This window comes from Neltuma alba, unplaced genomic scaffold (genome assembly GCF_004799145.2).
Source record: "Neltuma alba isolate B1F8T4 unplaced genomic scaffold, ASM479914v2 tig00012996_pilon, whole genome shotgun sequence".
Classification (NCBI taxonomy): domain Eukaryota; kingdom Viridiplantae; phylum Streptophyta; class Magnoliopsida; order Fabales; family Fabaceae; genus Neltuma; species Neltuma alba.
In genome coordinates this window covers 84,762-143,733 of record NW_021637347.1, presented here as the reverse complement: position 1 = coordinate 143,733, position 58,972 = coordinate 84,762, and the positions used below count along the sequence as shown (strand labels likewise).

The following is a 58,972-nucleotide window of genomic DNA, read 5'->3' as shown; positions in this document are numbered from 1 at the left end:
GATGTATTCTTGTCATACCTAATAAAACCCGTTACAATTTACTTCCCTCTGTACTTTTTTTTTTAAAATAAAAATCTCTGGTACTTGATATGAGAATAAAATAACTCATTTATATATATTGAAAAAATTAATTTAATTATTTGTAACAACTATATATTTATTTTTTTATAATTTCATTTCTAATTATATGCATTTTAACTATCTCTAAATGAAAAATCCTTGACTATATGAGAGGGATAATTTCAGGAAAAAATTTATAATTTTGAAAAATTAAAATATCATATTTAGAACTAAAATAAATATCTTATTTGGATCCTAATTACATTTAGGATCAGATGTAATAAACAATCGAGTGACATGTTTTTAAAATAACAAAAACAATTTATGATAAGTCTTTAATAAGATAAATATGATTTTTAGCCTCGTTTTATAGACATTAATTTCGATAAAATTATCGTAACCAAACAATTCAATCCAAGTCGACAAGTTTTATAGAGAAGCCGCATAATTAAATAACTCTCCCATCACAAACAGAAAAAGAAAGTCACAGATTAATATTATCTCGTGATACAGAGGGTTTTTCCCTCGGGCGGCATCCAACTTTAGCATCACTTTCTGAGCACAATTATTTTGATCAGGGTTTATCCCCATAGACTCGTAATTTTACTTCTCTTTTTTTTTTTTCCAAAAAATATTAAAGAGACAGGCAATAACAAATAGGATCCAACTTGACGTTGACGTTCCTCTTATATGGGAGCGCTCATAGGATCCAACTCGTGACCTTCCTCTTATAGGAAATTACATACGACTCATACAACGATTACTAGAGACTATTTCATTGAACTATAAAAGAACCTGGTGAGAAATACGACTTAATAAGTTCCGAGGTAAAAATCAAATATTCTAACGCACTAATCATGAATTCAATACAAAAGAATCCATCTCAAATGAAACACCCAACATCCGCACATATACAAAGAGACAAAAAAGCAATCACTTAGACTATAACATGAATAAAAAAAAGACTGACGAGTAAAAATTGTGGAAACAATGGTAGGAAAACCATATTGAAGGTACCTATACTTTCTCTTAATTTTTAATTTGGTACCTATGTGTTTTTTTCTTTTTAATTAAACATTTAATTTTATCTTTTTAACAACATTAGCTCTTATAACTTTGTTCTATTGATATTTTTAGTCTCTACATAAGGATTAATGATGTTAATAGAGCAAAATTAAAGATTTAGTTAAGAACAAAAAACACACAGGTACCAAATTGAAAATTGAAAAAAAGTACAAGTACCTCCAATATGGTTTTTCCAACAATGGTTACAAAATTAGTACCAAAGAATGAATATAGTAAGTAGCAAGTTGGGAGCTATAGGTAAAGCTTGGACTGGTTAAAGCATCCTCATGAGGGACAAAGACCTGAGCAGGCGTGGTCTCTTGCAGAAGGTGGACGCTTCACGGGAAAAAAATTCCAATGCTCAGAGCAATCTGAATATTGAATCAACGCCGTGGCTTGTGTAGGCGCGGTCTGTTGCAGAAAACCCGACCATTTGCCCTCACAAATGCCGCTATTGCGATACTAATGCTTGCCCACATTAGAGAGAAAAAGAAATGCCGGAAATCATATTGAACTGTTCAAACAATTAACACAATGTTAACGCGAAGAGATTGTCCGCCAGAAGTACACTAGTACTCGTGGGAAAAGTGACACCTATGAAACAGCATGCAGAGATTCTCAAATCCTCACAGTATCACGAGAACACCAGCTACGTTTTGCACAAGACAATTGATCACTTGAACATTTAATTAAATCCATTGGTTAATTTGTTACATGGCAACAAATATTTCTTTGCACTAATAATATATTGACATGTTTGTCACCTAGAGACAAACTCTAGACCGTCATTTTTGTATATTAAGCTAAAAGAATAAAAGCCAACTCACCTTGCCTCAATGACATGGTTGCAAAGACAAATCCAATCATAACCAGAGAAAAAGCCAGAGGAAAGGACTGAAAAGACATTTAGAAAGAAAGTAATATTAGAATTAGCAAAAAGGAAAAAGGGAAAAAAAAAAAAGAATGTAGTATGTTCAAGCTTCCTATTAATGACACACAGCAACAAAACAAACTAACGTAAGCCTTATCCCCCCTAAGTGGGGTCAGCTATCATGATGGACTTTTTTTTAATTTGGACATTTAAATGGGAAGGGGACCCACACACCAACCACACTTCCCCCCCCCCAAAAAAAAAAAAAATTGGCCACTAAGGGATAGTAACTACAACCTCCTTTACGAGGGGAAGTGTGAGGTGCCATTTGAGCCACAAGTTCTTGGCAATCATAATGAGCTTAGACACATGACATAAAAGCTGAATACGTTCATCCAATGAAGTCTATAATAACTTTCGAAAAACAAATAGATAGAAGAATAAAGTCTTCCAACTTATACTCACCGCTATAGCTTCGATTCCTCCTTTCTGAGGAGAGGTAGTCATATCTCTGCTGACAGAAACTATGTAGTGTCCTTGCAGGAGATCAATTGCGTCCTTCACAAAAAAGCAACCGTATCAAATATTGGTGCGTAGTATTTATTGTTGAAAGTGGGCTCATTCTCATTAGGCCCAAACCGAAGATGATCCTACTCCCATCGGGATTAATTCAAGTCCTTTTACTTAGCATTATCTTTCTGCCTTTTATTTAGGAATTTAAATGTTTTCTTCCAGATTAGTTGTGAGTAGATTGTAGGATAGATTCAGATAAGATTATATGCGAGATTATCGTATATTCCTCTCCTATATGTATCGGCTGCTCTAGTTGAATAAAACAGAAGTTTTTCCCGCGTTCAATAACCATCATGGTATCAGAGCAATGGCGCGATCCTTCAGAGACGCGGTGATCGGACCGCCACGAACCTTCACCACCGGCAGCGACTCCACCCAGAACCCGCCGATAACTGCAGGAGACTCCCACGCGATGGCCGATTCCGGAGGAAGTCATCAAACTGGAGCGTCGTGTTCGACGGGGATAATTCCAGCGGCCGACTCCTTCTCGCAGACGATAATCACTCACCGACTGAATGGCAAGAATTATCTACAATGGTCCAGGAATGTTCTGATGTTCATAAGAGGACGAAACAAGGAACATTACTTGACATGGGACCCGAAACCACCAGAACCAGACGACCCGAAATATGCAGCCTGGTGCGCCGAAAATAACCTGGTGATGACATGGTTAATTCATTCCATGAATACCGAGATTAGCGAAAACTATCTCCTAGCCAACTCTGCTCGAGAAATATGGGAATTGGCCAAGACCACCTTCTCTGCTAAAGACAACACGGCGGCACTCCTCCAAGTTAAACGAATGCTGCGGTCTCTCACACAGGGGGAGAAAACGGTGACCCAATATTTCAGTGCACTAATGAAGTTATGGCAGCAACTCGATTTATATGAGGTATGTCATTGGGTGTGCCAATCTGATCGAATAACCTTCAAAAGGATAATAGAACGAGAACGATGCTTTGATTTTCTTCTCGGCCTCAACGACACATTTGAGGATGTAAGAGGACGCATAATGGGAATGCAACCACTCCCATCCCTTGAAGAGATCTTCAATATGGTCAGATATGAGGAAAGCTGAAGAGAACTCATTCAAATCACCTCTCCTTTTCAGTCTCTTTCCCTTGCACCAGCGACAGAGGGATCAGCTATGGTCACACGAAGTAACCAGGGAAGTGATCAGAAGGGGAGGAAGCCTTCCTTAAGATGTGATCATTGTAATAAGAATGGGCATACTCGGGACACTTGCTGGAAAATTCATGGAAAGCCAGCACACTTGAAGCAACGAAACAGAGGAGATGGTAAAAGTCTACTTACAGTGAATTCTGACAATGGGAATCTGAGTGTTGATGAACTCACGTTGCTTAGACAGATTCTGGACAAGTACTCTGGTGAGAAAAATTGTGCAAAATCTACCCCTTCTGTTACCTTAGCCCATTCAGGTACTATTTTACTCGCTGCATTAAGCACTGTAACCGGATCCAAAAATATATGGATTATTGATTCAGGTGCCACTGATCATATTACCGGGTTCCGGGAATTATTTTCTGAATTTAGGCCATATTCTGAACATACTCGAGTTCAAGTTGCTAACAATACATATGCTAAGGTTGAGGGATCAGGAACCGTTACTATTTCAGACACTATAGTACTAAAAAATGTCCTTTATGTTCCAGAAATCCCTTGCAACTTGCTATCTGTAAATTGTGCAACCCATGAATTAAATTGTCTCATTATCTTTGATAAACTTCACTGTGATTTTCAGGACTTAATCTTGGGGAGGATGATTGGCAAAGCTAAGGAACACAATGGGCTGTACTACCTTGAAGGAACTACAACTAAGAGATATGTGGCTACATCTACTTCCCGAAACTCTAGTTTTTCTTCTAAAGAAGACTTTATGTTATGGCATTTTAGACTTGGACACCCAAGTATTGATTACATGAAATCACTGTTTCCAAATTTTGTGAATAAAAGGGATTTTCAGTTCTATTGCGAAACGTGTCAACTAGCCAAACAGACTCGTACTTCTTACCCATCTCATACCTACACACCTACACAACCTTTTGCTCTCATTCATAGTGATGTTTGGGGTCCTTCTCGAGTCGCTACTACTTCTAAGGCCAGATGGTTTGTAACATTTATAGATGATCATACTCGCTTAACGTGGCTATTTTTGATAAAAGAAAAATCTGAGGTGTTCTCTATTTTTAAAAATTTTTATACCTTTGTCCAAAATCAATTTCAGGCTTCAATTAAGACTTTTCGAAGTGATAATGGAAAGGAATTTGTTAATTCTCACCTCACAACCTTTTTTACTGAAAAAGGCATTCTCCATCAAACATCCTGTGCCAATACACCCCAACAAAATGGAGTAGCTGAACGCAAAAATCGACATCTTTTAGAAGTAACTAGATCTCTATTACTGGGTAAAAATGTACCAAACTTTTATTGGGGAGATGCTGTGCTTACTGCTGCATATTTAATCAATCGTATGCCATCAAAAACTTTAAAATTTCAGACTCCGATTCAAAAATTCTTGGCAACTTATCCTCACTCTTATCTCATTAATTCTCTTCCTCCTCGTGTCTTTGGGTGTACAACATTTGTGTTTGATGGTGACAAAGGAAAACTTGAGTCTAGATCAATTAAATGTATATTTCTCAGATACTCTCCTACTCAAAAGGGTTACAAGTGTTATTCTCCTATCACAAAGCGAGTGTATATCACCATGAATGTTAAATTTTTTGAAAACCTACCTTTCTATCCCAAATTACCCATTCAGGGGGAGAGAGGTAGTGAATGGCCAATCTGGATAGATCAACAATCTGAACAGCAGAGTAGTAGTCCTACCAATAACACCCAAACATCTCTAGATGACCAAATATCATTAGATGTCACCTTTCTTGATCCTGAAGTTACTGAACCACCCTCTTTAGCCACAGAAATCACACCCAACACACCAGAAACTACCTCTAACACACCAGAATTCCAACCTGAGACCACAACCAGACCTACTTCCCCTCGTCCTAACCATACCGAGTCATCTTTTGAGCCAGTAATAAGTGAGATACAGGGAAATCAGGAAGAACAGACAGCCACCAGTGAAGACCCCATTAATGTTCCAAGGCCAAGTCATGAATCCATATCCGAGGTTAATCCTGCAGATCTCCAATGGCCCATAGCTCTCAGAAAGGGAAAAAGGAGCTGTACGCGGTACCCGATAAGTAGGTATGTTTCTTATGACAAACTCACCTCTCAATTCAAGACCTTTGTTGTCAACATAGACAGAGAAGAGATCCCAGGAACATTTAGTGAGGCGATAGCTGACCATAATTGGAAATTGGCAATTAAGGAAGAACTAAGGGCCTTGATTAAAAATGGAACTTGGGATATTGTTGATTTGCCTCGAGGAAAAACCGTGGTAGGAAGTAAATGGGTATTTACTAAAAAGTATAATCCAGATGGAAGTACCAATAAGTTCAAAGCCAGGTTGGTAGCAAAAGGCTTCACCCAAACATATGGTATAGATTACCAAGAAACCTTTGCACCAGTAGCCAAATTCAACACTATCAATGTTTTGCTCTCACTAGCCGCAAACTTGGATTGGCCATTATATCAATTGGACATAAAAAATGCCTTTTTGAATGGCGACCTGGAAGAGGAAGTATACATGGAAATACCCCTTGGGCTTAGAGAACCAAGAAATGAAGGGAAAGTATGTAGGCTACGCAAGTCTCTATACGGACTTAAACAATCACCAAGAGCGTGGTTTGGAAGGTTTATGCGTGCAGTCACTGGATTTGGCTACAAACAGTGCCAAACAGACCACACACTATTTGTCAAACTCATTGATCATAAAATAACTGTGTTAATTGTCTATGTGGATGATATTGTGTTAACAGGGAATGATGATAATGAAATCGCAGCATTGAAGAGGAAATTAGCCTCAGAATTTGAAGTAAAGGATCTAGGCCACCTAAGGTACTTCTTAGGATTGGAGGTTGCCAGATCACAGAAAGGCATCAGCTTGTCTCAAAGGAAGTACACGCTAGATCTTCTCAATGAAACCGGAATGTTAGGAGCAAGACCAGCAGAAACTCCCATGGAACAAAATTGCAAACTAGAAATAAAGCCAGACGGAAAAACAGTGAACAAAGAAAGGTACCAGAAGTTGGTCGGAAAATTAATATATCTATCCCATACAAGGCCAGACATATCGTTTGCAGTAGGGGTTGTGAGTCAATTTGCAAGCAATCCCCAAAAGGAACATATGGAGGCGGTTGAGCGAATTCTCAGATATCTCAAGAGAACTCCAGGTAAGGGTCTCTTCTTCTCAAAGGGAGATCAGAAGGGAGTTGAGATATATACTGATGCAAACAAGAGGGCACCTGACATAGAAGGTAGTAGAAACATAGAAGTGTACACTGATGCCGACTGGGCAGGAGCAGTGAACGACAGACGCTCCACTACTGGTTATTGTACATTCGTCTGGGGAAACCTTGTTACTTGGAGAAGCAAGAAACAGCCAGTTGTATCAAGGAGCTCAGCAGAATCAGAATTTAGAGCTTTGGCGCTAGGAATTTGTGAGGGGATATGGATTGTTAGCCTACTACGAGAACTAGGCATTAAAGTAAATACACCAGTTCAGATGTGGTGCGACAGCTTGGCAGCCCTAAAAATTGCCAACAATCCTGTTCAACATGATCGAATGAAGCATGTAGAAATTGACCGTCACTTTATCAAAGAAAAAATAGAGGCCAAAGTGGTTGATCTTACTTACATCTCCACAGGAAGACAAGTTGCAGACATGATGACCAAACCATTGGTCAAGGCCAAATTCGAAGAGCTTACAGGCAAGCTGGGAATGATCAACATCTATTCGCCAGCTTGAGGGGGAGTGTTGAAAGTGGGCTCATTCTCATTAGGCCCAAACCGAAGATGATCCTACTCCCATCGGGATTAATTCAAGTCCTTTTACTTAGCATTATCTTTCTGCCTTTTATTTAGGAATTTAAATGTTTCTTCCAGATTAGTTGTGAGTAGATTGTAGGATAGATTCAGATAAGATTATATGCGAGATTATCGTATATTCCTCTCCTATATGTATCGGCTGCTCTAGTTGAATAAAACAGAAGTTTTTCCCGCGTTCAATAACCATCAATTCACAACCGTCTAAAACACATTTAGTGTATCATCAATGCATACAATTAGAAATGAGATCTACATACCTGCTTTGTTCCGTCACAAAAATTATTTAAATAATAGCGTAGAAGAGCATTACATCCATCTTTTAGTATTCCTTGCATTGTACGGTGCCCATATCTGAATCCAACCAAATGAAACATGTCAATTGTGGAGGCACGAAGGTTTCCAAATAGCATATAGATGGGGAAAATGGCCCAAACTGGTTAATTGAACTAGAAAAACTGATGAATTGGCTAATAGATTGGTCCACTTTGCCCAAAAGCCATGGAGCTAGAGAACGAGGCTGTCGACCCATAAACTCGGTGGGAACCACATAGCCACAAAAGATATGGCTGGTCAACACATGGACTGGATGGCTGTGCAGTTTTCAATCAAACACGTTTCTATGGTGCAACACTGGGATTTTTACAGCAGCAGTACTACTTTCTAACTCAAATACTACCCAATGCTCCCATGGAACCATGTGGTTAAATCTTTTTACTTATATAAATTACATTTTAAAAAAATTTCAATTCTAAAAAAAAAAAAAACAAAAATTTATCTACACATATTTACGCAGTCTAAAAAAATTTGATTTTGATATCATATTATTCTAAATAAGAGAAATCATTGACATTAAGCAACAGATTGAATCCTAAATATAATGGAATAATACAACATTAGCATGATTTAAATGAAACTTTACTACTGTCTTGTAACAATATAATTGAAGCAAGCATAGAACTCATGTGACTCCGCAAATGACAACATAACCATAATGTAATGCTATTGTGAAGTCAACAGAGGCCCCCCCAAAAAAAAAAAAAACACCTGGAATGCACAACTTTTCAGTGTAAGTAACATAGGGGCGGGGGGCAAAAGAAAAGCTATGACAGATCACGTAAGGTACCTGACAAAGTCCCCTTTTAGAGCAGGCGTGCCTGAATATTGGGTGCTTATATCATCCCCATGATTAGCCCACACTGGTCATGGAGGTTGGTAAATTAAACCTTAGCTTTCCATTTTCCAAAACCAAGCAAGCTTGAAGATATCAGAAGGACTATATTTGAATTAATAATAAACTTACTGATCTTGAAGTTTTCATCTAGATTTGGATGAGAACTGATGGTCTCTTCAGCCTCGAATACCCCAAGCCTTCTAAGCTGGAATTCCAGCATATTTCGGCCAATCATGCTCTGCAACCAAATAGCAAACAGGAATCTGATGCCACAAATATATTGGAAATAAGTCAAATAACTTTTAAAGTACTAATGTTTGGTAACAAGGTTGTGGTTGTGAGCATTTACTCACATGTCCACATTAAGATAAAACTAAGCGACCAGCAAACTGATCAAATTGAATCAAAGCATTTCCCCCCCACCATCTTTATTTGATGAGGAATAAAAGAACCATGAACTCACCTTTTAATAAAAAACAATATGCTCAGAAGGAACAGTACAAATGAGAATGATTGAACAGCCTTTCAGAACCCCACTCCCCCAACCAAAAAAAGGATCAAAACAGGAAAAGAAAGTGAAACATGGAGCTGGATATCCATACAGACGCTCCCTTAAGCAACCCCAGCGCTGAAAACCACAAGCCTGAGAACATACTACAGTTTATGTGCATCCAAATCTATCCACTCTTAGCTAAGATTTACTACAGAACAGATGTATCAGAGCACTTGAGTGTTCTTATTGACAGGTATATAAAATTTAAAGTCATTCTGTTCAACTGCTAAGGCACAAAGCACTTTCCACTGCACCAAAAAAAAAAAGATAAGAAAAGAAAAGAAACCAGCCAACCTGAGTTACATTTGTACGATCCAGACAATCAATACAATTTGTTCGGACAACTCCAAGCTGGTCCTTCATTTTCTCTCCCTTTTCATTTAATAGAAGATATCTACCATTCCAAAAACAAATTGCAAAAGAGGGATCATATTTTTCTTCTGTCCTTTTGGATTAGAAATATGAGCAAATTTTAATACGATAAATTTATGCTGATGCAGCTTTAAATAATTTTTTAGCAAGACTTTCAAGTATTTACAGCAGAAAATTTAACTGATAGTGATCCATACCCATTTCTCTCGAGAAAATCAGAAATTTGGTCGAGAAGGACAGAGAGGCGTTCGAAATGAACATGCCCGCAGATATGGTGAAAATCAAAGTGCAGATATCTAGACATGTCAAATGGGGGCACAAATGAGAGCCATATAAAACGAAACCAAAAGAATATATATAAACCAATCTAAAAGTTAATTGAAAGACATTTTACCTTACATCATCACTAGACAAATGCTGCATTGTACTTCCAAATTTTTCATGCAGCCGACCCTCTCCACCATGCTGGCAAGATAAAAGAAGAAAAGGAAAGGAACTCATATAGATCCATTGTGATAGGTAACAAGTCCTTGCTTATTAAGATACATGATATATATATATGTATTTATGTATCTATTGCATACATTCTTTACCAGATTCTATTAACCTGCACTGTTGCTTAAAAAGTTCAAAGAAATAGCAAAAATTAGAATCATCATTTATCTGGTAATAACATTAACCATCAGATATGCACTCTCAGAAAATCATCATGCAATAAAATAATATTCACCTTGTTGATAAGATCAACAGCCAAGACAGCCCCATATTTTTTCCTTAAATCCAGGAAGTGTCGTTCCATGACTCGAGGCTGTGTCATTAGCATTGTTGAAAGGAAAATAAATATAACACTTGGATATCAAATGCAACAGCACAACAATCAATAAAAACTTACAGCTTCCTCAAGTCTCACTAACTCAAACTTAGGCTTATACGTCAGGTCAACAATTTGATCCCAGAGCAATGGGATTGAACCACGGACCTGCAAAAGATCAACCAAAAAGACACAAATTAAGATATAGATATGCTATTGGCAGTATAATTACATCTAGCAATTATTCCTCGTAATTGAAAGCAGTCCTGCTTCCATGTTTTAGCTGTTAATTTAACTATAATATTAAAAAAAAAAATCAACAGACATGCGTTACTTTGGAATTGGATGGCAGAACCTTGCACGGCAAGCTCAACAGCCTAACATATAATGGCCACAACAGTGCATTAAAAAAGAAAGCATTACCTGAACAAATGATGCTGTATACCCATTGAACTGCATAATTTGCTCAGTTTCCACAAAATTAGCAACATAGCCATCAGGGTCAGCACCTCTTCTCCACATCCGAGTTCCTTTTGGAAAATTCAAACTGCAATTAGTTTCTGGTTTCTGAAGAAGGAATGTATGGAGAGATGAGAAACTAGCACGAGGTCAAATTATATGAAAATTTGGACCAGTTTATCACCCAACCAATGCAGAAGACCATAATGCCATTCAAACAGGTGATGTTTTCTTGCAACCAGGCAACCTCACAAAATTATCTAAGGATTGGGTTGTTGACAGAGCACGATGGCGTCGTGTGATTCATATAGCCGACCCCACCTAGTGGGATAAGGTTTGTTTGTTTGTTTGTTTATATGGTAGCTCAATTACCTCAGTCAGTAATGTTGTGTTCAAACAGCAAGAAATGACGGCACAAGTTTTGAAATAAAAAACTTTCTGTGTAGGAATAATTTTGACCTCAGAATGTAAATTTTAATGCTAACATAAACCCAGACAAAATATTTCCTCATCCTTATTTGTGACATATCTTTCCACTTGCAATTTTCCTCAGTTATCTCACTGGAAACAAGAAGCAGATAATTTCAGTGATTTCAAATAAGTACATTAGTGCGACAGTTTCGTCAAAGATTATTACAAGTGATGCTTTTAGTTACAGTTGAGCCAAATGCTCCCACACCTCAATTCTTCAAGTTAATATTCTCCGCTTCTGAAAATGCATATTTCCACCATATCTACCCCGGTACCTCAGAGGCCAAACTCTGAAACAATTGTCACTCTCTCGCGTGTCTTCACCAGTTCATCAACAAGTATCCACAATCAACTTCAACAAATTTTTCTCCTTTCCAGAAAAGACCACTACCAAAATAATACTTTTCTTCAGGGAAACTTACACCAGCAGAGGACACAAGTATTTAGGAGCACAAACTATCTCACCAATCTTCCATATAAATTTATCTTGGTTTCTTCTAATTCACAGAATTGTAGACCTGTCAGTCAAAAGGCTGCAAATAACAATAGCCTTCATTGATGGCTTTCATTTCATTATCATCACCAAATTAAGCACCCATAATGTCATGATCTAAAAGGCAGTCATTCCATCAATGGTTCAAAAAAAAAAAAAAAACAGTGTAGATAACTATGTGCACATCATGTGGAAATAAATAGAGATTTATCTGAAATCAGTAAATAATAAATACCATTTCTTCTCGTGCATCTCCTGGCAATCAAAGTGACATCAATAATATCCTTTCCAATTGCTGCTTGAAAGTAATGAAAACCTGATAAATAATTAAGGAAGACCCTAGGATGAAATAGTCAAGTGATCCCCACAGAAAAAATGCAAAGTTGCAATTCATCAAACCAAATAGACCCGCAGTCCAAAAGGGGCCAACGAAGAATATGTCCAGGTGACTTTCAATCCAAAACACCAAAAATAAAATAATGTGTCACAAACAACTATAAAATGAGAAAAACAACACAAAAATAAGGATACTTCCTTGTATCACAGGGAGTAAGAATGGATCGAGCTGCATCCACAAGATCACGCATTTGTAAGTTGGTTATTGGGTATAAAAGTGTATCAATGCCAACTAGATCAACAAGCAGCAACAAGCTTCCCTTAAACCCACCTTGTTATCTATGAGTACTTCCAGCAAATAATTGTTCCATAGAAATCGTGGCTCAGCCTGCAAAGAAGATTTTGAAGGCATGATAGGAATAATAGAGTAAACTAAAAGTTGCAGAAAGAACTAACCCATAGTTCCATACTGGACATTTTACACATGCATCATGAGGTATCAACCACTATTGATATTTTCAATAGACATCATGTTATATAAAGCGGGTTTGAACCCTTGATTAGTACTCCCACCCTGACCCATCCCCAAAATCAAAGCCAGCCTCAAGTGGAAAATGAGATTATTTTTTCACCTTGGAATCAGTACTCTTGCGATAACTAAAACATAAGGTTAGTGGCAAAACAAAAGGTAATGAACTACCTGTCGCCAAAGAGGAAGCAATCTGGATTCATCACCAAGGTCATTCAATCGCTGGGCACTGCAATATATGATTAAATATCATATCACAATATTTTTTCACATTTATTATGTCTCTCCATTTAAAATGTAAAGAATAGAAAATAATTATGTTTTCCAGGACTGGTGCGTGATTTCAAGAATAATTTGCTTGGCATCAGGATGAGTTAGACCACTGAATCTGTTGGAAACTTAAATTTCCCGATATCATACTTCCCCTATAGGGTTTTTATCTGGTTCATATGGAGCATAAATTTAGCAGTCCCTTGACAGAGACCAGCCAAGGAATCATTATGGCCATCATTTTTGCAGAGATGCGGGTACATAAAGAGGAGGAGTAATTACAATATTGGTGGGTACAGTACCTAGAACAAAGGAAGTTATTCCATTTTGAACTTTTAATCAAAGTTATCATAAAACAATTCAGACAGTTGAAAGGTTCTCACTTTAGTGTACTAAGTATTGTAGCCACTAGACTTAAACCTTAAAACCAAGATGGCAATGAACTGTGATTTCTCGACTATACAGCTAGATTCCCAAAATGCAAGATCATTCCCTCTCCTTGAAATGGAAAAAAATAAGCAATATAAATATAAAAATAAGTCTCTATCCTAGATTTATAGGTTTACAATTGACCCGAGAAAATAATTTCAGTTCTCCTTAAGGTACAGATCCAGAATGAGCTTACAACAATATCAAGACATGCTCAATTTTTTTACAGATGACCTAAACATGCTTAAACTAAAACCCAATTTGATCACTTAATGCCAAAGACTGATGCGGGGTCATTTTTAGCGCCATGCTAAAAGTAGCATATTATATGCAAGGAAGAAAAAACTATGAAGGTTCCAAGATTGCACCCATTAACTAATCAAAGTTACATCATGTACCTGCTTCGTTCTTTTATGTCTTAGTGCACCTTGTCATAGGTAAGAAAGAAAACTTAAGAATCAAAATCACATTTTACTATATGCACACATAAATTAGGATGACCGCCATAATGCTAATTTACCTCAGTGTTAAGTTGGTTTCATATGAGAAGAACAGACCAGACGTTTTCTCTGCAATGTTTAGCAGCTTGGAAAACTCCAACTCGGTCTTTTTCTGCCCAATGGTAGGACAGCATGGATTTCAAACATACAGTGGGCATAGAAAGTAAACATAAACAGATAAATGGGAGTGTTGCAGTCTTACCTGTTCAGCAGTGGTATTATTGAGAGAATGATCACATGGAAAAACCTTCATAGATGAAACTTTGTAAATTGGATGACCCAAATAAGATCCAACACATTCACGATCAGTTATAACCAGCAAGTATGATCCTAAAAATGACAAAGCATATCAAAATGACTGGCCAGAATGCAGCACACAGACGAAAAGGATACAGAATATATCTAATTTCGCAAGGAAGTTCATGAATGAAGATGAGATCTACACAAGTTTCGGTTATATCTACGAGGACCAAAATCACAGATTTAAGCAAAAAATACTACAGGCCAAGGACACTGCTAATATAAAGTTGAAGGACTCAATATCAATGTATATCTATTTTTATCATTAACTTCACTTCCTTTTGAATAAAGAGGGAAACTCTCCTTTAATCTTCCGACGAATACATCGTCAGAATTTTATCTTATTTTTGCCTTCATCTGTATTCAATGTCAATAATCATCTATCGTTTGACGATCTCGGCTGTGATCTCCCCAAAATGAGCCATAACATACCAGAATGTAAGGGACAATCACATGGATGAAATTGAGTACAACAAAATCCAGGTGTACTGCCTCCGGTTCTAATTATTAGAACTCGTTTATTTATAGTATTAAAGGAAGCAGGTAATCCAGGCATATGATTATGAAAAACAAATAAATAATTTAATAATCTGATTCACAAAACCCATCAACAAATCACCATTAATTTTCCAACATTGCTCACCAGCCAAGAGCCTTATCATCCCAACCACACCGAAAACTGTCCAAATCTTCGGAACTCGAAGCTTGTTGCATTCTGGAATCGCATCTGGTAAAGCAAAAACACCTCCCGCCCGGGGCCCCGGGGGGAGGGGAATGATGTCTCAGAAGAAGCAAAAGAGATGATGAATTTGCAGCGAGAAGCACACGATGAAGCCAGAAGACACAGAGGAACAACTAACCAATAAGCTTCATCGAGCCATCCACTCGACTCACTGTCAACGAAGAACCAGAAGACCCATCCGTGGGCTCAATGACATACTGATCTGGGAACTCCCAGAGTCGCATTCGCGTGTATAGCTTCTGTCCAGAATCTGCCTTGTCCATCCTTATTGAAATTGTAGCTCGCTGAAAATAAGAACAAAGTTATACCCCCAACATACACCCAAAAAAAAAAAAACTGCTAGAAATCATCAACTGAAGCTCAAAACTATATTCTGTTCATGTTTGGACACCAAGAAAACTGAGAAAACGTCTCGTTCAGAGAAGCTCTAATCGATTTGGATGACAAGAAGATCGGAGCAAATTTTCAGGAAATCTTGATTGAAGATCAAGTTCCCGCTAAAACAATGAATCAAAGAATTGCTCCATTTCCCAATAACATTCAGTTACTATCAAGAAGTGGGCCCAGAAAGAACAAAATCTATGGAAAAAACGCAGAAGTGGAGGACAAAATACACCTGCTAGAAGATCTCAACCAAAACTTCGCGTAAAAACTAAAAAGAAGTAAGATCCCAATGCCCAAGGAAAAAAAAGCGAAGCAGCAAAAGTTTGGCTTGCCTCAACGTGTGACGGGGAATTACAACTGCTGCGGGGCTAAGGGCGTGTTTGGAATGCTCATAGCTCGCATGAGTAGCTACGGCCAAACTACAAAGTGGAAGTGATGATTCCAAACAGAGTTAAAGCTCCCAGCAAATACCGGCGACCGTTTGCGCTAAAACGATGCCGGACGACTTTTATTTGATTACACGTGTCGGAGTTTTAGAGGAAGTCCGTGAGCTACGGTACTTTTTATGGAGAACCCTGTGACGTGGTCAACACAGGAGCGCTGTGAAGTCATGCAACACCTTTGGATTTGAATAACAGAGTTGAAATTGGACGGCCATCAAGAGAAATACTATCGTCAGTTTTTGTAAATAATTCTTCTTTTTTTTTTGGCGACTGAGCAGGCCGCGAACCGGGAGGACCTATTTGTACCGGTCAATTTGGCCCAGCCGGAACCCGCCTAAAAAGGGGGTCCAAACTGGCGGGGTTGAATAGTAAATAGAGCTCAGACTTCAGGAGCTACGGCGGCCGGAAAAAGACTACGTAACTTGCTGCCTCACTGCTCAGAATTAAGAAGCCCGCTTCGCTCTTCACGCTCGAGCTCGACGGCGACGGCCTCGACCACCCCATCCTCACCCACCCTCTTGCCTGTTCTTCCAGTTTGGTACTCTGATTGTCTCTGCGACTGCGACTCTGCCTCTGCCTCTGCCCCTCGTCTCTGCTGCCTCTGCCTCTCGCCGTTGTTTGCGTGTGCGCCGTTCGTTGGCGTCTATGTGACAGTGTCTGCATCTCTGCCCCTCGTTGTTCGCCGTCCTTCGTTGTCTGCATCTCTGCTCATTGGGTCTGCATGTGTGCCTCTCTGCCTCTAATTAATATATTTCCTTGTCTTCTTGTAGTATTATACGGTCTTCCCTTTCCAACAATTGCTCCTTCATTCCCTTTATATTTCTTATTAAGACCTCTTCTTCTTCTTTAGAAGTAGAGTGATCAGCGCCTTCAATCTTCATGATCATTTGAACCAGGAGAGGCACCTGTGTTTCTGTGTTTATGTTGCAGACGACTTCAACGCAGATGGATTCCGATGATACCGGAAGCAATTGTATCACTCTTACACCACTGCTCCAAAACTAAGGCCTTTTGGCATGGTCTTTCACTTCACGCTGTTGTTCTGAAGACTGGCTTGCAAGATAATGTTTTCATCTCCAACCATGTTCTCAATATGTATGCCAAATGCGGTTCCATCTCCCTTGCACGGAAATTGTTTGACGAAATGTCTGGACGCAATCTTATATCGTGGTCCGCTATGATATCTGGATATGATCAATGCGGGGAACACTGGTTAGCTCTTGATCTGTTTTCTAAAATGCAGCTTGCCCCTAACGAATACACTTTTGCTAGTGCGGTCAGTGCTTGTGCAAGTCTTGCAGCTTTAGAGCTGGGGTTGCAGATTCATGCTCAGACACTCAAGTCTGGTTATGAATGCATTTCCTATGTTTCTAACTCACTTATCTCTATGTATATGAAATGCGGTCAATGTAGATATGCTTTATCAGTTTATAACAATGTGGTGAATCCGAATTCTGTTTCTTATAATGCTCTCATCACTGGGTATGTTGAAAACCATGAACCTGAAAAAGGGTTTGAGTTGTTCAAATATATGCATCAACAGGGTCTTGTTCCTGATTCTTTCACATTTACGGGATTGTTAGGGTTTTGCACTGAATCAAATGATTTAAGAACAGGGATGTTATTACATTGCCAGACCATTAAGCTGAAATTGGACTCCAACCCCCTTGTTGGCAATGTGGTCATGGCAATGTATGCGAAGTCTAATTTCATTAAAGAAGTGGAGAAGGCTTTTAGAGTGATCAAAGACAGAGATGTTATTTCCTGGAACACTATAATTTCTGCGTTTTCTCATTCATCAGACCAAACTAAATGTTTCAAGTTTTTCAGAGAGATGAGGAATGAACGTAGCCTAAGGCCAGATGACTTCACATTTGCTAGTATCCTTACTGCCTGTGCTTCGAATGCCTCTGTTCTCTTAGGAAAGCAAATTCATGCTTATCTAATTAGAGCAAGAGAGTATCAAGACATAGGAGTTAGTAATGCTCTAGTGAGCATGTATGCTAAAAGTGGTTCTGTTGAGTATGCTTATAATTTATTCGATAAGATGTCCTGTCATAACCTCATCTCATGGAATGCTATGATTGCTGCATTTGGAAATCACGGTTTTGGTGATAGAGCCATTGGAACTTTTGAGCAGATGAAGGCAGCAGGTGTAAAACCAGATTCAATTACTTTTGTTGCACTATTAATTGCTTGCAACCATGCAGGATTGGTAGACAAGGGCAAACTTTACTTCAATTCCATGGAAGAAAAGTATGGGATAACCCCCAACATTGAGCATGTCTCATGTCTCATCGACATGCTTGGACGAGCTGGAAGATTATCTGAAGCAGAAGAGTACATGGAGGAATTCCATCAATGGAATGATCCAATTGTGTTAGGGAGCTTGCTTTCAGCTTGTAGGCTGCATGGAAATACAACCACAGGGGAACGCCTAGCTAGGCAGCTTCTTCAAGATCAACCTGCAAGTTCTTCACCTTATGTCTTGTTATCAAGCTTATATGCTTCAGATGAGAAGTGGGATGAGGCTGCTAAATCGAGAAAGATGCTGAAGGATAGCGGTTTGAGGAAAGAGACAGGCCATAGTCTTGTAGAATTGAGAGGCACCTATGAAAAATTCACTATGGGGGATTTTTCCCATTTAAAAATCGAAGAGATCAAGCATGTACTGAGAACGCTGGATTGGGCTGTTAGTACAATTTCATCCGATGAGATGACGTAGTACTTTCTTAGTAGATTATTCTTTTTGCCCCGCCAACTTCTTAATATACTATTCTGCTCTGCAATAGCAACCAATCAAATTATTTAAACCCATTTATTATTTGAAATTCGCCACTGGTGAATCTTTAAAATTCGTTTTGAACTGCAGAAGTGAAAGACGACTCTTCGTGTTGAATAAATGAGCGATGCACGAATTCTGAATAAAATAAAGGATCTTAAAATGAAAATATATAAGCCTTACAAAATTGCTGAATAATCTTTAAACACGACTCGTTTATACTTAGCAATATGGATGAGCAAATCAAAGGGGCCACATGTATGGAGTCTCATTTGTTTAGTCGATGTGAGCTTCTTGGCCTTGCCTCTCACTTATTAAGTTGAATATGGAAGATTTTTAAAAATAAAAAATAAAAAAGAGCAATAAATGTGCAGACTGTTTGATTTCAAAATGGGAATGTGGTTATACATATGCAAGCCTTTTTGTTACCAAAATTAACAGAGTATAAAAAGAAGAAGTGGCCAAATTGAACTATAGTTGTCAATGAATCTAGGCACATTGAAATATATTGGGACATATCCTACCAATTAATTCTCTTCCCCTTTTTAGTGTCATTAACCCTTTTCCTTTTAATTTATTATTTTCTTTCAAATAAAGGATGAGCTTTGAATGCAAATGGTTCACATATGTTCTTGGTTACTATGACTAAAAATCATCTTAATTTTGTAATCATTACTCATAGATGCTTAAATTATATTACCATCGACTAAATAAAATATCGAAAGCCGAAATGTTTGTTTATTAAAGGCGACACAATTTCAGTCTTATGGTGAGATCGCGAACCTTTCAAGTAAGCTTTAGAAGAAATTCGTTTTAGTTGTTAAAAGAAGAAGAAGAAGAAGAAGTTCGTTTTGATTTTAAAATTTTAGAATAGCTCTTCAAAATGCTATCAAAAAAGAGTAACTCTTCAAAGTATTTAATTATAATTTGTAAATGGTAAATAAGTTATTATAAATTATAAATTGTATATTGATGCAATATAAATGAATATATATTAGGAGATCAAATTGTCCTTAAATATAGTTTAAAAATTGGAAAGTTTTAAATCTATAAGCTTTGAAGAAGGCAAGAATATTTAGGAGGTCAGTAATTTATACGTTTTTAATTCTATTTATAAAGCACTTCTTATATATTTTATTGGAATCAAGAAGAATTTTAAATTTTATTTATTTTACTTTAAAAATTAATAATTTTTTAAATTTGCCCCTATTTATATATACACTTTATAAAATAACAATTCACATAATAATAAATTAGGAATAAAAATATACATTTATACAATAAATCTAATAAGATTACTTATCTTAAACACAAAATTTCCTCTGCTTCTAAATATGAGCAGAGGAGTAATCGTTGGAACTTCACACCTATTAATGGGAGTGTGGAGGATACACTATGAAAAATAGGTCAAAAGTAAAGAGAACAAATTAAACAACAATGATTAAAAACTTTCATTAATACCGGAATAGTCAAGGTCAGATTGCTGCACAATAGACCAAATGTGATGTTCTAAACGGATCACTATCAAACACTTTTGATAATAAATTGATGTGCGATTTGTAAATATCTTAGTGAGTATATTTTTTAGTCTTAAAACATATCCTGGTTTTTGTAAATTCTGGCAGCTCACCTCATTTTTTTAAACAAAAATAAAAAGTTCACGACAACTATGTTAATCTTATAAAAAGATTTTAAAACTGTATCTTTTCATTTCCCCTCATTTTCTAAGTATAAGCATTATATATATTACCTTTCTTTGGGAAAAATAACCATTTCAATAGAAGAACACATGGTAACATATAATTAAAGAGGAAGAAATCCATAGAGCTGTGATGTGGCCGAATCAAGGTGGCAACTCGCACGTACTTTAGGCACGTACGCTTGAACTGACGAATGAATCGTCGATCATGATTAGACTAAAAGGAAATTAAGTCATTTCTGAAACGTTGTGAACGGAGTCTATCTTTTTACGTTCCCACATGTTTGTTCCTTCCTAATGTTATATTCATTGCACTGTCATTAATACATAACCTCGTTTCCATCAAAGCAACACAATCCCATACTCTCGTCTCTTTCCATCCCAGAGTTAAGGTTTTTGTTTTTGCTGCTTTCTGTTATACTCTGTAGCCAATGCAAAACCCTGGCAAAGATTCCACAACCACTACTAAGTCTCCTTCTTCCTCTCATCCTGATCAACCCCCTCCTCCTCCTGGCCCCACTCAAACTGTCGCCGGTGATGTCACCGCAACCGGAGGAGGAGGAAGCAGCGTAGGAGGTATCGCCGGCTCCGATGCTAGAATAGTCCAAGTGGTGGACCCTACTCCTGTTGGTGATGGATCTTCAGTGGCGGGAGCAGCCGGTGGTGAAGGTGGGTCCTCTGCGGCGGTGGTGAGTGTGGAAGGTGGAGTGATGGTGGTGGAAGGTGGGTCGTCGGTGGCTTCAAAGCCGGGGGAGAAACCGGGTAAGCAGAAGCGGAAGTCGTCTCAACTGTCAGATCCTCCGCCGTGGCCACCCAAATGCAACGAGTGCGGGAAAGAGTTTCCCAGTTGGAAAGCTGCGTTTGGACATATGAGGGCGCACCCGGAACGCGATTATCGAGGTTTCTTCAGACCTCCTACTTCCTCTTCTTCATCATCACCAACAAGGCAACGCGTTCGCCTAGGTAAAAAAGAACCCTAATCCTAGAATCATACGAAAGTCGCAGGATATTCATATATTTTTGCTCATTAGAAATGCTCGTCGGGAAACAAATTATCTGAAACTAATAACTGTCATCATTGAGAGGTCAAATTCTGAGTACACATACACACATATATATATATATATATATAAAGTTTTATTATTGAAGGCAAAACTAACAAAATATTCACGTGAAGATTTTCAATGATGTGTGTGTGTATAGCTGCAGGAGAGAATATTAATACAGGTGTGGAAGAACAAGGTGGAGGGCAGAAGGGAGGATCATCGGGTGCCGGAGGGGTTGGGTTTGATCTGAATCAGCCGACTACGGAGGAAGTGGAATCTTCTAATTCTGAGGCTGTACAGAGAAACCAAGCACTGGACTCTACTTCTTTGGCTGCAGAAAGGAGTGCTGCTCAAGAGGAAAAGAAAGTTGGGTTTGACCTGAACGAACTTCCTGCTTCTGAAGAAGATGATCATCATCAACACAAGCCCTAAGTATTATTATGAACATCTTATATTGGTATTACATGGTCTGTCTTCGTTTTTAATTGGAATCCAGTAAAAACCTCCATGTGTAAAATTGGTTCCTTCATCTTTCACTCTTGTGTCTTTTCATCGTACTACGGACTTGTTTATTTGTGTTTAAGTGTGTGTGTATATAGTACCTTCATTTGTGAACGATGCGTAAGTGTTTAATTTCTTAAAGGTTATCCGACAGAAAGATGGCTTCTGAGCTTGTAGCAATTATAAGGTATGACCTTCACGTTCTTCTTCCTCTCCCTCTCATAAATCGTTCTATTTTACTGGAAACATGTCGTCTCAGGACAATTAGTTTAATCCATATTAATGCCTACTCTTGTGGCTTTCAAGTACTCCTATGCATATGTTCTTGAACCTGCGCCTTTGTATCATAAGAGTCGTTTTATGATGTTTTTGAAACAACAGATTTCAGTTCATTTTTTATCTTCCTCAAGCACGCCCAAGTCACCCTCATCGTTCATTTTTCCCCCGATAAGAGTCATAGTTCACACACACACACACACACACAATCATTTACGGATTGTACTTAGGGTTTTGAACAAATATGTTGTACTCAAGTAGATTGATGAGAGTTTGGAGTCTTCAAAATTACCCGATAATTTTCAAATGTGAAATAGATTATTGTAGGTATGATCAGATCGATTTCCACGTCTGAAAATTTTGAATTCCACCGTTTGATGATAAGCGTGGTAGATTATGAGTTTACCTTTGTCGCCATCTCGTGCCTCTCTTTGTTTTTCTCTCTTCTTTTAATCTAAAAAAAAAAATTAGTTTTGAAATTTTGTTAGGAAATGGAAAAAAATCACAATGATTTTTAGGCAATTTAGGGCAGAAAAGTTCTCTTAATTAGAGATTATATATAGATGGGTAATGGGTATAGGCGTATTTTATCTTAAATTTAAAAGACAGTGTTTAAATGGCCCATTGGTTCATTTTTTAAGCCACAAAAAATGATTCTTATAGTTTAATTAGCATTCCTTTTTACCTTCTGATTTTTCTATTCCTCCGGTTCTAAATATAAGACCATTATACATATTATAAAGATGATTTTATAGTTGGGACCGGAGGAGTATATTTATTGATGCCCGTTTTTTGCCATGTAAAATAAAATGGAATTGCTGGTAAGGGGAAAAAAAAAGGAATTGAACAAGTGAGTTTACCATTGCAGTGTTTGTGTGAAGTTATGGTTTAGTTTGCCGCTCGGCCATAATTAATAATTCAAATCAGCACTACGCTATGCAACCCAGGCACTTCAAAATTAACAAGAATTGCGTCTTATTGTCGCTGAATTGGAGAAATTGACATGGCCAACGTTCACCCAAGTGAACAAATTAAAATACAACTTTGGTGTCAAAGGACTATAAAATCTTTGTCTAACAGTACGATGTTTTGTTGCAAAATTATTGTCTCTTCATGATCTCTGTATCCATCTCTTCAAGTAGAGTGGGCCTCGTGTGTATTTGCACAACCTAAAATTTCAAATGAGTCATACTGTTCGTTACTGGTAAATTATATATGTCTACTATTTTAGAATGTTTAATTTCCACATTACATAAGCAAGGTTAATTTGCTTTCAGACATTCAGCTCTGGGATACTTATTTATGATCTTTTATTATTATTATTATTATTATGACGAAGCTATCTTATAAAGGTTTTAGTTATAAATTCCTATAGACATGATAGTTTTTTTTAGAATAAATACCATGATGGATTCTTACACATGAATGCCATATTATATTACTGCATATTATTATGTGGATCATATTATTACACACTTATATCGTATATGGCATTAAAAGTTAATTAAATCCCAAGATCAAATCAAAATATGGATAACCATATCTATTATTAGCTGTATTTATATATTTCATGAGCAAGACGAAATATATATAATAACCAAGAGTACGGTTAACTTCTCTCTTGGTAAGTTTTATTATTTAATACATATGGCAACAAGAATATAGTCAGGGAACAAATAAATTTACAAAACATGTTTCAAGTTAAAACTAGGATTATATCGTAGCAATAATATGATTATTGTCTCTATGCCTGACAATTTACATGATCTAGTGCTGAATAATTTGTTATTTACAAAAATAGGTCCGTGCTGTTGGATTTATTGACTTCAGGGATTAGTTTATCATAAAGGACAATATTGTTGAGCGGAGGAATAGTCTACAAATCTAATCTAAATGCATGTTTAATTAGTTTTCATGGTAAAACCAATAACATAAATTATAGTTTCGATTGTTTCTAATAATAACGTAAAATTAACTACGCATTAAAACAGCTAAATGATGAACATTAAGCCTGCCCTAACCTATTAATTAGATCTTGCACACATTAAAATTCATTTTCTCCCCCCGCGCTCCCTCACCTCTTCCTTCTCTCCCATGAAGTTTTTGTACTTTTCAAATAAATTAGTTGATTATATCCATGGAAGATAGAACTAAAGGAAGCATATAACCGTGAAAGGAACATCAATATAATACTACTCCGGTCCTAGATATAGAACATATTTTGTAATGTAAATTATATTATTACATTACAAAATAGATTTTATATTTAAAATCAAAAGAGTAATAAAATAGTGGTGAGAGGCCAAAGAATTGACACAATGGGTTGTTTAAGTTGCTGTAAACACAGTCCATCAACACATCAAGATAGAAGCGCCCCATATCATAAAGGCTGTAGTGACCTAATATTTAATATAAGAGTTAGTTAGCTAATTTAAGTATGAATAGATTAAAAAAAATTAGTTAAGTTAGTTATTTTTAATGAATGTGTTACCTTTTCTAAAATACTCTTGCTAATCATATGTATTAATTAGTTAAAATTACCATTTGATAAAACCTTTAACATGTGTAACTTAAAAAGAAAAAGATAAATATAAGAAACAAAGTGGATTTGGGTCTTATATTAAGAACCAAATTAAAAGTCAAACTAGCTTTTATACTACCTTCGGTCTTTAACATAAGAGTTAGTTGACTATTTTGAGTATATTAAGAAAATTAGTTAAGTTAGTTATTCGTAATAAATAAATATTATTTTACCTAAAATATTCTTACTAATCAAGTATTATTTAATTAAGTATTTAACATATGCAACAACTATAAGGGTTATTTTGAAAAAATAGATAAATATAAAAGACAAAAATTTGGGTCTTATATTTAAGATCAAATTAAAAGTCAAACTAATTCTTATATTAAAGACCAAAAGTAGTATTAAGAACCAAATGGTAGCACTAAATTATGTCCATCACGGAATAAAAGTTGAGAACAACTAAAACTAGCGCATACCGAAAGGCTTGAGTATATATAATGCTCCTCCGGTCCTTAATATAAGACCCATTTAACTAATTTAATTAGATTAAGGAACTTAGGTAAGTTAGTTAATTATAAGAAAAGTGACACATTTTTTCTAAAACACCATAATCATCTTTCTTAATACCCCATCTCCCTCTTCTACTTGATTATGGTTGAGGGAGTATCCATAAGGGTAATTTAGAGAAAATTGATAAATATGAAAAATGGGTCTTATATTTAGAACCAAAATATACTCAAGAATTGAGTCCTATATTAAGGATCGGAGGAGTACTTAATTATATGACCCTCAGGAATATAATTAAGTCCAGAACACCTAAGTTACAAGTTTAAGGCACGTCTTCATCTTCAAGCGTGAAGCTGGTTGATGTCAAATAGAGAAATTTCTTCAACTAGCTAGAGTACGTGCCTGGTGCATTTGCACAAAATTTCAAATAAGTTATGTTGCTCGTGATTTGTAAACAGTGTGATTTTTGTGTGTTTGATTTCCACATTAAGATGATTTGCTTTCATGGATTATCAGCTATGTCAAAAAATCCAGCTAATTTCAGAGTTACTAAACTCTAATATCACAAAGCCATCTTGTAGTGCGACTTTTATTTATGAATTCCTATGGATGATTTTGTTTTTTTTTTGTTTTTTTAAGAATATTAAATGCCATGATGGATACGTACATTATGCATCTTATTACTGCATATTATTACACGTAAATATAGCATTTAAAGTTACACACACACACACATCAAGGTCAAAATATGGATAGCCTTGTGTATTTATTACACACACACACACACACACATCATATATGAACAAGACGAAGAACTTCCCCTATTATTAATTATACACACGAACAAGACTACAAGAATACAGTTAATTCCTCTATTTGAGTTATATTACCACCTGGGGACGATGCAAATAATAAGGTGTGGTGTAGCAACAAGAATGCCAGGGGAACAAATAAATTTTAAAAAAACATGTTTCAAGTTAAAATCCTATTAGGATGATCTCATACAATAATAAAACTAGTATTAACGCCAGCTGGCAAGAAAGAGAGGGAACAAATTTCCAGGTGGGGAAAAAAGAGTCAAACCCGCCCCGGGAAAACAAAATAAAAGCAGCAACCAAATAACGTTGCGTTATTATTTAGGATCGGAGGAGTGCTTCTGATCAAACTAGCGGTTCGCGCACATATTGTAATCTTTCAAAAGTGATATATAAGGTTGGATATGCAATGTTGTAGATATATAATAATGAAATTAGATACTAAATCTAGTGTTGAATTTTTTTTTTTTTTCACTTACTGAAATTAGGAATAACGTTAAGTTTCACGTTAAAAATCACGTAAACCATAATTTTTATGGCTTCTAACATGAAATCAAAAACACATTGAAATGATGAAAATTAGACACACGTAACGTATTGGATCTTGAGGCAATGAATATGGCATTTATTCACCTCGATATAACTTTAATTCGCAGGAGCTTTGAGGTCATGGAACTTGATCTCCCCTATATGAAGTATTTGTACTGTTTGGTAAGATTGGGAGGCAAATTTAACTTAATGTTTTATATGAAAGTAGGGAGATGTTAACATTTTAAAATATCTATTTAGGAACCCAGAGAAGGAAAAAAAAACAGAGAGAAATGAAGTGGAGAGAAGCGGGATTGCATACGCTGTACTCTAATCTCCCTCAGCTTTACCCCATTAAAACATTGCTAGCTAGCAAACTTGGATAAGCTCAACATGACTCAGTCCAATTCTCTCAAAAGTGTGTGCCTTCTTTTCAAAACAAATCATCTACAGAACTTCATATATATATAATATGTATATATATAGTTTCAAGTATAAATTCTAAGTACAAGAGTTTTGGTTGAACACGCGAAGGATCTGTTGATTTTGAAGTGCCAGGCTGAATCTCTTTCAAAACACTTGACTATTCTTTGATTGAGTTGTTCAAATTGCTGTAAATATGTTTTTTAAAAAACAAATGGGAATCAATAGAGAAGGTTTTTTTCTCATATGATGCAAGCATCATATTCTCGCAAAGCACGTCCAGAAATATGTATAAACCATACAAAACAGTAAAGAAAACCCATAAACATCCTCATGTTTTTGGAATGTCAAATATAACTAGCTTGCATAGGTCGAAAAGGCTTGAGTAATAGTACTAAATTATGCGTCTCAGGAATATAAGTCGAGAGCAAACTAGCATAAATTGAAAAGGCTTGAGTGATACCTAATTATATGATGACGACCCTTATCAGGAACATAAATCTAGAACGCCTAAGTTACAAGTTTAAGGCATGTCTTCATCATCTTCATCACCAGGAAGCTCGTTGAGGTCAAATAGAAACTTCATACGTTTATGTGCAGCATCAGAAGACTCTTTTACAGCAGGTTTCTCTCCAGCAGCACCAGAAGGCTCCTCTTCATGTTTTTCTTCAGCAGTTTCAACACCGGACTCCTTATCAGCAGAAGATTCTTTTTCATTCTTTTCTTCACCAGTTTCAAAACCCTCCTTGTCTTTTCCTCCCTTATCAGCAGAAGGCTCGTCTTCCTTCTTCTCTTCAGCAGCTTCTTCAGAAGACTCCATTTCTTTGTTTTCCACATCAGTAAAAGCATTATTATCAGAAGGGTCCTCTTCTTTCTTTTCTTCAGCAGCTTCAAGACACTCCATTTCTTTGTCTTCCTCATCATTAATAACAGCGCCATCAACAGAAGGCTCCTCTTTGCTCTCTTCTTTAACAGCCTCAGAAAACTCCATATCTTTCTCATCCTCATCATCAGCAACATCAGCATCAGCAGAAGGGTTCTCTTCATTCTTTTCTTTAGCAGCTTCAAAAGGCTTCACTCCAATTTGCTCCTTCTCGGAGACAACAGCAGCAGAAGGCTTCATTTTGGCATTTTCTTGTGAAGCAACATCGTCAGAAGAGTGCTTCACAGCATCATCATCACAATCACCTGCATATCCCATTCTCCATTTACATTAGCAACAAATATAATCAACAATGCAAGATGACTCTGTACTGTCAATTTTCAGCCCCTTCAAGAAGTTTTTTTTCGCTCACTTTTATCGAGATGACTCGGGAAATTCTATCATCTCACAGTTACCCAGACAAAACAAACATTTTAGAAAATAACCCATTATTACTGTGCTTTGAGGGCTGGAAATGCATACACAGACAATTGGAGAGACCATGAATACCAGCAAGCACACCGGAAAACGACAATACTCGATGTAAAATGATGTATGATATGTCTAATATAACAATGTATTTTTACTTTTAAGGAATTGTGCTTCGTTAGAGAGAATCAAGGATTATCCTAGCTTTGGTATTCTATTAGCAGGTGTCTCATGACCTGAAGCTTCTTGTTGAACAGGAGATTTTGTGGGAGAAACAGGTTGTGGTTGGAGCGAACGAGGATGCTGGTGACTTGATGAATGCTCTATGATGATGTCAGAATGCTTTCGCTTGTGACTAACCACCCTCCTTGATCCCTCGCTTCGATTTGGATCATCTGGCTTCTTCACCTCACTCACTACTGATCCTCCGGTGCTGCTACCGCCACCACCGCCTGCGGCGGTGGCACTGGCGGTGAGTTCCAACACTTGCCAGGGAATTCTGATGTTGTCACCGGCAGGTCTTCCTCTCCCTCTGGTGGTTTGAGGCCTATTATCAGAAGGAGTAGGCTTAGGCGAGGAAGCCTTGGAGGTGGAATCTCCAGAGAAGTCTTGCATGGCCTTTTTTTCTATCTTCTGAGAAAACAAGAGAGAAAAGAAAGGAAGCTTTCAGGTGTTTGAAAAGCAGTGAGGAAAAATGAAGAGGGGAGGAGGAAGGGTGGTAGGGTTTGCAGAAGTTTTGGAAAGCAAGGGATGAATCATTAGGAGGAACATCAAATGACATTAATGCTCGTAAATGTTTGTCCTTTTCTACGAGGAAGCACCAATCACCACGTAGGTCATAATAAGTGCGTGAGGATTTCTTCGTTGACTTCGTGCGTGTCATGGCTAAACTGAGGATCGAAACAAATTTGGGCGCTAACCTGGCCGGGCTTGTTGGGCTTGTTTTGTCAGGAATATTGTTGTTATTATTTTTAATATAACCAATACTTTCATATTAAGTTATTTATGTTCCTTGTACTATTTTCAACTCCTAATATAAGAGTTAGATAACTAATTTTAAAATATTAAAAAAATTAGTTATATTGGTTAACTATTTTTTTAAACAAAATTTGTTTAACTATTCTGTCTTTAATTATGTGCATTGTGACATTAAAATTATTTCTTGATGAGAATCCTTTATAATCAATAAGAAAAATGACTAAATTCAACTCTAACTAGTTTTTAAGTTTTCCGATAATACATGATCATATATCCTTTTTTTATGTAAAATTTATAATTAAATGATAATATTTTAAAAATATGACACATATCCTATGTGATTGAAGAACTTGACATGATAAATATCTAGATGTTGATGAAAATATTTTATTTTTAATATGTGTGTGTGTGTGTGAGACTTGGATTGCATGTATAGTTGTATTTGTTTGTTTTTTAAATGCTTTGCTGTTAATGTTAGCCGGAATAATATCCAACCGCGCAATAAAACTTAGGTCCATTTATTTATATTTATTATAACCAATTTTCCGATTAAATATTGACATCTCGTTTTTTTCAAAGAATAAAAAATCAAATCAGACACTAAAACTGGTTGAGGTGGTGGTTTAAGGGTCAGTGAATCATATCAATGTCAACTTGGAGTCAAATCAATCATATTAAAAGAATATAATTTAATTAAAAATAACAAAATACAACATTAATAGTCACTAATAATAAAATACAAGAAAATACAATGATAGTTTGACTATCACAATAACTAAGTATAATAATATTGAGAATCTTGATCTTTATGATTTTTTTAATAACTAAAACTAATAAATATTGATATCAAAATTATCAATAAAATTTATTTAAATTTATAGTGACTAGGATATTAAGAGTTAAATGAAAAAAAAAAACAATAGCAATATAGTCATCCAAACCAGTTCATAATTGGTTTTCACCAGTTTACACTGGATCGATCAAGTTGACACCGATTTAATTTTCAATTGGTTTAGGATCCAAACCAAACCAGACAAGTGAATAGTTTGCCGATTTTGCAGTCAAACCGGTCAATTTTGTCCAATTTTTTTCAGCGGTTTTTTCCCTCACTTCATCATTTGCCTAACTATAATGAGCCGTAATTATATTTATAATAAAATCCGGGTATTAAGACTGAATTGGAGAATTGGTTGTAATGAGTGTATGATGAACATTAACCATACATAACAGCATTTAAAAGTCACTCGTTTTTTTTTTTTTTTGCCAATAAGAGTCACTGGTGTATAACACAAACCAACTATCTATAACATATTATGAAAATACTATATTATGAGGTTCTAAATATAATATCTATAATATATTATGAAAATTAAATTTTGGATTAGAAATATGGTAAAATATTATATTCATTTCATTTTTTCCTTTTTTGTTCACGATTTATTTTCTTTCAAATAGGACAGAAATTTGTATACTCTCTTCTTGATGTATCGAAATATAACATATAAGGATACATTTAATTGGCAAGGAATTGCTTGAAATGAGCTAATATAATTATTCAAATAAATGATTTAAAGATAAAATATGTAAATTAATGTAATGAGAAGAATTTAATTAAAAGACAGCTGTATAACGGCTGTCCTTAATAGAATAATGAATTTTCATATAATATTCTTGTTGACTTGTATGTATTTTATTTCAAAAATATTTAAAAAAATTATGTGTAAAATAATATAAAATACATGCGTCGTTTTGGGCTAGCTAGTATATGGTTGAAGTTTGAGCAGTGACCAAAGCAATTCAAAGCATTATAATTCTGACACGATCAAATAAATGTATAAAATACATGAAAAATGAAGGATGATAATTATAAATATGGGAGAAATTACAAATTACCTCATGATCTTGTTTGAAATATGGTTCTTTTGCAGTTTGAAATTCCACTAACATCATTTTACTTCCATGTGATCAAATCATTAACAAATATGTATGATAAAATTTACAGCAAGCCGTTGTGAACATTAACAACATGACTTATTTCTCAAATTTGTACAGCGCGCACGCAGAACAAAAAACATGTAACAGTCTTCTTGTGAATTCAATCATGCAAATATATATGTTTATGTATATACACTTACACACATTACTTCTAATTCTTAATATAAGAGTTATTTGATATTCAATTTTGTAATAAATAAAATTTTAATTCATTTTATCTATCATATTTATCTATTTTTTTAAAATAGTTCTTGTAATAGTTGCGTATATTAAAAGTTTCATCAAATGGTAATTCTAGTTAATACACGTTATTAACAAAAAAAAATTTTTGGGTAAGACTATGTTTATTTATTAAAAACAACTAATTTAACTAATTTTGTTGATTTACTCAAATTAGTCAACTAACTCTTATATTAAAAGCTAAAATTAGTATATATCTTTCATGTTGAAGATGTTGCCAATTTTCTTCATGTCTGTATTAGTAAAAAATCAAGTTACTATTCCTTCGGTCCTAAATATAAGACCTGTTTTGTGGTGTAAATTACACAACAAAATGACTTTTGTATTTAGGATTGAAAGAGTACCAATTAATAGAGGCCTCAAACTGAATATTTATTCTCCGTTTTCTTTTATTTATGGCTTTTTATTACACGACAAAGACAGGTGATTAACTTGTAAGTTTTAAAAAAATTTCAAACATTTTTTGGTCATAATTTACCCACACATTGTGCTCATTAAAATATAAAAGTCGAACTCATGATTTTATATTTTGATGCATAAGAAAAATTTAGAAAAGAAACTTGATGTTAGGGAACCACGGCATCCCGACCAAACATAACCTTGTTAGTGCTCAGTCCCGGGGAAAAAAAAAGAAAAAAGAAGAAGAATAGATCCTTTTAGTGCAAGCTTGAGAAAATCACTCAAATGATTCTTTATGGGAAAGCGCGGGGAGTAGTAACCCATGCCGAGGAATCCAGTGGGAGTGGTAATTAACTGCATTTACTGTGATGTGTGTACATATTGTACCTCTATAATATTTATTGTAAATATAAAGGTACATATAATTGATGAACATATAATAGTCCCTCCCTCCTTTTTATAAAAAAAAATAAATGAAGCTGTAATTTTGTTTTTAAATATAAAAAAAAAAAACAGCTTGCTTTTATCTAAAACATTTATTGAAATTTTCTACTCATGCCCTTATTAATTATAAGAAAAATTTTCTCTTATACTTATCTGCAACAGTTATTAGTATTAAAGGAAAGAAATTTCTTAAGGGTATTATAGAATTTTTTTTTTGCCCATATACATATTTAAGATTCTTAACTAAATTGATCTATTTTTTACTGAAAAAAATGCGTAATTGTTTCTTATAAAATACAAGGGTGAGAGTAGTTAATACAGTCCGGAACTGATGAAAAATTCCTTAAAAGCGTCTGACAAAGAGGAGGAAGTGGTAGTTTTTGCTTTTGATTACTTTTTCACTTGCGACGTCAACTATTACCCACATATCCTGACAATTAGTCCACCTAATAGGTTGTAATCCTTCTCATATGGCAAATAAATATTCGTCCGATTTTAAACATAAGATCTATTTTATAATGTGATTTATATTACAAAATGAATTTTATATTTAGAATAGGAAAAGTAATATTTTTTCACATAAGATCAGTTTTACATATAAACAACAATTCATCTTTATATTTCTTTTATTTTTCTTTTCAATTAATTACATGCCTCCTTTCTTTTCCTCCCCCCTCAAATGTGAGTATTAAATATAAAATATATCTCTTGTTAGAAATTTGAACATAAGTTCGTTGAGAAACCCATTCTGCTAAACCTTTTCCCCAGCGATCAGTTGCTGCTTATAGAGGACCGGAACGAGAAATTTATTACTCATAATTATCTATTGATTAATAGCTAGTCAAATTAAATTTCCCTGTATCCCATATCTACAACACTTAATCATAATGGTTATTAGTTAAAAATGATGGTCAGTGAAAAAAATTAGATTGTCTCCAATTGTGGTAACTAATGCACAAAAAGGAAGAAGTTGAATAATATTCTATTATTCTATTATTATGTTGTGTGTATTGAGGGCCTCATCCAGGTGGGAGGAGAGATTGCAGTCCAAAACACACACCAACGTCTCCGCTCTGACCATTATAATTTGGATAGATTTCTAGTTTATTCATACCCAATAGCCTTGAACACCAAACAAGGGCCAGTCTCAGCAGTCCATGAAAGAAAATTTGTCTGGCATTATATGCATTGGCTACTGATCTGACTTCCCCAAAAGCCGTTCAACAGCTGCATGAACATCGCCTGCAGTGGCAATAAGGGCCCTTGTGTTTTCTTGCGTATCGAAGAAACCCATTTCTTGAAGTTGCGAAAGCTGGGTTGCATATAATTGCTCTGGTGGCTCTGAGAAGACAGACAAGTCGGTGAGAGAGCAACCCAGTCTATAAAGAGAAGTACGATAAAATTCGAGGACAACAATGCTAACCATTCGATCTGTTTGGAACAGCTAGGCTTCCAGTTCCAAGTCCACCAAACACATTTGACAGCATATCCCAAAGCACGCTGCTCATTTCCCCTGCTGCTGATAAAAATATTTGGATAGAAATTAGGAAGAAATTCTTATGCTTTCTGCTAGAAATTAAATAGTACTTGCAAGTTGCATCATATGAGTATTATTTTAATTAGAAAGGCTAAAAGGTGTACTGTGGTGCTTCAGTATTCTTCTTTGAACATAATAAATCTCGTTAGAAAAAAAATTAGGCAGATCCCTTCCCCAAGCCACATGCCTTTAAAGAACAAGAACATTCAGCATATAGCTCTATCATTCATCAACTACGTAACAAAATCTGAGCAAAGATAGCTCCCAGTAAACCATATATACAAAGTTTCAATGGTAATACAAAAGGACTGTAGATGATCTGGCCGTCATCATAAAGCGTACAAAGAAGAAACTCCGTTATGTCAGAGTAATGTATGCAACTGATTTCACAAAATTATGAATTATAAATATGGATGGAAGATCCGAGGAATTGATTAGGTAATTTGAATCGACAAGGCAAAGTCATTCAAACAAAACATTTAAGGCAGACAAACAGTAAATAGCTTCTATGAACATACAAGAATTCAGAGTGCCTTGGACACCGGTACCTCTGCCCGCTTGACCAGATTCCCTGGAAGTGTATAATATATCAATAGAAAATCAAGCCAGAGACAAGCAGGACAAAAACAAGAATTTAACCCGGAAAAAACCACAGAATCATAAACACTTAAGGCAGCCAACATCCGATTAATTTATTTTAATAAGGATTTCGGACAAAAATACAAAATATTGACTTTCAAGTGTAGGATCTGATAACCATAAGCACCAAAAGTCCAACTGATTATGCTTTCTTGAAAAACAAGCAAAGAGGAAAAATGTGGGAATAAAAAGATGAGAATAGTTAATGATAGGATTCCATCATGTAAGATAGAAACAAATACTGTACACTACCAACTGGAGTATCATAAGATAATCCTATATCAATACCAAACATGTTCTGTGGAGTTCAGAACAGAACTGTATGGTTCTTTGAAGGTTGGGTTGTCAATAGAGGCCCATTCGTGGAATGGTTCATGAAAATAACGGTAACCAACAGTGCAACACTACGTCTATGCTTCAAAAAATGTCAGATGAGGCATCTAGACTAAGAAGTTCGCTGCAATGGACTCGGGTCCAGGGCAGAGCAAAGCAAATAACTAAATTCATTAATGGGATTGGGCAATTGCCACATCAAGGTTTTCATCAAGTCTACAATAATTGACGGAAGTTATTGTATCTTAGAAAATGAGACAAAAAAATGCCATGCCAGAACATGAAAGTCAGGACTGTGTCATTACTTACTGCGTTGATTGTTGCTGACCACGCTGAGACAAAAGCGCTTGCCGAAAAGTCAAGAGATGCTGCCAGGGTGGCATAGATAGAGGCGAGAGAAGATTAACATTAAACAGTGAAGAAGAGGCTCCACAGAGAATCAGATTTTCTACGGGAAATAAAGCATCAAGATAGAAAAACGCACAAAATGACAGTCACATTTTTCTGTGAATGGACAGAGATTAGCCAATGATTAGCTAGACCTGTTGTGCTCCCAATTTAATGAAGTTCGATACCATGATCGTTTCTTTCATATTAAACATAAAAGAATACAAACACCTCCCCTGGGGGGGGTGGTAATTATCACTTTATCCATAATTTGATAAAAGAGGACATTCAAAGTTGACATTGTCAGTAGATGTTTGTACTTTGCACAGATAACCCTGCTATATGCTAATTTGGACATTGATAATCGGCCACATAATAAGATCACCATAGGAGAAAAAAACCATATTCCCAAGATGAGAGCACAGAGCAACTGGTAACAGTTACAAAACTCAAAATCGTCTACCTGAAATATCTCTGGTGAAGACACAAAGCGCAGGAACTCTGGGTTTTGCATCATTTGTCTAAGATGAGAGGTTAAATCAGGCATGCCACGCTGCTCGGCACTGACACCAAGAATCTAAAAGTAAACTGAATGTCAGAGAGATTAGATCAAAACAAGCACATTTCGTCTAGTATCAAGAATGGGAAGTAGATACCTGATTCGCAGCCTGTGGGTTGGAACGGATACTTTGCATCATACGTGAAATATTTGGGTTCTGCATTAACTGGGTGAACAGGTGGGATCCAGTATGGTACCTGCCAAACCTTCAGGTTCTGGCACATTCCCTCCACTAGTTGACCTTGTGCTGGTATTTTGGGTACCTCCAGCTGCAATAATTAATTATCGACTAGCACTGTATTAATCATAAGCAACTAAAAATATAGCCACCAGATTTAGGACAGACAGAGCTCAAAACGAGGGGGAACCATTCTGAACCAATTGACGATAAAACACACTCAGCCCCTATTCAGAGGATGTAAAAAGACGAGTAAACTTACCTCTGGTAGAGGTCCAAGGATTAGGAAGTGGACTAGTATTGGGAGAGGGGGAACCAGCAATCGCTTCAGAACTAGTACTAGAGAAATTAGTTGGTCGATTGCTGGCTTGGCCACCATGAGTTCCAGCGAGTGCTTCAAACATGTTAAAGCCGTCATTTCCAGCACCTGCCATCACAGTGGCATTTAATAATGGTTCCTGAATATTTTCGTACATACGCCTCAGCATGTTAAATCCTTCAGGAGAAGATTCAATGTTGCTTATTGCTCTGTCTGTATTTCTCATCATTTCACGCATGATCTCAGGGTTTCTTGCAGCTTCAAGAGTCCGGCGGAGAGTGTTGGGATCATTAAGTATATGTACTAGCTCAGGGTTTCGATCCATGATCTCTCGCATCCGTGGGTTACTCATTATAAGATTCCGCACTGTGTCAGGATTATTGATCAGACTCTGCATAGCACGTGTGTTTATTAGGTTTCTCATCAAATTGGGATTTAAAATAAATGGCTGTTGCATTTGTTCAATGTTAGAAAGGCCTGAACCAAACAAGCCATTCATGCCACTGCCCCTGGTCCCATTGAGACCTAGTCCAGGAAACAATGAGGCTCCAAAACCAGACGTTCCTAAACCCCCACCTTCATTAGCACCGGGACTTCTTGTACTATTTGCTGTGCCACTGGTCCCACCAGTGGTATTGGCTGGTGCAGCAGGTGCAAGTCCACGAATCAAATGAACAATGTGATTATCCTCCAAACCTATCAGGCATAAATAGAAAACCAAGTTAAATTTGTTCGTCAGACACGGACAACAGGAGAAAAAACAAGTTCAAGCTGGCTAAATCGTTTGCATGACAAAAATAGTGGACGATTAAAGAATCTCATAGAGAATATTCCAAGATAAAAATTTCCGAAAGCATATTAAACACTGAAGTGCCAAAAATTAGTTTTAAAGGAGATCAGTCCGATTCTGAGAATTGGAAATAAAGGATAAATAATATTTCAGCTTTAATTTAAAATTCTAAAAATTCAAACATCACAAGAATAAAGAAATAAATAATATTTATACTAACAAGATAGCAGCATGGCATTACAAATTTTACATTCACAATCTTCCGCAAGTGCAGGCACCCTTTCTCGGGTGAAAAACAAGGTCCCTTCCCTTTCATTTCTAACTCTCCGTCTTTAACCGACAATCATTAAAGACCATACGCATTCATCCACAATCTAATGAAGCACAACTAGGAATCATTTTCTTCTTGGGCATGACAAGCAGGTACTGATATTATAATAATCTGTCTACATTAAAATTAAAACCTCAATTATATAAAAGAATCATTAGAATCTATAATAAATCGTTGCCAAAGACCAAGAATCCATAGAAGATTAAAATAAAAGCAAAGTCCAGCCCATATCTACCCAGATATCAATTAACTTGTAACATCTCCGTTTTGTCTAACAAGATCGGGTATACCGTAGCTTTGCAGGGTTTGATCGTCCTTCAAGACTCGACCCTTATGAATCAGCCGCTGTTGATCGGAGGAGATACTGCATTTCTGAGCGATAACTTCCTTGAATGATCTGACAGTGGATTCAAGACTAGTCTGAACCAAAAATTGAGAGCCATTGGAGCAACGAATGTTGATGTTCACTTCGTCATTGCCCTTCGATTCCGTCGCATCACCAACGGCACCGTCACGTCCCATAGTGTTCCCGTCCCGAACACGGGAGGCGCCTAGAGTACTTCTGGAGCAGGAAACCAAAAGTAGAAACTCAAATAGAATGGAGGGACTTGGGACCCTACGCTGGAGTGATCGGAGAGAGACTCGAAGTCGAAGATGGAGAAGATGAGCTGAAAACCACTGGTTTTAAAAAATATTAAAATTAAAATGCAAATCCATTCCGATCGTTTTTTGATTTCCCACAAATTTACCAAAGGGATTTTTCTTTGGGAAATTTTTTTTAGCAAAGTGAGTTAGGTATGGAGGTCATAGAATTAGAAGGCGAAGTAATTAAAATCACTTGTACATCTACCCAAGCTGAAACAAAGTTCTTTTCAGTTTTCAATTTTCATACGCCACGTAAATTATTGAAAAAAAAATCAGCGTAAATTACTATGAAAAATTAAGTTTTGAATCAAAATTAAAATAAATATAATAAGCATGACTTGGACAAAATTCCCTCAGTGTCAACAAACAATTTCACAATTTTAAATAGGAGGAGGAGATTTTCCAGATTATTAAATCATTAATAATAACTTCGGCTCTGTTTGGGTGTTCCAAAACCATGGTTTCAGAAGCACTTTTCTGCAAAACGAGGTAATCTTCTTCACATGTTTACTTCATAATCCGTAAAAACACTTCTGAAATCATAGTTTGGTTTTTATCCAAACACTACCTTCATGTATAATCATCTCTGTATCATTGTAATTGTAAGCCGCGGCGCGGAAATTTTGTGACCGGCAATCCTCTCCCGCGTTTTAAAAATTTTTCCCCTTATAACAGCAAAATAGCATGACAGCATTACTCCCAAAATTGTTAAACGCTGCGTTTTATTTGGACGCTGAATGGAGAGGTTCCGTGCTGGTTCTCGGGACCCCGAATACTGGGCTCTTGTGAGGGTGCGCCCCAGAGAAACTAGCCGCTCTAAAATGAAAAAAGCTGCCGCCTACGGCGCCGGGAGACTTTGACGTTGTCATGACGATTCTTACCAGAATCAACAACAGTAGGCGTGGCTTCCTACTTCGTCTGAAATCCTCAATCATCTCGCAGGTTAACGCTTCTGCAATGTCGTGTTTTTTGGGTTAAGTCATTTTCTCAGACACTATGTGACATCCCTTTTCCGCTTCTGAATCCTGACTTGCAGAGGTTTAGCTCTAATAAGGCCGAAGGAGCTGTGAGAGATAAGTTATCCACACAAATGAGGACCAACTACTCAGCTCCTCTAGGTTATCAAACTGTTTGTTTTGCTTGTGAATTTTATTTTCCTCCGTTATTGTAAACAGGGGTGAGGGTTGTTGTCACCCTCACATGTTGGATGGTTTTTCCACGTTATCTGCCTTCATCTCACAAACCCGGCATCTTACTAAGCAGCTGCCGTTATGTTATTTATGGGTGCATAGATACAGCTATGTTCTACTTGATTGCCTGTAATGTGACTAATGGCATACTTGTGTCTGCATATTCATATTAAAAATCAGTTACACTTTTTGTTAATGATTCAGGGAGCACTGACAAATCCCGGTGGAAAAAGTTGGATGCAAGCAGACTTGGCGTAACTGATTCTATGATTTCATGCCCGTCTTGGACTGTTCTGAAACATCTTAAGCGCAGCGGTAAGAGTTTTCGCATAACGGTTTGTGCTAGCAAGTCGGTTTATGCACAAGCTTGTAACATATTCTTTCAACCCCCCTCCCGGCCGGGGCAAAGTGTTGACAATGATAACAAAAGAGCACTCTTTTCCATGCTATTATATCTGTTGCATACCTTTATTAAATTACGTTGAGCTCAACCTCAGGGTCAACATCAAATGCGCCAAACAGATAATATGGTTCTGTATTAATTGAAAATTTGATCATGGTTGAGCTGAACAGCAACAAAACTGAGATAAAATCAAAGAGGAAAAAACAATAAAAGAGTGCCTCCCCACTCTGGCTTCCGAGAGTCCAGATCTCTCCAGTCTCCACTTCCACACTTTTGGGGTACCCTGCCCTGCCCACTTCCCTATTCCTTAATACCTTGACACCTTGGCACACCGCTTGGTCCTTAATTCTCCCATCCTGCCCCTCAGCCTCCAGGTTATTTCCCTGGGTGTGTCGGGCTTGTTTTCCCTTCCCTTCTAGCGTACGTCTTAATGAAATTGACCCTTCAAGTATAGGTCTTACCCTATAATGCATTTTGCCCATCTAATTATCCCAGACATAAAACTAGAGGATGTGTAACATATTTTCTGTGCATATTTGACACATTATCTAGTAATGATTTTGTTCACTGGTTTGGTCTTAGTGACTGTATATAATGGTCTCTACAAGAATCTTTCCAAACCATTCCGAGGATGAATGATTAGGTTATAGGATATTCCTTTAAATGTTATTCTTAAAAGAATTGTGCTTGGTTGATCTCAGCTGCTCACAATAGAAAATGCTTTATTGAAAATGACATTGATATCCAATCTGACTTATTCTTTGATTGATTCTGTTCTGTTTTAAATAACAATTGCCCTTCTTCAAAACTATGTTGTGTAAATACCTTTGTGGTTAATAGTGACAAACTTGTATTGTTACTTGAATTGCAGGATTTGAGTCATACTTAGTGGGTGGATGTGTGAGAGATTTACTCCTGAATAGAATTCCGAAAGATTTTGATGTCATCACCACAGCAAAGCTCACACAGGTTTTTCAATAATATTCCAATTGTTTATTTGCACAAGATGAAATGGTATTACAAACTGATATCATAGAAGGTGCATATCTTTGTGAAACAAATTTGCCCGGACTTGCATGAGTTACATTCACTCTAGTGTTGGCAGCCCACCCATTTAGATCAAGCCATACTTTCTTCAAATAGCTTATGTCATAAAGCAGCTACCGCTAAAGGAAAACTCTATAACCATTTACCTGACACGGCAATATCCTGGACACCAATAATTCTGACCCAAGCACCCTTCATTCTTAGGCCTTGTTTCTGTAAATGCAATTTCTTTCAATCCTTCCGTAAATGGTCTGCAAGAATTATGTTCAGATTATAGTATAGCAATAAGTAACTTTTTTTTTTTTTGGGGTAAGGATAACAATAAGTAACTTTCATTACAATAAAACCAGCAATGTTCCTAACAAAACTCCCACCCTCAAGTTTTCTTAATGCCTTTTTGGCTTCTCATATGGACGAGCCTCCTACCAAAGATTAATGCACAAAAATGTTCAAGCTTTCAATTATATTAATTTTATAACGTGCATGTATAATGAGCTTTAAAAGCAATTTGGTGAAAAAAATCTTACAGATAAAAAAGCAGTTTCATCGGTCTCGAGTCATTGGACGGCGTTTTCCAATATGCATGGTGCACATCAAAGGTTCCATCATAGAGGTTTGTTCATTCATTTCGGACATGATTATAATCATCTGTAATATATTAAATCTTCAACTTACGTGATTGATTTGTTGTGATTGTCGTTTGACAATTATTTAATAATTACTGTAATTTCAGTTAATTAACTAAGAAATGATTAAATGGACACTGGATCAGGTATCCAGTTTTGAGACAGTGGCACAGAAACATACTGAAGAGAAAGAAATTCTTTTATCCTCCCTAGTGCCAAAAGGCTGCAATGAAAAAGACTTAGTTCTCTTCAAAAACACCTTGCAAAGGGACTTCACAATTAACAGGTATATTTCATATTTTTAAACTGCTGGGTTTCTGTATATTTTTTTTTAACTTTTTATAACTAGTTTCAGCATTGAAAATGTCTCCTCCCATTTTAGGTTGGGTTATGACGTATGTCATTGAAATAGGAAGTTGAAGTAACAAGTACTGCTATTACATTTCACCTTCAATGATTAGTTTTATATGTAAGACGGCTTATAAATTTATTTCTATTTTCGGCAACAGCTTATTCTATGATCCTTTTGCTGGTAAAATCTATGACTATGCCAACGGATTGGCTGACTTAAAGGCTATGAAGGTAACTCTATTTGATTCACTAATGAATATTTATTACGATCAAACATGATTGGAATTACACTAGAATATAATAATGCCTTTTCATATGGTCTCAGCTGCAAACTATGATTCCTGCTCAAATATCTTTCAATGAAGATCCTGGTAGGTAGCATCATTAGCATCTTATAAACTACGACCTGATCATCACCCCCTATAAATATGAACTTACTTATGGAATTCTGTGCAGGAAGAATTTTGCGCGCCTTGAGAATTGCAGCTCGTCTAGGTTTATCATTATCAAGTGACATTACAGCTGGAATTCAGACATTTTCTTTATTGGTTAAGGGCTTAAACAAGGTACTTTAATTGGAATACAGTCATGATGTTATGCTGCCTAAGTTTGGCTTAAAAATATCTATTGCGTCTTATAGCCTTTCTGGTATGTTTCTGTGCTATTTTCATTCTTGAGCTATTCAGAAACATTTTTATTATCGTTTTTATTGCAATTGCAACACTTGGAAAGGCTAAAATTGTGTACTGCAGAAAAGAGGAAAAATAGAGAAGAAGCTCATTAATGTCAGTCTTTGGATGTTGTAGTAGTTATTGTTCTCACGTCTTACTTTTTCTGTTTTTTATATATTTCAGTCCAAAATAATGATGGAATTGAATTATATGCTTTCTTATGGAGCTGCCGAACCATCCCTGTTTTTGCTCTGGAAATTCAAACTTCTTGACTTTTTACTTCCTTTGCATGTAAGTGGTTGTTTTACTGACTTGTAGTCGTGTAGTTATTTTCTGATCCAGGCTACGGGTCATAAAATTCTTACGTGATTGTTTACAGGCAGCATACTTAGACCAACAGGCTATCAAACAAGATGCTCAAGCTTCCAGTATGCTTGTGGTAAATTAAGTTTACAAAATACTTGTTAAACAAGATGCTGTATTCTAATTGGAATATTCAATCAGCTGTCTTTTAAAAATGAGATTTTGTGGATTTGTGAACTCAGTTGAGTAATCTTAGAATCATTCACAGGGATGAGTAACCAAGATTCATTTAGAAATGTTAAATATTACGGGAATAGTTAAGAAGGAATATTTTTTTTCCTTTCCCCCTTGCAAGCATGGTTGTTGATGGATTTGATTTTAAGAACTAGAGGTAATTTTGATGAAAGATTAAATAAATGTTAGGATCAGTACATTAACATGACATTGATTTTATGAAAACTTGAAGCAGTTCTTTTATATTCCCAATCAAAATCACGCCATATGCTTGATGCTTTAACCTCTAAGTTTAGTTACTTTTAGATTTCTTCAAAAAGCCCTTTTTTGGTCTTTATTGCTTTCATAATTGATAAGTCAATTTTGCAGAAATTATTCTTCCATTTGGATAAATTGGTTGCTTGTGATCGACCTTCTGTTTGCACTATATGGTGAGTAGTTTCCTTTTTCCTTGCTTAATATTCTGCAGGTTTTGTTCCTTCTGATTGTATGTGGTTGAAGAAACAAAAGTTTTAAACCGGGGATGTCAGACAAATGTGCCATTGGAATGACGCATAGTATTTGAGGAAGGATGAAGAGAGAAATTTTTTGTATCAAAGACTAAGGGATGTTTCTTTAAAAGCCATTCAAAATTTTTTCAGATCTGGACAAATTACTTTTGACCTTGGAACTGCTTTATTTTCAGGGTTGCCCTATTCTTAGATGACTTACTTTTACTGTAGTCAGCATAATTGGATACGTCATTTACTCATGGCCTGAAGAAAAGGAAAAAAGGAAACGTTGTTTACATTAGATCACAACTCTATTCTCTCTATGCCCCACCTAAAACCCTTAAACCTCACAGAGAGTGTAGAGAGGAAGCATCTAATTTATTCGAAGTACACTTTTCTGTTGTAGCTGTAATAGACTTGGCTTGGATTAATGTTGATTTGTTTTGAAATTAAAGTCATGGGTTTCCCTCTGAGATGCTGTTGTTACATGGTACAGGGTTGGATTACTGGCGTTTCACCTGGCGTTAGTGAATAACCCTCAAGATGCCCTTGTGGTGTGGGCACTTGCTTCTGTTCTATATCATGGGGATTGGGAAAAAGGTGTTGAATTTGCAAAAGAACAAGCAAGAAGGGATATTTGCTTCTCACCTGAAATAAAAAAGTCCTGTGTATACGAATCTGATGGCGAAATTGTTAGAGCGGTTGCTCAATTGGCATCTTTGGTGGTGGATTCGATAGCCGTGCTCGTTAATGAGAATATTCTTGTTCAATCTATCTCTAGATATCCATCTACCTCACGCTCTGGTTTGGTAAGTATGTTAACGTTTGTGTCTTTGCTCAAACTCTGATCATATGTTTGATTGACTGTTAAATACATGCAACATGATCAAGTTCTATTTTACTTGTCTGGATTATTTAAAAATTCAATAATTAGGGCTTTTTGTGATTCTTCATTGTCGCAATGTCCAGAACTCCTGACCTTGTTCGCAGTTTTGAGTTTTGAGAAGTTGCTCTGATGCCCTTTAAAGAAACAATAATATGAAAATTGTATGGTTTTAGAAGGTCGCAACCTTCAGAAGTCGGAGGCAACTATTTTGCATGTAGACTACAGTAGTTTATTCTCGTAGGTTAAGGTAGTTCCTGCTCCTCTGTAAATCATTGCATCTACATCTATGTCTACTTGGATGCGTGTTACTTTCTGGTAACTTTTGCCTGTGCGGCTCTTTCATTTATGCCCATGTCCGTCTAGGTTGCTAATAGTTCAGATGTTCAATTGGACTGAATATTTTGTTTTTCCTTAGGTATTTATATCAACAAAAACGGGAAAGGATGTGGCACGACTCTTCAGAGTGCTGATCCATAATGTTGATTCTTACAGGAGTGAAAAAAGGGATTTTGAAATAAACTATGATTTACTTGGGAGAGGTCACCCTTCAGAGATAAGGTTTGTTTTTGGCAAAGTTGTTCTTGAAACTATGAGTGGCGGACTTGTTGGGGAAAACGAGGTTTTGGAGGCTATGAGATGTGAAGTCAAGACTGAGGAGCACTCCCATGAAACACGCCATTTGCATCTTCCACATCCACTAAACTCTCAACTGGTGACCAAAAGAGATAAAAGACGAGCTTCATCATCATCATCTAGTCCAAGACCTGAGAAAAAGAAAATCAAGAAACATAAATTGGTTCAGAGTGAAAGTATTCCGGATCAGAGGACGAGCTTAGAAAAGCATGAACTGTTTGACATCCACGAAGATGAAGAAAATGCCGTAAGGCTTCCCAAGTTGTCTACGTTATTTAAGTGATGCACAAATTCGTTCCAAGAGAGAAAAATTGGCATCAACATCAGATGAACTGATAAAGAGCATATCGATATTGCCTGCAAGAAGGGTCTTGACCGTGCTAGTCATTTGAAGGCAAGTTGAAAGAAGGCTTGTTTGTAGTCACAGAGTACTATCCATGAATGGTAGCTGACAAATGCAACATTATAAGTGAATATGTGACAGCTTAAAAGTAAAGAGGATGAGTTTTTCAGGGAGAAAGAATGACCACGCTTGCTTGAGGCCAGTTGAGAGCAAGCAAAATTAGCCGTAGCTTGTCTCAATAGCCCAAGCTAAATCTCTAACGTCATGCCTTCGGTTTCCTCCTAGTGGATGACATTGCCAGTCCTCTGCTTTTATTTACAAGACAAAGAGAGAGAGAAATTTTCATTCCTATTTATAAGGCAAAAAGTAAATTTTTTCATATAAATGTATAATTTTATCATTAATTTATTATTATGTCGATTTTGTTTTGATAGAGTAAAGTATATATTAAATAAGGATAAAGTTAAAAAGTTATCAAATTTTAATATAGAGTTAATGAAGTTTAAAATTTTTATTGATTTATATAAAATATGTTGAAAATAATTTATAAATCAGATAAGAAAGGTAGTTAACAATTCTCATTATAAGGAGTTAATGTGTATCTCAATTTTAGATTATTGTTTTATATTTGGCGCGTCTCTTTACACCGTGCCGCGAGTAATGGGAAGAGGTGGAATGTGTTTCTAAGAGCATAGTCGTCTACCACTTTGGTTCCTTTTATTTGTTATTTGTATTTTTTTAATGTTTTATTTTCAATTCTGTCCTTATTAATTAAGGGAGACAAATATAAAGGTGGAGGAGGTAGTTGATGAGAAAAAATATACTAATTACTCCGATTTAAAATACAAACTAAACTTTTTTACAAGGGTTGGTTTTTTTTATAAGATAATATTTATTTTTGTCCAAATATTTAATAAATTTTTTCTAATTTTACCTTTATATATTCTCTTTTCTCTTTAATTTATTTATTACATCTTTTACTTATTCTCTTCATTAATAAGGGTACATTAGGAAAAAACAAATATATGCCTTACATATTTATTGTTTTAAATTTATTTTAATTATTTTTTTTATAAACATAATAGATAAAATTTAACTTATATTTTAAATAGGAAAGAATATTTAATAAGAATAAAAATAAATTTTTTTTATATATTTAATGACTTTTTAAATATATGAGAAATTGTTACAACTCACAGTTAAAAGGTAACAGTGTCACTTCAATTGCAGCAAAAGTTTCATTCAATTTAATAAAATGTCATTAAGTCTGACAAAAGTATTCAATGCCATTAAGTTATTTGTCGGGAAAAGACACGGTTTCAGAGAAATGTGAGTCCGGACTATTTATGAAGGAGCTTCTATTCTGGGGAGCAATTTCTAAACTGCAATGATTCGATAATAAATACTCGCACATTATTTTACCAAAAAAAAAAAAAATACTCTCCCATTTATGCTAAAACAATTAAAGAAACTCTCAAGTTTCTTTAATTTATGAATTTATATTTCGATAGAGTTTTAGATTTGCACTATCATTACCACACACTTTTTTGTTTGAAAAAGGAAAAAAAATTCTCTAATTGTTTTGAACTACATAATTTCTTTGTTTTTAAAAATACGCTTTTATTGAAAGGAAATTTTTGTTAGGATGTCTTTTGATAAAAGGAAACATCCATAAAGGAAAATAGCATCGTAACTATGATCAAGATACCACATAATAAATTTTCTCATTTTTTTGGTTTCTTGCCTTTCCTCTGCATTTTTGTATATTCTTATTCATTGGTTCAATTTCAGATTTCTTAAGTGAATTAAGTTCCATAAAAAAGCTTACCAGGAAAAAAAACTTCCTTGTGTGTGTGAATTAGAGATATTTATTTTCTTGGATGATAGCAATGGTAACGACTCTTTGAACCAAGAAAAGGAGAAAAGAAAAAAAAAAAACACAACCCAATTCTCGCACATGTTAATTTTAAAGAGAACTTCTGTGAATCCTCAACAAAAACGAAAAACAAAAATTGGATGCTTTTTTATTTTGGCTAGAAAAAGACTAATCTTTTATTGAACTGAGTTTTTTTTTAGAGAGAGAGAGAACTTGGGTTGAAAAATATATTGATAATAATGAGGGTATTGATTATCAAAAAGAATAATGAAGGGTATTGTAATAAAAAAAATTAAACTTGGACTATTCAAATTTCAGAAATAAAATCATTAGTATAAATAAGAAAAAGAAAATTTAAAAAAAAAAAAAATCCTAATATAATTAATTTACTTCTTAATAACCTAGATACATATCCTAATCTCTGACGAGTCAACTTAACATATTTTAATTGGGTTTTGGATGTGGTGCCCACAATTAGCTGCTAAATTAGATTATTATAATAAGCATTGCATCCCGGGATTTATTAAATGTTAATTGTGTTGTAAAGGAACCAACCAAGAGATTAATTTTTAAAAAAAAGCATAAAAAAAGGAATAAAGCCCAAACAACAGTAGTGCGGAAGAGCGCAAAGGCCAATGATTGGACCTAAAGTCTTTAACATAAAAACAAAACAATGAAACCTCATTTTGAAATCCGACGTGCAGCCTGTCTCTGCACATTACCGTTAAGACAATCGTAGAAAGAAAGAAACAGCGTGTCTTTCCCTGTCTCTCTCACCCATCCAACGGTCACTAAATCACTAGCCGTTGAGATTTTTTTTGAAAAAAGAAAAAAACGACGCGTCCCCCAGACAAATATTTACCCCATAATACTCTCTACATTGGTCTTGCATTGTCTCAATCCCCAGTGAGGTGTCGGAGAGTTCAGTTCTATCTTCTAGGGTTGCCCCGGGTTTCTGAGATTATCAACAACAACAAAAAAGATGGTGATTTCTCGTGAGAACAATGTGAACTCCATCAAACCCACAAGCCTGCAAGGTAAAGTTTTCTTCTGGGTTTTAATCAATAATGTAGCCGGAAAGCTTGAAGATTATGGTGACGTGTTTGAGATTATTCTTACAGGAGGAGTGGTCGGAGAGAATAGAAGGGCACTGAGCGTCATCAATCAGAACCTGGTCGTGGAGTGTGGACACAACAAGAAGATTGCCAATCCAGTGCATCGACCAATTACCAGGTGACCATGCTGCTCTCTCTCTCTCTCTCTCTCTCTCAGAGTCTCTCTTTTACTCATACCCTCAGATTTGTCAAATACTGAAACCTAAATGAGTACTATAGCATCTGGTAGATAGATTGGAGGAGCGAGAGAGAAACTGAGACAGAAGTGTAAGAAAATGAGGATCCAAGAAACTCATCATACTGAAAGAGGAGAGGCATGAGGGGGCACATTATTGATTGAATGAGAGGTTGAAAACATGTACTGTAGCTTATCATGGTGTTGCATTTCGAAGTGACGAGGAAGGGGGGAAAAACAACTGTGTTCTCTCATCAATGGAGTCTGGAGGAGGAGGAAGAAAAAGAGGGAAGGAAAAAAAGAACTTTGGTGGGGCCCAGTCACGAGCATATATTCAGGGAGGACGGGAAAGTTTTCTTTAGTCACATGTACTAGAAGGATACAAGGGTCATTTGAGGTCAATGACTCGACAAAAAGGTTCAAATTTTTCGAAATTTGAAGGTTACGTTGCACCTATGAGTCAATCAGGGAAATGTATGAGTCAATCAGGGAAATGTAAATCTTCTTATAAAGTATCTGAGTGTTTAGTTTCAAATAAAGAAGTATGGTTTTAACTTAATGATGTTACATGCCGCCGTATGTACGGTGCTTCTAAGATGAAAGGATTTGAATTTAAGAACAAACATTAATCATCAATTATTCTTAGTAACGATTACGGAAACATTTCAGGAAATATGCAGCACAAATTGCTCCCACAAAGCGGCCACTCGCCGAGGTACCCTCTCTCTCCTCCTCCGAGAAATTAACGGCTTATGAGCCTGGTTTGTCGCTATAGAATTCGCAATGATAACGATAGTTATTTCCGAGTACTGCTGAGTGTTGAATTTGAACAGGAAGATAAGAAGTCGAATAATGCATCAAGTTTAAATTCAAATGGATTTGGAGAATGCATATTTTTGGATGAAGAACACAAGTCAGTGAAGGACCAGCCGGTACCCATGTCTTTAGAACAATCAGAAGAAGAAATGCAGACTGAAACAGATCAGATGGTACATATATATGTCTTTCTCACTTTGTTTTCCTTCAAGTTTGGTGCAGTACTTATCAATTAACTATTGTTCTCGAACATGCTAGAAGGAAGTTGAGATGGAGGATATAGTTGAAGATCCTATCATGGACATTGATTGCAGTGACGTGAGCAATCATCTTGCAGCTGTAGACTATGTTCAAGAACTTTATTCTTACTACAGAAAAATGGAGGTATTTAAAGCAATACTTTTCAAGGATGTATGAGAAATTCTTAATATTCTTATTAAGTACTTAAAGGCAATCATAAAGAGACCCCCTAAATGCCGTTGGATCTGGTTATATATATTATTTCAAAGTATTTCTATCGGATCTGCATGGCTTTAATTATCCTTTTCCTACCTCGGGTCTGCAAGTCGCAAGCATTAAATACAAATTATGAATGAGACTTTGCATGAAAATATCAGCGGGCCCTTGTAAATAGAGTTTGCGAAATAACTCACTTGAGTACTTATATGAGACTTGCTGTAAATTTTATTGATTACTGATATATGATGATGATCTATGTCAAAATATAGTTTTTGTTTCTGACAACTAACACAATGAAGCTACATGCAGATTAGTAGCTGCGTCTCACCACATTATATGTCACAACAAGTTGACATTAATGAAAGGATGAGGGCTATACTGATTGACTGGCTCATTGAGGTATATAAATTAGATATTCCTCATTTACTAATAATAGTAGTTGTTTGGTTTTTTGGTTGGAATGTATTTGACATTAAATTAAATACTCATGTATGCTTGTTTGGTATTGAACCTTCAGGTGCAAGACAAGTTTGATCTTATGCGTGAGACTTTGTTTCTTACAGTGAACCTAATAGATAGGTTTTTGGAGAAGCAATCAGTGGTAAGGAAGAGGCTTCAATTGGTGGGTTTAGTGGCCATGCTTTTGGCATGCAAGTATGAGGAAGTTTCGGTTCCTGTGGTGGAGGATCTGATACTTATATCAGACAAAGCATATACAAGGAAAGAAATTCTTGAAATGGTAATATTTCTTTTGGCAAAGAAATTATGATTGACTACTTTTCTTTTGTTGAACCATAAGAAGCTAATAAGGTTGTCCTTTCCCTAACAATGCAGGAGAAGTTGATGCTTAGCACATTGCAGTTTAACATGACTGTGCCCACACCATATGTGTTTATGAGACGGTTTCTAAAGGCTGCTCAAGCAGATAAAAAAGTTAGTACACCATTTTTTTTTTTCCTAATAAAATTTAACCAACACTTTGTCGATGTGAGGTTTTTTAAAATTATACTTGTTGAAGCCAAAAAAAGTCTGGCCTATTATTTTATGGGACTTTTAAAAAAGGCATATGAGTCACTTTGAGGGAGAGATTATTGGGATGTCAGATCTTTGGTTATAGCAGGGGGTCAACATTATTTGTCTCATATTTAAATAGGAGATTATTAGGACGTCAAACTTCTGGTTTTAAGAGGGTTGACGTTGGACTTATACTCGAAGGAGAGATTGTACTGTTGAGATGTCTCGCCTCTAGTTACACCAGGGATTGACATTAGACTCACACTTAATGAAGAGATTGTTAGAAAGTTAGACTTCTAATTATAATAGGGGTTTGACGTTAGACTCATGCTTGAGGAGGAAATTGTGCATTGAAATGTAGGCATCTAGTTATAACATAGGGTCAAAGGTACAATTCACACTTGAGGGGTAGATTATTGAGATGTTAGGCATCTAATTATAGTAGAAGGTCAATGTTGGATTCACATGAGTGGGAAATTACTGGGATATTAGACTTTGGTAGTGTTTGACATCGATTTTTCAACTGTAAAATGCCAATTTTGATCTAAAATGGTGTTTAGCATAACTTTGGAGACAACTGATTTTTTGTTCAAAAGTTACTTTAAAGTTGAGGCAACTTCTTCTGATTTTTTTTCAGATTTAAACCATCTAAAACTGACTTTTTAGTATATCATCCAAACAAGTTTATGTTAAAACAACTTTTTTATAAAAAATTATCTAAACATAAATCTCATTATTCTAATTAACTTTTATACTAACTCGTAAATAAAGTGCACTAAATTTTTTGGTTGCATTTTTCATGTGGAGCAGATGGAGTTGCTAGCTTTCTTCTTAATAGAGATATCTCTTGTGGAGTATGGGATGTTGAAGTTCCCACCATCTTTGCTAGCTGCAGCTGCAATTTTTACAGCTCAATGCACCATCTATGGTTTCCAGCAATGGAACAAGACATGCGAATGGCACACAAACTACTCAGAAGATCAGCTATTGTGAGTAAAAAGTTGTGCTAACTTAACTACTTAAGCTTTTGGGTTAAATTAACCTTTACTATATCTAATTCTAATTCTACCCTAAAATATGAAACATAACTTGCAGGGAATGCTCTAAATTGATGGTTGATTTGCACCAAAGGGCTGAAAAGGGAAAACTAACTGCTGTACATAGGAAGTATTGTACATCTAAACTCAACTATACTTCAAAATGTGAACCAGCAAGTTTTCTTGTGGCGAACCAATTATAGCAAGGCCATGTATAGAGGAACTAACAAAAAACACATGACTCTTATAATTGGTATAAGCAAATGGATTGTCTCAATTTCTTCAAAATTGACAATGTCTGTTTCTTTCTGACATGTCAATTTCAAAGAGGAATTAAGAAGATCCAAATGAGACTGGGTTAAAAATGCAGGCATAACAGCAACTTGGGTTGCCTTGGTGGTCCTCTGTATTTTCTTTTCATTTCTTATCTAATTCAACATACCTTCTCATTTGAAGACTGTGTTTCCCTTGTTCTCGTTGAATAAAATAATGAAAATGATAGAACAATCTCATTTGTTCAACTAGTTTTACATGCTTTAGATTGATTCTCTTGAATTTTGTAATCTTACCACTTTTTGTAGCCGGATTTTGATCTCTTTATATTTGATTGTTTTTAAATTTTTCCAACCACTCTAATTTGATTGACAATAATAGAACATATAAAGATACGACAATCATGCAGTGAGAGTTACTGATTTTGGCATTTGAATGGATCTATAATCATTCTTCGTTATATTAATTGCTTAATCAATTCCATTTTAATTTCCACTTGTAAAAATTTTAGATAAAGCATATCTTGTCAGATTGCAGGTAATCAATGCATCAACAATTCTGAGATTCTATGCAATAATAAAATAAGCATGGCTCCATGGGTCTATATTATCATTATTATTATTATTATTATTATAAGTGACAACACACACTTATTACATACTCTAAGATTAGATCTTAATAAGAATACGCAGCTTGTTTTACTTCCCCACGAGGTTATGACTTTTTTTTTTTAAAAAAAGAAATTCTTATGACAGTAAAACAAATTGAGTGATTGATAATCTATCTTCAATGGAAGCCCTCTTCCCGTGTGCTCCAAGTAACAAGAGTAATCATATCAACTTAAACTAATACCCACCTACCCCCTTATCTTAAAAAAATAATAATAATAAAATTAAAGAAGTGACAAAAACGATTACAAAAGATCATATAGTTGTAATCATATAGTTCATCCTCTCTGATTCTTTTTTTCAAGGCAATACAATGAGAAGTGGGATTTGGCTTCTTAGGCTAAGCAACGAATAGAAAGCAATTTCAGAACGGCGGGTCGTTTGTGCTTGACCCATGTGCTGCGCCCACCGTTGTTTTTTGTTTTTTTGTTTTAATTATTATTAAAAAAAAGTTTAGGTGAGTTGGGTACTAGAAGATCATTAGACCAGGATATGTTTCCAAACTCAGAGAGCACTTACAGAAATACTTACAGATCGCCCATCAATAAGATTCTCATATCGACAGTGAAATTCAAACTCATAATCTTATGGTCCCATTTAGTATGAAGCATTGAAAATAAGGAATTGCGATTGGATTGCAATTGAAAAAAATTATTAAAATATTATTTAGCATGAATAATTGCTTATTATATGGAATTAAGCAAATCTATAGAGGTGGGATTAAGGAATACTACTTCCCCGCATAGTATTTTCCAATCCCACATATATGAGTTTGGCTAATCCCACGTAACAAGCAATATTTTATACTAAACACTTTTTTAATAGATTTTTTCAATTGTAATTGCAATCTCAATCCATCATTTTCAATACTTCCTACCAAACGTAACCTATGGGTTATAAGTAGACTCTTTAACAATTTGATCAATTCTTGTTAGTTGTGTGGAACATTGTTAAACAAAGAGCCAGAAAGATTGAAGCTAATTTGGGCCATGTTTGGTTTGCCAATGATCGTCACTTAACAATTTAAAATTTGAAATCAAAATTACAATGGTGAATACTATCTTGGATAATTTTTATAAGAGGAAAAGGAGGGGGTAAAGATTAGATTTTGCGGTTGAATGAATTTTTTTAAGACCTTATGTGATTTGACTAGCGTTTGGTTGAATTTTTAAAAAATATTTACTTTTCAAAATTATTGATATTTATATAAACTTAACATCAATGTCTAAATAAAAGTATGAGTTACAAAGAAACGTTTATATTATATATTTGGATTTTAACATTTGATCCAAAATAAATGAATATTGTCAATTCCTAATATGTAAACAAAATAATATAATAAATATGTTCCTCTCTTTTTCTTTTTTTTTTTGTTAGTTACCTACTTGCCTTTGCCCCGCAAACGCTCTTCCACCAACCCCATGATTTGCCAGTTTCAATGGTCCTATTGATGGTGACATTGCATGGTCAGAAGGCTTATATGAAATTCAAAAATAAATAATACTTGTTAAAATGACCTCAATACCTTAATAAAATTTATTTAAACTATATTATAGGCTGTCATAGGCATACATATATAGAACTTAACATATAGATTTATTTATATATAATAATAATAGTTCATATATTCCTGCTGGTAAAAAAAAAAAAAAGGTTCATATATTCCTAATACCCCTCCATTTATTGCCACCTACCAAGAACAATGAGTGTCTCTTCCAGTCATACCATTAGGTCACGCCTGAGGCGCACAGATTCAGACTCACGCTCACATATATAAATATGCCCCTCCTCTGATTCAGATCTTCGCCCCAGCGTCTCTCATTCGTTAATAAAGTTCTCTGAAATTTTTATCTCGATTTGCCCCTCCGTTCATTCTCAGTTCAAGTCACCATGTCGATGGCTGCTCTCTCTCGCACTCATCTTCTTCAGAATCCTAATCATCACGTTAGCACCTTCGCCACCCACAACAATCATTCCGTCGTCACCTCTATACGCCCCGCCACCGCCGCCTCCGTCAGACCCATCTCTATCAAATGCGCTGCCGTGCCGACCACCACCCAAACCAACGACCGTCCGCCAGCTCATGCCTCATCCCAAGATCGTGTCTTTAACTTCGCCGCCGGACCCGCCACCTTGCCGGAGACCGTGCTCAAGAAGGCGGAGTCGGAGCTCTACATTTGGCGCGATTCCGGCATGAGCGTGATGGAAATGAGCCATAGGGGTAAGGATTTCCTCTCCATAATCCAGAAGGCAGAATCAGATCTGCGCGCCCTTTTGGATATTCCGCCGGAATATCATGTTCTGTTCTTGCAGGGCGGCGCCACCACACAATTTGCCGCCGTGCCGTTGAACCTCTGCAAGCCAGATGATCAGGTTGATTACGTGGTAACTGGATCGTGGGGAGACAAGGCGTTCAAGGAGGCTCAGAAATTCTGTAAACCCAATGTAATCTGGTCTGGTAAGTCCGAGAAGTACACCAAAATTCCAAGTTTCAGCGAATTAGATCAACTTCAGAACCCGCACGCAAGTTATTTGCATATATGTGCAAACGAGACAATTCATGGTGTTGAGTTCAAGGATTATCCAACCCCAAAGAATCCAAATGGTATTTTGGTCGCTGATATGTCTTCAAATTTCTGTTCAAAACCTGTGGATGTTTCTCGATTTGGTGTGATTTATGCCGGGGCTCAGAAAAACGTAGGGCCATCCGGGGTGACGATTGTGATCGTCAGGAAAGATTTGATCGGAAATGCTCAGGATATCACTCCGGTGATGCTTGATTACAAGACACAAGCTGAGAATAACTCACTGTACAACACTCCACCCTGTTATGGAATTTACATGTGTGGTTTGGTATTTGAGGATCTGTTGGAGCAGGGCGGTTTGAAAGAGGTTGAGAAGAAGAACAAGAAGAAGGCTGAGATTCTGTACAATGCCATTGACGAAAGCAATGGGTTTTACAGATGCCCAGTGGAGAAGTCCGTGAGGTCATTGATGAATGTCCCGTTTACGCTGGAGAAATCAGAGTTAGAAGGCGAGTTCATCAAGGAAGCAGCCAAAGAGAAGATGGTTCAGCTCAAGGGACATAGGTCGGTGGGTGGGATGCGAGCTTCTATATACAATGCAATGCCTTTGGCCGGGGTTGAGACGCTGGTGGCTTTCATGAAGGATTTCCAAAGCAGGCATGCCTGAAGCTGAAGCCACATTCCGTGATGATATCTTTTAAGAATTTGAACATATCTTTGGGAAATTTTGGCTTAATACGTAGCAGGTTTTTTACTTTAAGGTAATGCGATGCTTTATTGCTGAGACGGGGGTCAATTAAGTGAGTGTGGGGTATGAATAATGATGAGTTTGATCGCTTCGGAGTTGAAATGTAAGGCAAAAAATGGGTTGGCAGTGTATCACTTTCTGAGATGATTTCAATTCAGCAGGAAGGAAAAATTTGCTAGTTTGTTTGTTTGCTCTATAAGCCTGTATGGGTTAAGTCCCGTCAGGTTGGATTTGGACATGCTAATTTCGGACCTGCCTTTAACTGGCCGTAACATTTAATATAGGATATTCTCTACTAAATACTATAATATAAACTAAATAAATAATTTAGTTTATATTATTCAAATAATTTAGATATTACATATATGATTTAATTTAATATGTTTAAATCATAATAATATTTTTATTGAATCAGCATGTGATTCAGTTATTTGATATCATAATCTGGTATGCTTTTCTCACTCATGTATTTATTTTCTAACAGACAAAATAATTTCACTAGTAAATTTTACGCTGGTATTTTTTCATTTCTATCTAATTATCTCTGAACCCACATTCCATCAATATATTCTCAAATAAAATAAAAGCCATCATTTTTTATTTATCTCTTTTTTGGTTTCATCTGTATACATTTAGGCGTAATTCAACTAGGGTGGTGCTAGTGCATTTGTCAAAAACAAAAAATGAAAACACTGGGGTGGTGCAGGGACTTGCTAGGCCCAATAAAAGTGGCTGAATCCAGCTCAAGAGGGGACTAGTCGGCCGTTCGAACGTACCGCGAAGAGATGAACCCCAAAAAAAAAAAAAGAAAGAAAGGCACATGATTGAGGAGACACTTATTATATATTGCGTAAGAATTAAATTAAAAATTTCATAACTGTAATTTTCAACTCTGGCCACTAACTTAAAAATGGTGACAAGCAGTGATTTAAATTAAAATCTAAAATAAATTAACCTTTAAAATAACAAATTAAGCTGATTAATTTAAAATGTATGCTCACCACATGGGCGTAGAAAATGGGCCCATGAGTAGCAGTATTACGACTCCTGATCGTGGGGTTTAGAGCTCTCTGGTTTGTTTCTAGGTGCGCTCTCTCTTGGATAACGTGCAAGAGGTTTTCATCAATGGAGATCGACAGCAACGGCCTGCGCAAGCAACCACCTGACCGACCCACCGACGACCTGGCTAAAGAGGGTGGGAAGAAAAACAAGAAGGGGAATAACGCTTCTAATAAGGAGCCTTCCCATACCCCTGATAGTCTAATGTTAGAAGCCCCCACTTACGAAGTTGCTTCGCCGTCCACTGAGTCGCAGGAAACAACAATGGAACATGACGATGTTTCAACCCCACAAAAACAGCCTGCGGAGCCAAAAAAACCTATGTCTTACAAAGCCTCCCTTATCGGCTTTAATGGGGTGGCTAACGGTGGCACAATCATGGCCGAAGATGATGTTTTATTCCATGATGATGACTTTGCTTGGGATTTACCCGAACCCACAGAGGAGATCAAAAAACTCATGGAGATTTACCCATCCATTCCGTGCACTTACGAGGAGTATCAAGAGTGGTGCCGTCCTTGGAACAATGCCCTCGTCTTGACTGTCCTAGGCAAAAGAATGATATCTCGCCATCTTAAGAACTGGCTCAAAAAGATTTGGGGCTTTGCTGAGTTCAACATCGTAGACCTCCCAAACAACTACTTCATAGTACGCTTCACAGACCAACAGCACTGGAGAGAACATTACAAGAAGGTCTTATTCGAAGGCCCCTGGCTAGTGCAATAGCATTGCGTTGCCATTCAACGCTGGACGCCCCACTTTGACCCCATGAATAACTCTCTCAGGCGAATGATTCTTTGGGTTCGTATCCCGAACATTCTGATGCATGGATACAACAAACACTTCCTTCACAGATTAGGCGACCGAATAGGCAGGACAGTTCGAGTAGATATGAACACAGTTCAAGAAGTTGCACGAGCTGACAGTGAGCTAGAAAGAGGAAGATACGCAAAAGTCTGTGTTGAACTTGACTTACAGCAGAAGCTGGTCCCCAGAGTTATCTTTGGCAATTCGATCTTCAACGTGGAGTACATGGGAATCGATCTTATCTGTTTTTACTGCGGACGTTATGGTCATCGAAAAGATCAATGCCCGTGGAATAATGCCACCCAGTCACCATGTAACCATGAACAAGACGAAAGAAACGGAGAACCATCAACTCCTCCCACCCCGACACTGAAAACTCCGGCAACCGGAGAGGATAAATTTGGGGAATGGATGCTGTCCGGCAAACCGAGAAAATCTCGACCCCCAAGAACTGACAAACGCAGCCTATCACAGTCTGAACAAGGGAGTAGCTCAAGGTCAAATAGGAAAAGTGACAAACCCAAAACTTTTTCACGATTTGCAGCTTTAGCTGATCTGGAAGAAGACCCAATAGCACCACCCTTTGACCACCCTAACACTGAAAGGGCCTCTGATAGCATGATACTGCAGGAAAATCCTTCCTCTTATGTGAAGAACACAGGTAAGCTACCATCATCCCCGAGGTCCGGACAAATGTCACAGGAAATTGTCAAATCAAGAAGCCAGGGCAATCCCAAGTCTCATAATAGGCCAACGGGCAAGGAAAATAAGATACCAGATGCTAGTAATGCACAGGACAGCTCGTCTTCAAAAAGTGTTGAAAGAAATGATATTGGGCCTACCCCAAATAGCACACTGAACAGTCCAAAAATGGCCAGACAACGAAACCATGTCGTGGTTGAAGGAAATATTACTCAGATTGGGCCCCCCATAGCCAGCCCAAAACCAAAACCCAGCACCACCTCAAACACCCCCTCAACAGGCCCCTCCCCAAAATTAATATCCAGCAAAGACTCAATTCAGAAAGCAGGCCCGGTGCAAGTGAATGGGTCAGACCAGATTTCAAACAAGAGTCACCCCCCCAAACCGCCCAACTGCAACTCAGTGCCCTCTAAATCTCACAATAGCGAGGGAGACTCCTCTTCCATGGATCATGATGGCTCGGATGAATCTTCCCAGGAAAAACAAGGCAA

At 36.3% G+C, this 58,972-nt stretch overlaps 7 protein-coding genes and 1 pseudogene across 12 annotated transcripts; 5 read left to right on the top strand and 3 right to left on the bottom strand.

Annotated features, from left to right (window-relative positions):
• Positions 1 to 1,327: 1,327 nt before the first annotated feature.
• LOC114733415 (phosphoinositide phosphatase SAC6) lies at positions 1,328 to 15,774 on the bottom strand. Of its 3 annotated transcripts, none has more exons than XM_028920879.1 (21): positions 15,693 to 15,774; positions 15,095 to 15,260; positions 14,878 to 14,961; positions 14,137 to 14,264; positions 13,955 to 14,046; positions 12,907 to 12,964; positions 12,538 to 12,594; positions 12,402 to 12,435; positions 12,106 to 12,186; positions 10,871 to 10,977; positions 10,529 to 10,615; positions 10,367 to 10,444; positions 10,031 to 10,101; positions 9,834 to 9,932; positions 9,559 to 9,658; positions 8,841 to 8,949; positions 8,664 to 8,736; positions 7,798 to 7,891; positions 2,462 to 2,554; positions 1,953 to 2,019; positions 1,328 to 1,639 (listed from the first exon to the last, which is right to left on the bottom strand). In XM_028920879.1, exons 2-21 carry the CDS (start codon positions 15,237 to 15,239, stop codon positions 1,509 to 1,511), a joined length of 1,788 nt encoding a protein of 595 aa, XP_028776712.1. In that variant the 5' UTR covers positions 15,240 to 15,260; positions 15,693 to 15,774; the 3' UTR covers positions 1,328 to 1,508. The 3 variants fall into 3 exon arrangements, with proteins under 3 accessions (XP_028776712.1, XP_028776711.1, XP_028776710.1); XM_028920878.1 differs by lacking the exon at positions 15,693 to 15,774 and adding an exon at positions 15,593 to 15,688; XM_028920877.1 differs by lacking the exon at positions 15,693 to 15,774 and adding an exon at positions 15,331 to 15,514.
• A 290-nt stretch (positions 15,775 to 16,064) lies between these two features.
• On the top strand, positions 16,065 to 18,616 carry LOC114733370 (pentatricopeptide repeat-containing protein At1g11290, chloroplastic-like). Of its 2 annotated transcripts, none has more exons than XM_028920834.1 (2): positions 16,065 to 16,518; positions 16,734 to 18,616. In XM_028920834.1, the coding sequence occupies exon 2, from the start codon at positions 16,759 to 16,761 to the stop codon at positions 18,526 to 18,528; it is 1,770 nt and encodes a 589-aa protein (XP_028776667.1). In that variant the 5' UTR covers positions 16,065 to 16,518; positions 16,734 to 16,758; the 3' UTR covers positions 18,529 to 18,616. The 2 variants fall into 2 exon arrangements, with proteins under 2 accessions (XP_028776667.1, XP_028776668.1); XM_028920835.1 differs by having other exon boundaries at positions 16,654 to 18,616.
• Positions 18,617 to 20,715: 2,099 nt separating this feature from the next.
• LOC114733390 (uncharacterized) lies at positions 20,716 to 21,762 on the top strand. Its single transcript, XM_028920850.1, has 2 exons — positions 20,716 to 21,247; positions 21,488 to 21,762. Exons 1-2 carry the CDS (start codon positions 20,716 to 20,718, stop codon positions 21,760 to 21,762), a joined length of 807 nt encoding a protein of 268 aa, XP_028776683.1.
• Positions 21,763 to 27,427: 5,665 nt separating this feature from the next.
• On the bottom strand, positions 27,428 to 28,105 carry LOC114733389 (glutamic acid-rich protein-like). Its single transcript, XM_028920849.1, has one exon. The coding sequence runs from the start codon at positions 28,103 to 28,105 to the stop codon at positions 27,428 to 27,430; it is 678 nt and encodes a 225-aa protein (XP_028776682.1).
• A 5,222-nt stretch (positions 28,106 to 33,327) lies between these two features.
• Positions 33,328 to 38,091, bottom strand: LOC114733358 (ubiquitin domain-containing protein DSK2b-like; annotated as a pseudogene).
• A 683-nt stretch (positions 38,092 to 38,774) lies between these two features.
• LOC114733360 (poly(A) polymerase I) lies at positions 38,775 to 45,573 on the top strand. 2 transcript variants are annotated; one of them, XM_028920818.1, is made up of 14 exons: positions 38,775 to 38,971; positions 39,066 to 39,147; positions 39,424 to 39,534; positions 40,494 to 40,591; positions 41,199 to 41,282; positions 41,442 to 41,581; positions 41,805 to 41,877; positions 41,972 to 42,017; positions 42,103 to 42,212; positions 42,501 to 42,608; positions 42,697 to 42,756; positions 43,224 to 43,285; positions 43,842 to 44,154; positions 44,647 to 45,573. In XM_028920818.1, exons 1-14 carry the CDS (start codon positions 38,897 to 38,899, stop codon positions 45,145 to 45,147), a joined length of 1,863 nt encoding a protein of 620 aa, XP_028776651.1. In that variant the 5' UTR covers positions 38,775 to 38,896; the 3' UTR covers positions 45,148 to 45,573. The 2 variants fall into 2 exon arrangements, with proteins under 2 accessions (XP_028776651.1, XP_028776652.1); XM_028920819.1 differs by having other exon boundaries at positions 44,724 to 44,803.
• A 2,422-nt stretch (positions 45,574 to 47,995) lies between these two features.
• On the top strand, positions 47,996 to 51,988 carry LOC114733424 (G2/mitotic-specific cyclin-1-like). Of its 2 annotated transcripts, XM_028920889.1 has the most exons (10): positions 47,996 to 48,120; positions 48,205 to 48,316; positions 49,043 to 49,088; positions 49,207 to 49,362; positions 49,448 to 49,573; positions 49,958 to 50,047; positions 50,166 to 50,387; positions 50,483 to 50,581; positions 51,473 to 51,651; positions 51,758 to 51,988. In XM_028920889.1, exons 1-10 carry the CDS (start codon positions 48,066 to 48,068, stop codon positions 51,900 to 51,902), a joined length of 1,230 nt encoding a protein of 409 aa, XP_028776722.1. In that variant the 5' UTR covers positions 47,996 to 48,065; the 3' UTR covers positions 51,903 to 51,988. The 2 variants fall into 2 exon arrangements, with proteins under 2 accessions (XP_028776722.1, XP_028776723.1); XM_028920890.1 differs by lacking the exon at positions 51,758 to 51,988 and having other exon boundaries at positions 49,451 to 49,573; positions 51,473 to 51,655.
• Positions 51,989 to 54,415: 2,427 nt separating this feature from the next.
• On the top strand, positions 54,416 to 56,213 carry LOC114733356 (phosphoserine aminotransferase 2, chloroplastic-like). The gene has a single exon (XM_028920814.1). It carries the CDS (start codon positions 54,531 to 54,533, stop codon positions 55,830 to 55,832), a length of 1,302 nt encoding a protein of 433 aa, XP_028776647.1. The 5' UTR covers positions 54,416 to 54,530; the 3' UTR covers positions 55,833 to 56,213.
• Positions 56,214 to 58,972: the final 2,759 nt, after the last annotated feature.

Coding starts and splice junctions, on each gene's coding strand:
- LOC114733415 (XM_028920879.1), bottom strand. CDS start 15,239: ATGGACAAGGCAGATTCTGGACAGAAGCTATACACGCGAATGCGACTC. Junction 14,047..14,136: donor ATAATACCACTGCTGAACAG/GTAAGACTGCAA, acceptor ACCATTGGGCAG/AAAAAGACCGAGTTGGAGTT. Junction 10,445..10,528: donor TAGTGAGACTTGAGGAAGCT/GTAAGTTTTTAT, acceptor CTAATGACACAG/CCTCGAGTCATGGAACGACA.
- LOC114733370 (XM_028920834.1), top strand. CDS start 16,759: ATGATACCGGAAGCAATTGTATCACTCTTACACCACTGCTCCAAAACT.
- LOC114733390 (XM_028920850.1), top strand. CDS start 20,716: ATGCAAAACCCTGGCAAAGATTCCACAACCACTACTAAGTCTCCTTCT. Junction 21,248..21,487: donor AAGGCAACGCGTTCGCCTAG/GTAAAAAAGAAC, acceptor GTGTGTGTATAG/CTGCAGGAGAGAATATTAAT.
- LOC114733389 (XM_028920849.1), bottom strand. CDS start 28,105: ATGGGATATGCAGGTGATTGTGATGATGATGCTGTGAAGCACTCTTCT.
- LOC114733360 (XM_028920818.1), top strand. CDS start 38,897: ATGACGATTCTTACCAGAATCAACAACAGTAGGCGTGGCTTCCTACTT. Junction 39,535..40,493: donor GAAACATCTTAAGCGCAGCG/GTAAGAGTTTTC, acceptor CTTGAATTGCAG/GATTTGAGTCATACTTAGTG. Junction 41,582..41,804: donor AGGGACTTCACAATTAACAG/GTATATTTCATA, acceptor TTTCGGCAACAG/CTTATTCTATGATCCTTTTG.
- LOC114733424 (XM_028920889.1), top strand. CDS start 48,066: ATGGTGATTTCTCGTGAGAACAATGTGAACTCCATCAAACCCACAAGC. Junction 49,089..49,206: donor CAAAGCGGCCACTCGCCGAG/GTACCCTCTCTC, acceptor GAATTTGAACAG/GAAGATAAGAAGTCGAATAA. Junction 50,388..50,482: donor GGAAAGAAATTCTTGAAATG/GTAATATTTCTT, acceptor CTAACAATGCAG/GAGAAGTTGATGCTTAGCAC.
- LOC114733356 (XM_028920814.1), top strand. CDS start 54,531: ATGTCGATGGCTGCTCTCTCTCGCACTCATCTTCTTCAGAATCCTAAT.